Here is a 67,384-nt window from a genome sequence, read left to right on the forward strand (position 1 = left end):
GACTGTTCTTTAGCTTACAGATGGAAATAAGCAACACTGAATATTGAACACTTAGAGTTTCATTAGCCAGAGGAGGGTATCTTCAACTCTGTTCCTTGGTACAGTGCCTGGAATTTCAACCAAATCCATGAGCTTGTCGTAGTCAAGCTGGTCTGACCATAGAAGGTAGAACAAATCATGGCTGGAATTGGACCTCTTGGTGGGGAGTAGAGAGGATTGGGGTCGGGAGGGGAGAATGGAATAGGATGTTGATAGCCTCCGTCACTCCTGTTCTGTTTGGCAGTTGATATCCTCAGTAAATGGCCAGAGTTCATAGCCTGGAGCTGATGGCGCATGCTGCCAGATGGAAAGTGTTGGAGGGACTCTTTGACCATCAGCGTCATGCTGGCAGTCGCAGCTCAGAGAGTGTGCCTTCAGGTGGCCTTTTCTCTGAGATGGGAAGGAAGGTGCCTGGTCACGCAATACATGGTTTGGTATAGGTTTGGTGTGAGCAGTTTGTTGTCACTAACCAGCCCTGGGTAGCAGGAATTACAGACAAAGGATTTGGCGGGGACCCACGTGGTATTGCCACCTGTCAATAAATCTTGACAAGTTTGTAAATCAGAGACTCCCTGGCAGCTGGCTTCATGTGGTGCCTCATGCAGCAAAGATTTGCTCATCAAAAATTGCAGTGGTGGCTTTGTTTTCTGGGGGCCTCTGCTTTTGTTTCTGGTCATTTGCCTCTTCCCTCACGTAAGGTCTTCTCTCACCTCTGCTCTCCAATGCCCTGTTGTTCTCAGACAACCCTCACAAAAATAGCTGAGTATCTGGTGACTCAGCTCCCTGTGGTCTCGAGGAGAAACAGCAGCTCGCTGAGATCCAGGAAACATGGCCCGCCACCTCCTGTGCGGCTGTGGGAGTGGCGGAGATTCGGGTTGAGGTGTCCCGGCTCAGGGTGCTGACCTCAGTCCTGGCCCCCGGGCTGACCGCAGGTGTTGTTACCCTGAACTTTAATTCTTTATTGATGTTCTTTCAGAGGGCTCGTCTGAAGATCACACCAAATCTGCCCTCTAAGAGGAGTTGGGAGGGGTTTAGTCCAGAACAGGGAGAGGAAGAGTACTTTTGTTTGGCTGTGGCTCTTTCCCACAGGTAAAGCCTAATCCCCAGAATCTTAGTGCCCCTCTAGTGATGGATTTGGGGTCCCAGTGCCTAGGCCCGTTTCCTTTCACCTGAGGTAGCACAGCCTCCTGACATGCAGTCGCTCACCGTGCAGGCCCCATCAGGCCCCTGCCCTATCCAATCCTCACATTTAGGAAGGAATCACCTTACGTCACCCCCCCACAACTCATCTTTTCCTGGCTAATCCTCACAACCCACTGACTTTCATTTGTTTGCTCTTTATTGAAGAAGTTCTGTCGTTAAAGGAAGGTGACCTCAGCCTCTAGGTTAAAAAGCTGGCTTCCGTTGGAGCTTTTCTTAGTCAGCTCAAGACGGGGTGGCTTAATCACCAGAAATTTATTTTCTACCATCTGGAAGCTAGAAGTCTGAGATCAGGTGCTGGCATGGTTGAGTTCTGGTGAGGACTCCTTTCCTGGCTTGCAGACAGCCACCTTCTCACTGTGTCCTCACATGATGGAGAAAGAGAATAAGATCTCTCTCTCTCCTTATAAGGCCAGAGTCCTTTTGGGTTAGGGTCCCAGTCTTATGACTTCATTTAACCTTAATTACCTTCTAAAGACCCTATCTCCAGATACAGTCACTTTGGGGGTAGGGTTTCAACATGTGAATTTGTGGGGGATTCAGTCTATAGCAGAGCTCTTCAAGCACATGTGCATGCCCTGTCCCTCTTAGGAGCAGAGCTAGCTTTTTTGAGTATCTCCTACAATCTCTACATAGACACTGGAGTTCTCATCAAAGGGCTCAAAGACAGCTGTTTCCCAACTCTTATCCCTCTTCCTTCACCACCGTCAGCAGCACCCCACCGTCAACCATGTGCTTGGTGCTAGGTAGCTGTCTTGCATTTTGGGACCCACCACTGGCAGCCAGGCTTGCTGCCTGAGGTGGCACATCAGTATAGAAAGATAAGAGGCCACTGCTTCCCTTCTGGCAGTTTTGCCTGCGTGAGGTTGGAAGAAACTGCTTGATACTCCATTGCAGGGAAAGAAGGAACCAGGAGAAGGTTGGCAGCCCAGAGAACTTGATGGCTAGAAGCTCTTCTCTCTGCTGTCAGCAGTCCAGCCCATTGCTGCTGCAGTTTTTCTCCTCCCTCCCCCAGGAGAAGTTTGTGAGCCCTCCCGGGTCATCTTCAGCTCTCCCAGTTGCTTGTCCAGCCTCTACGTGGCAGAGGAGCCTCTAGGGCCAAAATAGAAAGAGATGTGGGCCTCTCTGGCTCAGCAGGAGCTTTTTCCTGCTTAGACTTCTGAGCTCCAGGCAAAGTAAAAATGTAAAGGTGCCCTCATTTTCCTTTCTCCTGACCCCGTGGCTGTAGGGAAGACCCAATGGTGAGAGCCTGCACTCTCTGTTTCTGAGCACTAAGCACTCCCTTTAGACAGGGCTGTCCGTGGCACCTGGTATCTCCAGGGCCATCTTAGCTCCTTTCTCATATGTCTGAAGTACACGCAGAACTCACTGCCTGACTGGCATGGCTATTTTTTAGCTCTTCCTTAGCCCCAAAGAGGAGCCAGTTAGGCTCTGGGGGATGGAAGAGGCTAAAGCCACCACTCCAGGCTTTGGGGCTGTTGGAGATTTGTCTGGTCTGCTCTACACTGAGCATCCTGATGCAGGAATATCTTTGGTCCTGGCCTCAGCCCAGCCCCAGGAGAGGAAGGAGGGAATTGCAAGGAGTTCTGGCCGTTCCGTATCTAATGCCTTCCACCTTTTCTCCTTCCCAACTGATTTTCAGGGCCTTAAACTCTGGTGTTGAGTACTACTGGGACCAGCTGAATGAGACTGTCTTCACTGTTCACTCCAGCAGCCGAAGCAGTGAGAGGCCTGGGTGAGTTTGTGAAAGAGGAGGCCCGCCCTCCCTTCTGCAACCAGTGGGCTCTGGAGCAGTGCCCTCAGACTGTGCTCCAGGGCTCTGTAGCTGCCCGTCCTCAACCAGAGCAGCTCCTCTTTGATCTGCTTCATGCGTTGAGCTTTTGCATGTGATTTTGTTCGAGAAGAGTGTTTCATGGCTAAGAAAGAGAACAGAACCTCTGCCCTCAGAGCCTTGATTTAAGACAGGCTAGGACACCGTCTAGCCCTCTCATTCTGGCATGGTATCTGGGCGAGCTGCGGTGAGGAGAGAGGAGTGGACACTGGAGAGGGATGCCCTCCCTAGGAAATTGCTTGTGGGCAGTCTCCCACGTGACCCAGGCCTCAGGGTCCAAGCTGCCCAGAGCTGCAGCCCTGGGACAGACCCTCCCCAGGAGCCAGTGAGAGAGTAGGAACCTGGTACTGATCCTCTCATCACTTAATTCATTAACGAAGACTGGAACATTTTGAGAAAAAGTCCTGGGTCAATGATAAAGCCAAAGCAGTCACTGCTTCCTAGAGGGAGTACAGGGCACAGCCGGAGGAGTAATCCCCAGAAGCAGCTACAAATAGGAGTGGCTGGTGACTGTCTTGAAAGTCCTGGGCTCCCTCTGCTGCCGGCTTGAGCTGTCCTGAGGGTCAGTGCCTAGGAAATGCCCAAGGAAGGGGGCGTATAGCTTGGGGCCTGGGCCTTACTCATTGGCAGCTGGCGCTCCCTGCTTTTAAGGGTCTATTTTCAGAAGGCCCCGAAGGAGGATCCCAGAGCAGCCTCACAGGAGTCCTGGTGCTTTTCCTCCAAAGTGGAGATTCAGTGGCAGTTCCAAGAATTTAAACTGGAATCTTGTCAGCATATAGTTAGAAGGAAGGAAAAGCTAAAGAGAGAAAGGGCCCTCTTGGGCTGCTCACCCTTTTTCCCATGGAGCTCAGCTAGTGGCTTCCCGAATCTAAGGAAGCGTCTTTTAAGATCAGCCATCTCTACCTCCCCAGAAAGGCCCTCGTTGTTTGAGTGACTGGACCAGCTGGGTTTGCAAAACTGGACGGTTCTGCGCCTCCTTTCATTGTCCCGGGGTGTGGACTGATCTGGAGGAGAAAGGACACAGGCGAGTTCACCGCCATCGGGAGGCAGCCGCGGGAGCGGGCCTCTCAGCCTGCAGGCCCTGGTCCAGGCTGTGCCCTGGGGATTGGCATGGAGCACGCGGAGCTGTGTGTGGTGTGCTGTCCCCAGCCCTGCCCGACTCCGCTCTGCCTTTCTCTCCGTAGCACCAGCAGAGCCACATGGAGGACAGACAGAGACATGGGCCTGATGAATGCAATTGGGCTGCAGCCCCGGAACCCCACCACCTCAGTGACATCTCAGGGCACCCAGACTCTGGCCCTTCAGCTGCAGAATGCCGAAACACAGACAGAGAGGGAGATCCAGGAGCCGGGGACAGCAGCTTCAGGTCCTGGTGAAGGTAGGAGCCATGTAACACTAGAGGGGAAATGAGGCCGGGAGAGTGGCGTGGGGTGGGGGCTGGGACCATGCTCACCCCTCCCTGAGGCTCCCGGCCCCTCCACACGGACAGCTGGTGCAGGGCGAGCACCACTGCTGTCAGGGTGAGTGCCCCTCACATGGTGGTGCCTCCTCGGGCAGGAAGGTCATTCCCCTGATCTGGGTCACTGCTCCGGCAAGCCGAGCTGCTCTCACAGCTTTGCTCAGTCCCACCAAGGACCCTCATCTCCTTATCCTCTAAAACTTGGAGGACCCAGGGTGTTCTTCCAGAGAGAGAGCACAGAGAGTCATCTAGATAGAGAAGGCTCCCTGCTGTGAGCTCTCGTTCCAGAGACATGCACCCCAGGCCTCGGGCTTCCAGGACCACGCCACAGGGTAGCTTGTCTCCCCCTGCTGCCAGCCTGGCGGAGTCGGGACTGCCACAGGTGAGGCCCTCACACACCTGTGCTTCATGGCCATTTTGACTGCAGCCTGGCACGCAGTCAGCCCCTTCCTCTCACCTATTGCAGGTGTGGCTCAGCCAGCTCCGCCCTGGCTCTGCGCTGGCCTCACACTGCTAAGAACCAATTAGCACTTCCCAGCGGTAGCGCTCGAACCCCTTTGGAGTGTGTTGGCAGCTGTGTTAAATAGGCTGTTCTCGCTCAGTCACTGTCCTTACCCCCTACCCCAGCCCCTGGCTGCTCCAGGCTCCAGACAAGGCAGCCTCCAAACAGACCCACATTTCCTAGGTCCGTGTTAAGCCATTTGCTCAAGAGAGACCATGAGAAGAGAGGACAGGTGTGCATCGGGCAAGGAGTAACTAATCTGCCTGTGTCACCTCCAGGGAACAGCTTTCCAAACTGCAGCCCCCCAGCAGGGCACTGTCCCTGTCGCTGCCATGAACTGACACTTTTTACAGTTAAGTCCCTTCTTGGTCTGTGGCCCAGGCCACCTCCTACATCTGTTGGGTGGAAACCCCTTGGTGTAGAGGTAGCGGCTGCAGCAGCCCAACACAGCTCCGAGCCTCACTGAAGAGGAGAGAGCTGGAGCTCCAGCCAACCCCAGGCGGAAGTCCTTGTCTGAGGCGGCCCCCCTGCCGCGATCTCGTGGCCGTTTACTGACTGTCTCCCGTGCATCAGCCGCTGGGGTTGCAAAGACAGATAGGCCTTGGTCCTTCCCCAAGGAACTGGACGTCTAGACAGGGAGGCAGGCACCCAGCAGGTAATTGCTTCACACGATAAGGACCTCGGGGCCACGGAGGAGGGGGGCCCAGCTCCCAACTGTGGGGCTCGGGGAAGGCTTCTGGAGGAGGTGACCCTGAGCTGAGTCTTCAAGGATAAGTAGGAAAATGTCAGGCCAAGTGGGATGGGGGCAGGGGGCAGGCATTCCTGGCGGAGGGGACAGCAGCTGCAAGGGCACCAAGTTCAAAAACATTACCATCTGCACCGAGGACCACTCACTAGTGGGCTCTTGTTCCTGGCCTGTCATCGCATGTTGAGACTGAGGCTGGATGAGCAGGAAGGGCAGATTACAGGGATCTGGGTCAGAAGTGAGGCCTTCAGCCTGAAAGTGAAGTGCAGCAGGGGCTCCCCACTTGAGGAGAAGAGCATCCACCGGTGTTTTCACCTCCCAAAGAAGCCTCTGATATTTCTTGATTAGCATCAGCTTATTTCTGGCCTCCAGTCAATTATAAGTTCCTTTCTTCCTGTTTCAGGATGCGGATGATGGACTGGCAGGAGGAAGGAGGTTCTGTTTTCCAGTTTGAGACCAGAACCTGATTCTCTCCCAGTCTCTCCCTGCAAAGTAGAACAGGTGGTGGAGGGTGAGCCCTTCAGAGGCCAGAGGCACTCTTCAGCAGAGGCAGCAGTTGAATAGGCTGTTCTCTAGAACGGGAGCCTGGGCAGGGTGGTTCAGGATGGCTCGCTGCATCTGTCTGGCCTGGTGAACTTTGCCTGGAGCTCTGGACCTCCAGCTCTGAAAGGGACAGCATCATAGTCCCTTTCAGAAAACCCCACACCTAGAAAGAAGTATGGAGAGAAGATGTGTGGGGCATTGACCAGTGGGTGTGACTGGCCAGGCTTGTCCCTCCTGGGGCCAGGAGCGTTGTTCTGAGGTGCTTACCCCACTGACCACTGTCCACTACTGCCACTCTGGTAGGGGGACCAGGAATCAAGAGTCTTCTTGGGCTCAGACTTCCTTCCTGGTCCGCTTTCCCCATCTAGCAGGCAGACACAGCAGCTACACACACACACACACAGACACACACACACACAGACACACACACACACAGACAGACACAGACACACACACACACACACACACACACACACACACACACACACACACACACACACACACACACACACACACACACACACACACACACACACACCTACCTGCCTTCTGTCTCCCAGTTGGCAAAACTACTAAAGGAAACCGCTCATCAAGTTGGTTAACTCTTCTGGGCTTAGCTAGAAGGTGGGGCTGGTTGGGGGGTACCCCCTCTGCACCCCTCCACACACCAGGGCCCAGTCTATTAGTCTGGGCAGCCAGCTCCACTTGTGGTATTTACCATTCTGTGGCCTGCCCCTCCCCTGGCCCTTTCCCACTGGTTAGCACTGAAGGGTCCCAGGCTACTCATTTTCATGTTCTATGAGAAGTTTATTAAAATCTATTCAGTTCTGTCTAGGACTTCCCGGAAGAGCCCTCCACAGGGGGAGTTTGCAGGTGTTGGCTTTTTTACTTGTCCAGCTTTAAAGCTTCCCTACCCTGTCACTCAGAAAGGGAGGGGAGGCATTCCCTGGGCTCACTGTTTGCTCCCAGCTCTGATACAGTGCCTGCCTGGCACACAGTGGGTGCTCAAGAAGTGTGTGGAATGAATGAATTGAGCAGAGGCAAGGCCCTGCCTCCGAGCTTGGCTGTGCTGCACTATTTGGGGAGCCCATGGCTCTGCCTCTGACCACTGAGAACGGTTGCTTGGACCTTTTTGTTGTCTGGTGAAGATGACAGACCAGCTGGGCCAGGGAAGAGCAAATGTGAAAAGGGAAGAAAAGGGTGCCCCCTGAGGTCAGGAAGGGCAGCTCCTCCTCTGATGCAATCTGGCTTCCCTCTTCTGGGCAGTGAAACCCCCAGAACTGGGCATTATGGGAAGTTACTGATCCCATTCTGGCCTCTGTATCCAGAACGTACCTTAGAACTTGCCAAGGAAATGATCTCATGTCAACACTAAATCAGTTTACCATTTTTCAGAGACAAAAAGAAATGCTTTTGCTACAGGGAAGGAGACAGCAGAATTAACCCCTGTGGCCGCCACTGCTCCTGGAGCTAATAGCTTGGATCCCTAGCCACGGCTGCCACTTCTCTCAGGCCCCAGTGTGTTTTCCTCTTGAAGAATGTGCTGGCTGCCTACCTTGGCTCGCAGCCTTGACTTAGAGCTCCCAAGAGACAAGCACAGCTCACAGCTCTCTAGGCTGAAGCTACCTACACCCAGCCCTGAGGAAATCGTTTGTGTATACATTTTAAACTCTTCTATCCCATCTTTTGTGAGTACTTACTTTATGTCTAGTATCGTATTAGGCACCATGAATCCACAGGTATTGCAAAGGGAATCTGATTCAGAGATGAAGCCATGTCTCTACCCTCAAAAATAAGTCCAGAAAGGAAACAGACATATAACTGTGTCCCCATAGCAAAAGGGTAACATGTGACCGGTTTTCAGAAGCCACCTTAAGTCTGGAATGCCTGTAGGCAGCCTGGGAGCCCTTTATTCACCCACACATTCGACAGGTAGATGCCAAGTGCAAGCCCAAAGATGAATAAAACTTAGTCCAAGACCATCAGGAACTTAGAGCCCAGAGGGAGAGGACTCTGACGCAGAGAAGTGTGGGTCACTGTGGGGCCCAGAGCAGGAGCAGCCACTCCCAGGTGGGGACCTTGGAAGGCAGGGTGAGGGAGGTGGTACTTGTGCTGGCCCTTGTAAACAAGTGGACTTCGGATGTGGGGAAATGGGCAGGTGCATGGCAGGTAGAACACCCACAGTGTGTGCAGGCAGGGGCGCTGGGCACACAGCAGCGCTGAGTCTCTGGGTTCAGGAAGGGGGATGGTCAGGGAAACAGCTAGGACCTGACCAGAGAGGGCCTTTAAATGTCACGGTGAGAACCTTAACTACTTGAGGACTCTTGGAGCTGCTGGGTTTTGAACCGAGTATGGACTTAACCAGAACTCAGTGGATCAGAGCTGAATTAGAATGGTAATAGCAGCAGCATGGAGGCTGGGTGGAAAGGGGAGAGAGAAGCAAGAAGACCATTTAGGAAAGACAGCCACAGTTGCGGTGAGAGGTGGCCAGGCCTGGAGCCACTGGCACAGTGAGAAAGGACAGGAGGTCCCAGACCCGAGTGCCAGCAGCAGGGCAGGGCCTAGCTGTGACAGCTCCCCTAGGGCCCCAAGGCAGACCTGCCCCGCCCCTCAAAGTGATCTACAGGAAAAGAGCTGATAGTTCACCGGGCACAGAGCCCAGCCCACTGAGCTCCAATGCCAGCAGGCCATGGGCCAGCCTACTGCATACCCCAGGCCGGGCTGGGGAGGCCCTCAGTGCATAGCGTTCTTGGAAAACTGTGGCAGTGGCAGCACAGGGAGGTCCCCATGGGCCCTCTCCAGGTAGCCCTTTTGGCTCACAGGGTAGAAGCTGTGCTGGCACCAAAGCCCTAGGTTGACCTTTCCTCTTACCCCTACCCACTGCTGAACAGCTTTTCCCTTGAGAGAAGTACTCTGAGAGCCCTTCAGGTTCTCTTTCCTTCTGCCCTGGGAGTTGGCACTGAGCTGTCTGAGGGGGAAGCACGTAAGGGCAGCTTGCCTTGAGGGGTTGGAGGTGGGAGGGTAGAATTTACTAGAAAATCTGGAGAAAAGCAAGCTGGACATAAGTGAGAGCCCAGGCGGAGTCCCTACTCAGTGCTGGGGGGGAACTGTCTCACTGAGACCCAGAGGAAGAACTACCAGCACATACCTGCCAAGCACTTGCAAGGAGGGAAGAGATCTAACGGGACTTCGATGCAGCTAAGCTGCAGAACTGGCTGCCTGGAAATCCAGCTCTGACAAGGTGAGTAGAGAGAAGGCACTGGACAGTGTGGGAGCAAAGAAAGTCTTGCAAAGATAGCTGTTGACAACAAGTACCCCCCCAAAAATTCAAACCTCACCATCAAAGCTGCCCAGACTGCAGAATCCCAAAGTGGCCAACAGGTAGCCAAAGGAAACAAATCCGTACATAGTTTGGTAGAGCAGCCCTGGCAGCCTGGGAGCCTTGATCATAGTTGCCCACAGGCTTGGACTGCATGTCTGCCCAGTGGGGGCTGAACACAGGCTGGAGGAAGGTCCCTCAGGGTGGGGCTCTTCCTGCAGAGTCCAGGTTATTCACAACAGCCACCATTGACTGAGCACCCGCTGTGTGTCAGGTGTGTAACAGGCATTATCTCATTCCCTCTACCCGGCACCTTGCAGGTTGGATGTTTCATCCCTCTTTTGCAAGTCAGAAAATTGAGGGGTACTTCCCTGGTGGTCCAGTGGTGAAGAATCCGCCTTCCATTGCAGGGAGACACGGGTTCAATCCCTGGTCGGAGAACTGAGATCCCACATGCCATGGGGCAACTAAGCCCTGATGCCACAACTACTGAGCTCGCGTGCCTCAACAAGAGAGCCCGCGTGCCTCAACAAGAAAGCCCGCGCGCCACAACTACAGAGCCCACATGACCTGGAGCCTGCACGCCACAGCTAGAGAGAGAAAACCCGCATGCCACAACTGCAGAGAAGCCCATGCACCACAGCTGGAGGAGCCTGCACACCGCAATGAAAGATCCCGCGTGCCTCAACGAAGATCCTGCGTGCTTCAGCTAAGACCTGACGCAGCCAAAAAAAAGATAAAAGAAAACAGGAATGTGGGTGTCAAGGGACTTATCCTAGGTCACACAGCTAGTGAGTGGCAGAACTAAGGTCTGAGCCAAAGCCTTGTCTGCTCACAGACAAGGGAATACTCAGGCTTTGGGGGAAAGAGCAGAACCTTCTCTCTTCCTCCCTAGAGGTGCAGACTGAAGCCTCAGGCTGGGGCAGTTGGCTGCCTCTAGCGAAAAATGAGGGTATCAGGCATCCAGCCCCGGGAGAACAGTATGTGGGAAATAACTTGGGAAAGTTGGTGAGTGAAGTGGGACAAGAGGAGAAGACAGAATGCCTTCTAGAGAACAGTTAAAAATCGTCTTCCTCGTGTGCTTTTAGGAAGTGACATAAACAGAACAATGAAGAGAGAGCACAACTTTGAAACGGAGCAGAGCAGACCATTTGCCTTCTAGCCACACCCCGTACAGTGCCCTCGCTTTCCAAAGACCAGGCAGTGCCCCCTGTTCCAGGGCCACGTCTGCCAGGTTACCCAAGACAGGAAGGAGCAGACACAGCCAGCTGTCTGGGTTGCCTGCATTAGCTGCATGACCAGTCTGCCTGTGGTATCCAGAGGGTTAAAACCAGACTCCCAGCTTCTGGTCCAGCCCTGCCTCTTAACCAGCTGAGCAGCCTCGGCCACCTAGGCCTCAGTTTCACCACCTGTAAAACAGAAGTACGAATTACGATTGTTTGGGGAGTCTTATCTAGTTTTCAAGTCCCTGACTTATTCTTTTTTTTTTTTTAATATCTTTATTGCAGTATAATTGCTTTACAATGCTGTGTTAGTTTCTGCTGTTCAACAAAGTGAATCAGCTATATGTATACATACATCCCCATATCCCCTCCCTCTTGAGCCTCCCTCCCACCCTCCCTATCCCACCCCTCTAGGTCATCACAAAGCATCGAGCTGATCTCCCTGTGCTATGTAGCAGCTTCCCACTAGCTATTTTACATTTGGTAGTGTATATATGTCCATGCCACTCTCTCACTTCGTCCCAGCTTACCCTTCCCCCGCCCATGTCCTCAAGTCTGGTCTCTACATCTGCATCTTTATTCCTGCCCTGCCACTAGGTTCATCAGTACCATTTTTTTAGAGTCCATATACGTGCTTTAGCATACAGTATTTGTTTTTCTCTTTCTGGCTTCACTCTGTATGACAGACTCTAGGTCCATCCACCTCATTACAAAGAACTCAGTTTCGTTCCTTTTTATGGCTGAGTAATATTCCATTGTATACATGTGCCACATGTTCTTTATCCATTCGTCTGTCGCCTGACTGATTCTTGAAGTGAGGGATTGGCCCTCTTCTTGTTTCTGCTTTTAGCTAGAATCCCCCAGTTACTACTAGCGGTGGCCTGCCTGACTCAGAGGCCCAGGCCAGCAGTTAATTCCCTCCCTTCTGCTTTGTGCCTTCCAGGTGAGGGCTCGGAGTACGGTGCCAGCGGGGAAGACGCTCTCAGCAGGATCCAGCGGCTGATGGCGGAAGGGGGCATGACAGCCGTGGTGCAGCGGGAGCAGAGCACCACCATGGCCTCCATGGGTGGTTTTGGCAACAACATCATCGTCAGCCACCGTATTCACCGCAGCTCCCAGACGGGCACCGAGCCTGGGGTCGCGCGCGCCCCCTCGCCCCAGCCCTCCACCTCTCGGGGACTGCTCCCAGAAGCTGGGCAGCTGGCAGAGCGAGGCCTGAGCCCCCGGACAGCCTCCTGGGACCGGCCTGGTACCCCTGCACGGGACCCACCCCAGGCAGCCCTGCCCACCTCCTCCCCCGTCCCCCTTCCCAGCACTGAGGGACCAGCCCTGCACTGCGACCTCACCAATAACAACCACCTTCCCGATGGTGGGGGCAGCAGCCTGGGGGAGGCTGTGGGCCCCAGTGGGGAGCCACGGAACAGGTAGAGACGTGTGTGCACTGGTGCCTCCCCTCGAACCGCTGAGCAGAAACCGGACCTCACAGCTGACTGGGAACTGTATGCGCAGAAGAGCCGCGGGCTGCGGAAACAGGAAACAGGAGCAAGAGGGTGGGGGGTTGAGAGGGAGTCCGAGTCAGCCAGCGTGAGGCAGTCAAAGGGGCAAGGCTTGCCTCCGGGGACTAGAACCTTCTAGGATCTGGAGCCCAGGGGAGCCACAGGCTGCTGCGCTCAGTGTGAATGGAGGTGGAAATGGGTATCCCTGCCATGAACCCCCCTTTCTCCTGGAAACAAGGCTCAAGGGACTCAGCCCTGGGCAGAGAGCCCTCAGAAGGGTGAATAGTCTTCCAGATCTGGGCCAAACCATCCTGGACGGTGGCCAGTGGGCCAGCTTCTCCCTGTTCACCTGTTGTGCAGGCAGAGCCACTAGGAGCCCTAGTGCAGGAGGAGCGGCCTGGCTCCCAGAAATCAGCTCCATTTCTGAGCCTTCCAGAGCTTCAAGCTTCTCTTGATCATCTTACCCCACAGAGACCACAGTCAGGGGTCAGGCCAGGCCTCCAGATTCCTGAGGACAGGGACTTCCTGCACTTACTGTTGGGGAACAACCATGGAGTGAATGGGGCAGCCTGCTTGCCTGAGACAGGATGGGGTCAAGGGATGGTGGGCAGGTCCTCGCTCAGGAGTGGGGGGTGTAGGCTGGCCAGCCCCCAGCGCTTGTCCACCAAGCTCCTCCTTCCCCACCACCCCCCAAGGCCCTCAGAGCAGCACCTGTGGGTGTCAGTATTAGCTGAGCCTAGGCCAAAGCCAGCCCAAGGCTGGGGGAGGGGATGAGACTCCAGGTCAGAATGTGAGGTCTTGGTCTGTGATTTAAGGTGTTGCATGTGGAATCTTGAACTGTACATGTAGTTTCTAGTGGAGAAATCGAGGCTCTGATTATTTTGTTTTTAGTATGAAAATGTGATTTCTTTTCTGTTCGTAACTCATCATAGAAACATTGTGGTGGGAGGAGAGGGGATAGTCTGACTGCTAATGAGGGAAACACCAAAGATCTACATCATTAAAATGATGACATGCCCCTCACCAGTCTCCTCTCTGTTTGTTTCCATGGGGGTTGTGGGGGTGGGGTAGTGTTGGGGGGCTGGGAGAGGACATTGAACTGAGCCGCCCTGGTTCTCCCAGGCACTGTTTCTGGTACTGCTGTCCTCCTAGGTGGGGAGCCCCGTGATGCCCCAGCAGAAGCCACTCAGGTAAGGGCTGCCACCTCTGCTTCATGCTGCGTCTGTGTGCCTTCACCTCCTGCTTCCCAGGGGCCTGCTAAGGACTGGAGCAACCTTCACAGTGACAGGTGGGTAGGTAAGAATGATCTAAGGTTGCTCGTCGTGATTGCTTCCTACCCAGGATGATGGGCCTGGAGTGAAGATGTAACTGGCCAGAAAGCTAGCTCCCCTGCAGTCCTGGGAAAGCACCCATAATGGGTGTCTGGGTGAGCCAGCAGGGAGCTTGGCCTTATCTACAGGCATCCCCCAAAGATGCCATTTGCTGGCTGCTCAGGTTTCCCTTTACTTGGTGTCAGTACAGCGCTGAGGGGTGTGCTGTGGTCATGGGCCTTGGACACTTAGTTTTAAGTCAGTTAGAAAGCAGAAGAAGGATGTTTGACCCTGCTCTCACAGAGGCATACAGGGAAATCAGAGCCACCGCAGGACTTTTTGCCAGCAACAAGTACTTCTTGAGTAACTTTTGTGTGCTCAACTCTGTCCCAGACACTATGGGGCATACAGAAGTATAGGTTCTGCCCCAGCAGAGGCAAAACCAAAAGATAAATGGGCAAGCAAATAATACAAAACACTGTTAAGAGTTATATGGTGAGGAACACTAGAATTTTTTGGAAAACTATTATATTACAGCACACTCTGGACTAAGACACATCAGCTGTGAGACCTTGGGCAGGCCACTTGCCTTTTCTCTTGCTTCATTTTCTCCCTCTAGGAGGCAGGGCTTTTACTCTGCAACCTCTTAAAGTTAATTCCAGCTCTGTAAGACAAGGCCTCCTTGAAGAGGTGAGGTTTGAGCTACGCATTAAAGGATGAAAAGAGAAGGGCGCCCACTGCAATGCGTGACCTCCACCCACATACTGCCCCCAGTGGGAGAAAGAATTACATGGTCCATGATTGGGGACTATGTTGAATGTAAACCGTGTGCCAAGGATTCAGTGTTTATTATCTCTCAGTCCTTAGCACAAAACGCCTCTGAGGTGGGTACTGGTACACCCAGATCACACAACTAAATGGTGGAGCCAGGGTTTGAACCCAGATGGGACCCTGACGTATTCTGTTACTTTGAAAAAGGGGGTATGAGGAGGCTTTGTGGATGAAGTGACCCAAATTCAGTCCTGCCTGGCCTTGCCTCTGTCCTTACTGGCCAAGGATGAACCCAGCCCCTGCCTGTTGGAGGCCCCTGTCAACACATTCCGTCCCCATACCAACCTCTTTCCTTAGAAAGCCCTTGCTGTGTGGGTAGAGCCTCCCCAGTAGGGCCTTCATGGGCCCCCTTGCATATCATGATGAGGTTATGGGGCCAGCGGGGCAGAGCTCAGCAATCCCCTTGGAGATGAGGAAATAGGTTCAGAGCAGTTCTGTGGACCCAAGATGTCTATGGACCCAGTTGGATCAAAGAGAGTACAGACTAAACCAGGTCCCCTGGTTCCTGTCTCAGCTCTCCACGTTCTGGGATTGGGGGAGGCCAAATGCCCTACACCATAGTAGGGATTTTGGAGAAACTGGAGCAGGTTTGCCTGACAGCTTCTGGAAGAATTCAAGGCAGTGGTTGGAGACATTTCTAGTGATAAGTTTCTGTGGCCTCCAGTGGCCTTGCTTGTTTCCCCATCTTACAGTTATAAGTGTCTGGCCTTCTCCCAGCCTGTGTGCGTGTGCGCACACACACTTTCACCCTCCTAGGAGGACCACCCCTCTCCTGGACCCTAGGAGGGATATGAAAAAGGGAAACCAGTGAGTACAGACTGTCATCTAATTGTCATATGAACCAACCAAGCCTGTTTCCTCATCTGTGAAGTGCGAGCAAAAACAATAGGGCTTTTTCATCCTTTGGTTATGAGAATCATGGGAGCCCAGATCGTTCATGTAAAGGACCATGGCTTCTCACTGCAGCCGACTGCCAACTCCAGCCGTCGCCTTGGGGAGCGTTAGGACCCGACCTCTGCCTCATTGTTCAGCACAGAAGGCTCCACACCAAGAGCCCCAAAGGGCTGCCTCTTGCCTGAGTTCCCGCCCCTTCTCTGGCAGCTCCTGCTGCCTCCTGCACTGGTGCGGCCTCCACCTCCCCCGCACACACAGCCCCCCGCCCAACCCTTGGGGGAGGGTGGAGGAGGGGCGGGACTTGAGTTGATTTTCCAAGAGAAGAACCCATCCGTCTTAAGGTTAATTGGGTGTTTGCGCTCAGACAGTTTGGGGTGACAGGCCCGGGCGTTGTGGGAGCGAGTCGGACCTTGACCGGCCCGAGGAAGGGCCGTCTCAGAGGGAGGCAGAAACGCTGGAGCCTGGGCAGGCGGAGCAGAACCCCCAAGGTCAGGGCAGAGGTGGAGCTCTCCGAGGTGCTGAAGCCTCCCTGCTCTCAGTCCGGCGAGCGCCCCAGCGGACCCTCCTGCTCGGTGCAGGCAAGGCCCCAAGTCCCAAGGCTCCGGCCCGCGTGGTTCCCGGACACTTCAAGAGACCAGCAGCTCGCCCTCTGGGGTCTCGTTCCGGGCTCCGCTCCAGGTGACCTTGGGCACTCGGCTTTCCCGCACAAGCATCGGTGAACCTGCCCTCCAGGCCGCGGCTGGATGAGCGGCGCGTTCTTTCCCGGGGCTGGAGAAAGGGTGCGCACCCACTCCCCGGCTTGGAGCGCGGGAGCAGGGAACAGGGCGGCAGGAATGGGGGGCGGGCGGGGTTGTGTGCGATGAGCCGGCTCCTCTCTCCCTGGGGACCGTTGCCTGGCTTCTCTCTCCAGCTCCTTCCCAGGCCCCGACGGCGCCCCTCTTCTGTGGCTGCCCGGTAGCTAGTACGCAGCCTCGAGGCTCGAAACTGCCGGCCCTCGGCTCTCTGCCCCGACGGAACCGGGGCGGCAGAGCCTACCCCAGCCACCCATAACCTCCTGTTGGGGTCAAACACTCGCGCCTCCGTGGTCCAGCTGCGAGCCGGGCAATATAAAGAGTGAGGTCCGGGCGGGGCGCGAGACCACCTACCGGTCCCGGGGGCTTGGTCAGAGCGGAGATGGGAACGCAGCCAGACGGGGCTGCCAGCTCCCTTCCCAGCCCACGAGGGGGCGCCGCGTCCCCATGACAACGCGGACACCCCACCCCACCCCCCAGCCTCCCGGGAGGGCAGCGCCCCCCGCTAAACAGCACTGGTGACCGTGGGCGGTGCCCCCATAGTGCCCGAGTGGAGAGCTGCCGGCCGGCTCCAGGGAGGGGCGCGCGTAGCTGGGGTCCCCGACGCCCGGGGTGGTGGCCCCCGCGCGTCCCCGTTGGGTGGCCGGCCCGGGGCGGGCGGCGCGGGCCCACCAGGATTGGCTGCTTCCCCGTGACATCACGCGGCTCGGGGAAAAGTGCGAGCGTGAGCGCGAGTCGGAGCCACAGCGCTGGGAGCTGCGGGCGGAGCAGGGGCCGCCCCTCTGCACCCCGTCCCCGCCCCCGGCCCGCGGCCCGGCCGCCCGCCCCACCCGCTGGCCCGCGGGGCCACCTGCCCGTCCAGCCGTCTGTCAGGTGCGAGGGGAACTGGGCGGAGGTGTCTGGTAAGTGACTCCGCGGCAGCGCGGGGGCGGGGGACTCGGTTGGGAGAGAAGGACGCGTGGCTTCTGGACCCTCTGAGGCGCCCCGAGGCGGGCCCGACTGGGCCAGGGCCTCAGGCTCCTTCAGGGGCGAGCGCGGCGCTGGGAGCTCCAGAGGGCCCGGGGGCGAGGGGCCCGCTGGAAGCAAGGCCCGGAGTCGCCCGGAGGCATCTCCGGGTGCGCCTCTGGGAAGGAATGGACTCTCAGTGGGTCGGGTGGTGGTGGTGGTGTGTGTGCCCGCGCACAGCCCGCCAGGAGCCAGGGGCAGCCGTCGGGGGCGGGACCCCGCACTTCTGCCCTCCTCTGGCAGCTCTGCAGGGCGCCGGGCGCTGGAGCCCCAAAGAGCCTTTTTCCCGCCCGTCTCCCCGCCCCCACCCCCCAGCGCTGCCAGCCCACTCCAGTCCGTGGAGTCCTCCATCAGCGACCTTGAGCTCCGACGGAAAACACCACTGCCCTCTCCTGGTGCCCCTCCCCCCTCCAAGACTCCCCACCTCTTTTGCCCAGGCTCAGAGACTGGGAGGTCCAGCGCCAAGGCCCGAGCCCCAGGGCGGAAGCTTCAGGCTCTGGTGCCAAATCCCCTGCGCGCTTTCTCTCTCCCCGCAACTCCTGAGTCTCCTCTCCCGCCCCAGGGACAGATCCAGAGACCACAGCCTTCCCGGAGCCCTAGAGTGAACGACTAGGAATCGAGGACCCACCCCCACCCCCGGCGTCCAGGGAACACGCTCCCATCGCGTCCGGGAAGGGGGGGCTCCAGGACCCGGGAAAGCACGGTGCCCACGCCCAGAGGCTGCAGGAACTGCGCTCTAGGGAGTTGGGGGAGGGTGGGGCACGGGAGAGCCGGGTCCCCTTCGACAACCACGGAGACATGGAGGAGCCTCCAGATGGGCCCAGTAATAATTCCCAACGAGGCCCGACCAAGCACCCTCCTGCCAGGCAGACTGGGCGCCCTTTGGCGATAACTGCACAGTGGGCACATTGAGCTGAACCTAGCGTCCCGCAAGCCCGGTTGAGAGACTCTAGCAGCAGCCCTCGACAGAAGTCAGTCCCAGCCTGGGACTCTGCACCGCAGCATTGGGGACGCAGACACCAGAGGACTCTCTGCTAAGAAGACGCCCCCAAGGTCAGGGGGTCTGTCGCAGCCCAGACTGTAGTCCGGTCTTGTCCTGCCGGCGACTCTTCCCCATGCACAGGCGGGGCGCCATCTAGACACCGGTTCTTCGCCCGACCTTCTTCCTACTCAGACAGCCGAAGTCTGGGCTGAGCCTCCCTACAGGGGCGTTTAGAATGTGGCGGGTCACCCACTGTGGGACCTGCATTTGCTCGTGTACACAAGCTCACAGGTACAGGCACACCCGAACCGTGTGCATCCCCCAGGCCGCAGCACTCCAGGCGCACACACGCATGCACATGCACGTGTCCACACCGCGCGAGCATGCTCACATGCACACGGGCGCACTGGTATCCAGGCGTGGCCCAGCGCGCGCACACACGCACATGCAGACAGCTACTAGCTTCTACTCGAGCTTCCCAGTAATCACACACAAACAGAACTCGCAGTCGCCTTCCCGCCCACACTTTCCTCGCCGCGTGAGGGGTGGAACCAGGCGCCCTTAACTTTCCCACCATTGAACCCCGTGCGGAGCCAAAGGCAGCTACGGGGTGAGGCCTAAAGGCAGCTACGGGGTGAGGCCTGTAGAGGGGGCCCCAAGTCCCTCCCCTGGGAGGCCCGGCCTGGGACCTCCACTGCTCTCCCAGTCGCCTTGGAGTTGGGGGCGGTGGCGAATAGCGGCCATCCTCTCCAGGTCCGGAGCTGGCACCCAGGGACCGACATTGCCATCTAGCGGTGCGCACATGCCTGGGCGGCGGTTGCTCGCCTCCCCAGGTTTCGGGCGGGCCTGCGTCCCAGAGAAACGCTCCAGAGGAGGGTGCAGTCAGAACGTCTGCGGGTGACCCCCAGGGGTCCAGAAAGATAGTTTGGGTGGGGAACAGGGAGAGTGCCTTGCCGTGTCTGCAGCTGGCAGCTTCCCCAAGAGGGCCCAGAGAGGGACTAAACCCTTGACCACTAGCTGTACAGATGGAGACAAGAGGTCTCTTTTCTTCTGGGAAAGCTAAGTGTGGGAGCTGGCAGGGAATGAGAAGGGGCCCTACCCAGGCCTCCCCTGACCCACCCCTAGTGGTGTGGTTTTGAGGAGGGGAGAGCAGAGGCGGGAAATCAACTCTAGAGGCAGTAGCACCTTGCAGTTAAGAAGGTGGCTCCTGGGTTCTAATCCTGCCCCTGCCCCTGCTTACACACTGGGTGACTTTAGGCAAGTTAATTAACATTATCCTCATCTGTAAGAAGATACTTACTTCAGTAAGATGAGCATACTTATAGCACCTGCCTTTTCAGGCTGCTGTAGGAATTAAACCCGATAATCTGTATAAAAAGCTTAGAGGGATTCCTGACTCATAATTAACACTCAATAAACAAGAGCGATTATGTTTTTCCTATTTGGTACCTCGAGCCCCATTCTGATCTCACTGGCCTGTGTCCTGAACCTGGGAGGCTAGAACGAGGGTTTCCTTGGGGCTGGCTGACAGGTCACTCCTGCCCACCCTGTGCCTACGGGCAGGTGCCTAGGAAGGACAGCCTCTCCACGCTGGGTGCCTCTGCCCTCCTGCCCCTCCTCAGAGGGTGGTGCCTGAGGTTCCATTCTGGAGTCTCTCAGCACTGAAAAGGGCTGTCAGAGACCCCCCCGCCCCCCAGGAGAGGGCAGTATCTGGTCTTTGCCCTTGATTCCTCTGTGACCTTGGGGGTGGTACCACCCCTCTGTGAGCCTCTCCTGTGAACCAAGGATTTGGGCATGAGAACTGAAACTACCAGGCCAGGAGGCTGGGTCTGCATCTGCATCTGTGATGGTGGCTTAAGGGGACTGAAGCCAGGCTTGGAGAGGGGGCGTCACCCTGGCACCTGGCTCCAGCGTCCAGTGCACGTTAATGCTGGAGATGGAGTTGAGTTGCTGACCCCCACTGCTGCCGGGGAGGGAGGCCGCCCCGGGACAGGCATCCTCTCTGTTTTGCAGATGAGAAAGAGAGGAGCAGGAAGGTGAGGTGGCTTGTGCAAGGCCACACGGCTAAGAGCCCGCTGGCCGTGGAGCCTGGGCTGTGGGGCGCATGCTCCTTCCTCCACACCCCACTGTCTCTCCTCTGCTTCTCTCACACAGACGCACAGAACTGCATATACGACAGGGAGCTGTGGGGCTGGCATGGCTGTGATGGGCCCGTGTGCGTGTGTAATGGTGCGTGTGTTGGCGGGTGTGAAGGAGGCTGGGCTGAGCGGCTGCCCTGGCACAGTGCCCTGGGCGTGGGCCTCCCTCACACGCAGGGGAGAGGAAGAGGGGGAGGAGACGTGACGAGGCTCTGGGGAGGAGCCTCGTGCTTGGAGGACCCCAGCTGGGGCGCCGTGGTGTGTACCGGTGGGCCGAGGGGTACCCTCAGGGGCTGGCCACAGGCTCCCCTGCTGCAGCCCCTCTCTTCCCTCTGGTACACTCGCTCACCCTTTGGGTTCCCTGTCAGGCCTTGGGGAGGGCACTGGCCCCTGGGAAGCCGTGTGTGTCTTTCCTCAGCTGATGGGCCCTTTAGGCTTCTGATTCTTCACAGGTCTTAGCCCCTGGCTGCTGACAGACCCCAGCTACCCTTGCACTGCATCCCCACGCCCTGGGGACGGAGGAGGGCTCCGGGAGGGGATGCCACCGTGGCACTTCCTCCTCCTCCTTCTTGGATTCCTAGTTCCATGTCACCTCTTCTGGTCCTCTGGGAAGACTTCCCCAAGGTGGGATCACTGGCTTTTGTGGCTCTTTGGGCCTCCCTCTACCAGAACCCTTAGCTCTGGGACAGCAACATAGATCAAGGAGCTGTGGAACCTCGGGCAGTTTATTTAACATCTCCGTGCCTTATTTTCCTCATCTGTTAGTAAAAAATAACAGTATCTGGGACTTCCTGGCGGTCCAGTGGTTAAGACTCTGTGCTTCCACTGCAGGGGGCTTGGGTTCATTCTCTGGTTGGGGAACTAAGATCCTGCGTGCCGAGCCACATGCCACCCCCGCCCCCCACCAAAAAAAAAAAAAAAAAAAAAACACGGTATCTACTTCATAGGTTTGTTATGAGGATGAAATGAATGAATACTTATAAAAAGTGTAGAAAATGCCCGGCACTGAGTAGACAATAAATGTTAGCTGGTAGTATATATTCTTGCCTTTGTCCCTAGTGCCTTCTGTAGGGATTGGAGGGCAGGTCCCCGGTAATGTTTGGTTAAGAAATGACCAAATGGGTAAATGAATGAATACCTCTGACCAGAGCCACATACTGATATCTGGGACCTCTCTTCGCCCCACCCCTCCACCCACACTGGCCTTCTGTCCATGCCTCACACATGCCTCAGGGCCTTTGCTCTCGCCATCGCCCTTGACTAGGCCACTCTCTGCAGCTCTTCTTGTGGCTGCCTCCTCCTCATCCAGCTCACCTCCTCGGAGAGGCCTTCGCTGGTCACCCCTCTGACTCACTCACCATCACCTGCCCTTGTTTTCTTTCCAGCACTTTTTTGTGGCTCACATGCTTGTATGTCTCCCCTGCTAGGGTTGTAAGCTCCGTGAGAGTGGGGCCTGCGTGTGTCTCCTTCACTCTGTAACCCCAGCATAACCCCAGCGCGTACAACAGTGCTTGTACAAGAGTAGGCACTCAATAAAGGACGAATAAATGACCGAATACAGGAGGAAGTGATGGGACAGAGTTCTCTAAGGATGGAGTTCTGCAGGATGGTGATGCTCCTCTGTCGCCTTGACTCCAGTGTACCCCACCTCACCCCTCTAGTCCACTTCAACCATTCACCCCTCTCCTCTCTCCTTCCTCCTCCAGACACTGCCCGCCCACTGCTGCTAACCAAAATGGCGAACTTCACACCGGTCAATGGCAGCTTGGGCAACCAGTCTGTGCGCCTGGTCACGTCAACCCATAACCGCTATGAGACAGTGGAGATGGTGTTCATTGCCACGGTGACAGGCTCACTGAGCCTCGTGACTGTCGTGGGCAACATCCTGGTGATGCTCTCCATCAAGGTCAACAGGCAACTGCAGACGGTCAACAACTACTTCCTCTTCAGCCTGGCATGTGCTGATCTCATCATAGGCGCTTTCTCCATGAACCTCTACACCGTGTACATCATCAAGGGCTACTGGCCTCTGGGTGCCGTGGTGTGTGACCTGTGGCTGGCCCTGGACTATGTGGTGAGCAATGCCTCTGTCATGAACCTGCTCATCATCAGCTTTGACCGGTACTTCTGCGTCACCAAGCCCCTCACCTACCCCGCGCGGCGAACCACCAAGATGGCAGGCCTCATGATCGCCGCTGCCTGGGTCCTGTCCTTCGTGCTCTGGGCACCTGCCATCTTGTTCTGGCAGTTTGTGGTGGGCAAGCGGACGGTGCCAGACAACCAGTGCTTCATCCAGTTTTTGTCCAACCCGGCGGTGACCTTCGGCACGGCCATCGCTGCCTTCTACCTGCCTGTGGTCATCATGACGGTGCTCTACATCCACATCTCCCTGGCCAGTCGCAGCCGAGTTCACAAGCACCGACCCGAAGGCCCTAAGGAGAAGAAGGCCAAGACCCTCGCCTTCCTCAAGAGCCCCCTGATGAAGCAGAGTGTCAAGAAACCGCCCCCAGGAGAAGCTTCTCGGGGGGAGCTGCGCAACGGGAAGCTAGAGGAGGCCCCTCCACCAGTCCTCCCCCCGCCGCCACGCCCAGTGGCTGACAAGGACACCTCCAATGAGTCCAGCTCGGGCAGCGCCACCCAGAACACCAAGGAACGACCACCCACAGAGCTGTCAACCACAGAGGCCACCACGCCCGCCACACCTGCACATCCCCTGCAGCCACGGACCCTCAATCCGGCCTCCAAATGGTCCAAGATCCAGATTGTGACGAAGCAGACAGGCAACGAGTGTGTGACAGCCATCGAGATTGTGCCTGCCACGCCGGCTGGCATGCGTCCGGCGGCCAATGTGGCCCGCAAGTTTGCCAGCATCGCCCGCAACCAGGTGCGCAAGAAGCGGCAGATGGCAGCCCGGGAGCGCAAGGTGACTCGGACCATCTTTGCCATTCTGCTAGCCTTCATCCTCACCTGGACGCCCTACAATGTCATGGTCCTGGTGAACACCTTCTGCCAGAGCTGCATCCCTGACACGGTGTGGTCCATTGGCTACTGGCTCTGCTACGTCAACAGCACCATCAACCCGGCCTGCTATGCCCTCTGCAATGCCACCTTTAAAAAGACTTTCAGACACCTGCTGCTATGCCAGTATCGGAACATCGGCACTGCCAGGTAGGCAGGTAGGGGTGCCACTGGAGGTGCTGGTGTGCGCTGGGGACCACGTGTCAGCTGCTGCCAGGGAGAGATGCGGAGGCGCTTCTCAGTGTTCACGTTTGCCGAAGAGAACTGACGTTCCCGAGACCCCGTGAGCCTCAGGAAGAGGCTCCGGCTGGATTCAGAGACCAGGTCTCTGCTCAGGCCGAAGAGGACCAGCCCCAGGAAGTGACCAAACTGGACAGTCTGACCCATCGCTCTTGTCCTGCCTCAGGGAGCTGGGGAGCACTGGCCTATGTGGGCACCTGCCCCACTGTGACCAGCCAGCGTGGCTGAAAGAACGGACATCTGGAGGGGAGCAGAGCCCAGCACCCCTCTGGGAGGAGCAAAGGGGCCAATGCTTGGGAAAGGAGGCTCAGGGAGGGAAGGGTCCCCCATCCTGCTGTAATCGGTGCTTTCTGCCCCCCTGTACCCCGCATGTAGGCTCAGCCTCCTCTTCCTGTATCTCTGTCCAGGGGCAGAAGTCTCCCCTTGCTGCAGCTACTCAGCAGGGCTCTGGTTGGGTGGGCGGGTCAGTGGGTGAGCTGGCTGGAGGCCAGGCAGAGGGGGCTCGGAGCACCCCCTACGGCACTACCCTGGCCACGTTCAGGATGGGCTAGCAGGGAGATCAGGGGTTCACTCAGAAACTGGGGCCTGGCCACCTACCTCCCCAGGCTGAGCTGAGTGGCCCCTGTCATTCTGAAGAGTTGCCCTCCCTCCCCAAGGAGAGGGCTTGGCTCGGGTCACACACAGTGAAGGTGGGACTGCGGTGAGTGGTATTCACGGCTGGCCTCTGCAGCACGAGGGACACCCTGGTGGGTCACCAGGGAGAAAACGGGGGTGGACTTGACCCACACACAGGCTTCAGTGACAGTTGGGGCAGGGCTGGTGAGGCAGGCAAGCGACCCCCATCTCTCCTCTCCCAACTGATAGAACCTTCTGGATTGGCAGTGGGCTGGACCAAAAGACCTTTACCTGGGGGAAACTGAGATGGGGGGAATCCGTTCTAGTGAGTCTCCTGGGTTCCCTCCCCCAGCCCTGGCCCCTGGAGAAACAGGACTGAGAGGCTCAGGGGACTTGATGGGGGGCACCCTTCCAGGGGTCAGTAGGGGGCCCTGGAAGAAATTTTCATAACCGTTTTTTCTCCATGAGCTCTGGGGGGCACTCACCGCCAAGTCTTCAACCCCCTGAAAGCCACCGTTCCCTCCAGCCCTCTCTTTCCTCCATTCTCCCACCTCCAACAAATCACCACAGCAAACTTCCTGGGAAGGGGCTTTTATATATTAAAAGAAAGCTTTTATTGGGGAAAAAAAAAAAAAGACATTTATTTCTTTCTTAGTAATGGCATCATTGGGGGAAGAAGAAAAGTGGGTACAGGGGAATCAAATCCCTTTGGGTAAGGCTCAAGCTGCCTAGAATCCCTTGTCCCTCCCCACTTTGGGCACTTGGGGTGGGTGTGGGCAAGTGGAAGGGAAGAAGCAGGGCATGATTGATAAAGCTAATGAGTAGGCAAAAGGCACTGGTGGGTTATATCCTGGGCCGGGAGAGGGAGGGCGTGGGCCAGGCCTCCGAGTAAAGCCAGGGGCTCCTTGGCATCCAGGCCTGGCCGCTAGTCCTTTTCCTTCCCTTTCTTGGCTGTAAAACAAGAAAGAAAGACCGCATTAGCAGGGTTTGGGTGACCCACTGGAGACCCCCTTCCCCCCGACACAGACATTAGAGAAGAGAAAATTCTGCCCCCTGGTGGTTCTCTATCAGCTAGCCTGGAAGCCCGTGGGACAGGACAGCCATTATGATGCTGGACATTCCTCACTCCCCCCAGCTTAGACTTTGGGGATCAGAAAACCTTCAAGTTCCCGGTCTCAGTCCTGGTCCCAGCAGCCCTGGACAACAGCCTCAGTCCCCTCACCTGAGAAGTGGGCAGATTCCACTCTGCCCTGTTGGCCTCCAGGGCTGCTGTGAGTCAGGAATGAAGCTAAGGGAAAGAGGAAGTAAGGACTGTGAAGTCCTTCCCATATAGAAACTGCCCCCACCTGCTGGAGAGATGACAAAGCCAAGCTGTCCCTGTACGATTTCCCTGAATCCCAAGCCAAAGGCTCCAACAGAACAGCTGACTTTGTCCTTACTTGAGCCAGGATTTCAACCTCCCGAGCACCCTCTGCGGGGGCCCTCAGTACCGCCCACCTAAGGTGTCTCTACCTACAGGGAAACCCGGTACAGACACGTCAAAAATTCACTGGCCGGGATCCAAAACTTCAGGCTTTACCCACTCCCTTCCCAGGTAGGGGCAGCCACCTGTGATGACCCCACCCCTGGCCCCTCTGCTAACCTTTGGCCTTGGCTTTGGTCTTGGGGGTGCAGGGCTTGGTCACACGGATGGTCTCCTGGCACTGGGCATTGTACCGCGCCTTCTTCAGGGTGCCTTGGCGGGCTTTGGTGCCTGTGACCCCATCACATGCCCCCCAGCTCTCAAACTTGTATTTGCAGTCGGCTGGCGGGAGAGTGCCCGGGTCAGAGCTGGGTGGCCTGTGGCCCCCTCCACGGGTCTGCTCAGGTCCCCGTGAGGCTGGGCCCCCTGCCTACCCTCCGCCTGCGCCCCACCTCACCTCCAAACTCCTTCTTCCAGTTACAGGGGACCCGGCACCGGATGCGTTGCGTCTGGGCCCCGCAGGTGCCCTCGCGGAAACCCACGCCGCAGTCCTTGCTGCTGGGGGTGCAGGGCCCCCAGATCCACTCCGCGCACTCGCTCCCCGGGCCTCCCTTCTTCACTTTGTCTACAACGCATGGGGAACAGAGCTCAGGACCCGGGCCAGGAGAGACTCACTCGGAGACCCCTTCCTGGAGTCCCGGCCTCGGAACCGAGGCTGCCGGCCTCACCTGCCCGGCTCCAGCCCTCCTTAAACCCCCCACCCTCCATATCACCTTTCTTTTTGGCCACCGCGGAGGTGAGCGCCAGCAGGGCGAGGAGGGCGAGGAGGAGGAAGCCTCGGCGCTGCATCCTGGGGGTAGAGCACGGGTCAGAGTCCTCACTGGGGGCCGCAGGCGTGAACCTCCCACCCCCTTTCCCCAGTTTCCAGGCCCAAAGGGTCGGGCTGCTACTGCGGTGGCGGCGGACTTGGGGGGCTGGCCCCTCCCCGCCAGCCGGGGCGCACAGCGGGAGGAGTCTCCCCAGGGGCCGCCTGGAGCCCGGGACTCAGCTCAGACCCCCACCCCGCCTCCAGCCCCCACATCGGCAGCGGCCGAGGGGCCGAAGCCGCCGCGCGCCCTCCGGGGCCCCGCACGCTCACTCGCTCGCTGCCCGCGCTGCTTCGCTCCCTCCCGCGCCGGGCCCGTCCCGCTCCGGCCGCCGCGGCCCCTTTTGTCTCCAGAACCGGTCTGAGCCGGTCACATGGGCCCCCGCCCCCTCCCCCCCCACCGACGAAGGACCTGCCCCGCCCCCTCCCCTCAAACCCGCGCCGCCCCCCGACCCCGGCGTCCCCGCCTCCGCTCCCTCCCCGAGCCCCCCGCGCCTCTACCCCCTCTTCCCGCCGCTCGGCCCCACACCCTCGCCTTGCCTCGTCTCGCCCGGCCGGTGCCCTCCGCTTTCAGACGCCGGGCTCTCCTGGCGTCCCCATCCCCAGCCCCGGGTCTCCGTCCTGTCCCGGCACGCCCTGTCCCCAGTCCCCAATCTCGCGCTCCCTCGGCCCGGGCCCCTGTTTGCCGTCCCCGCCCTCTGCCCCCTCCTCGGGGCCGTCCCCTTTCCCCTCTGGACGCCAGCTTCCCTTCATGGCCACGGAGCTTTAGGTGGAGACCAGGAGGGAGCGCGGAGTCCCGGGTGTGTCACAGGTCCCGGCGCGGGGCCCGCCTTCGAGCCTGTGTGCGGCTCTGTCCGTCGAGCCCCGGGTGCAGTGATTAACCCCGTCGAGGCCCCGCTCCGCCTCCCAGGGCCCGCTCGACTCTCAGCGCCCCTTAGATGCTGGGGAAGGAGCGCCAGCCCCCGCCTCGGGTCGCTTCACCAGGTCTGCAGTGAGATGCTCTGCTCAGTGTCGGGATGGGGCTCGGACGGGGGACCCCAGAAAAGCGCACGGGTCGGAAGGGCGCGGAGGCCACTGCGCCTTTCTCCACGCGCAGGTTGGCGGGGGGCGGGGGAGCTGGGGAAGGAGGAGCCCGCAGGCCTGGATTTGGTTAAGATTTAGAGCCGACAGCAGCCGTCTGAGAAGTTCCAGACGCGGCCCGGCAGCGGCTGCAAACGCCCACCCCTTCTGAGCCTGGAGGCTCGGGGATCACCTCATCCGATACCCTAAACAGCGAAAGCAGTTGAGGCCAGGAGGAGGGGGTTTGCCCCAGGCCATAGGGCGACCCGGCCCAAGAAACCAGGCCTCGCCCCCGCTCCACCTCTTTCACTTCCATTGTTATCTTCCCCGCGGGAAGCGGGAAGCAGGAGGAAATCAGCTCCTCCCCCGGCCACGACCAGCGCGGCAGCCAGGCAGAGGTCAGGTCCTGGGCAGCCCCTCGGACCCCACCCCGAAACGGGAGCCAGGATCCCTCGAAATGAGTCTGGGTCTGGGTCGACGGCGTCCAGTCCCCCACCCGGAGGATAACCCAGCAGATTCCACCGCTTCTGGAAGACCTCCCCCACAAAAAAAGAAAAGCGGAAAGGAAAAAAAATCCACTTTACTGAGTCACACCCAGCTGTAAACATGTCACCGTGAAAGCCCCCACCCCCACCCCCCAGGCCACACAGTCGGAGGTGAAATGACTGGGTTTGGGAGGAGGGTCACCGGGTAGGTGCTAAGCAGGGCAGCGGGCAGGCAGATGCAGCAGGCTCCGTGTATTCGGGAAGAAGCCCTGGGGGCGGGGGTGGGGGGGGGTGTCAGGGCGGGAGAGGGGCCCAAGCTCCCAGGAGCCTCAGAGTGAGGGTCCTCAAGGACCCGGAGGCTTAGGAAGCGTCTTCCTGGGGGCTCCCTCACAGGGCCTCCGGGCTGTGGGCCCTCAACTCCACGGCACCCACTGCAGGGAAGGTGAGGGCCCCCCCAGCCCCCCCAATGGTCTGCCCAGCCCAGTCCAGTCTCCTGGTCCCCTGTGAGCCTCTGGGTCAGGCTGTGGCCTCAGGGGGCCGGGTGAGACCCCACCCCAGCCCCTGGCCCCCAGCTCCTCAGAGTCCAGCCCTAGGTCTGGGCAGCTCCACAGGGAGCAGCACAGGGCTCCTTCCCTGGGTCCTGGGTCCCGGGTCCCTCTGTGGCCCTCCGCCTGGAATGTGGCAGTGAGGTGGGCGAGGAGGGGCTGGTCCTCTGGTGGCCCGTCGCCCTGCTGCGCAGCGGCCTCACACAGCCGTCTCCTGGTCCTCCCGCTGGATCATCTGGTAGTGCTGCCGGTTCTCCAGGTACGCGGCCAGTTCCGTGTCCTGAGCCCTCTCAGCCCGCTGCCGGGGAGTGTCGCCCTGGATGAGGGGGGGCTGCCATCACCTCAGGGACCTGTCGGCCCCAGCAGGCTTAGAAGACGGGGGCTCTTCCCTCGTGAGCAGCCAACTCCTGCTGTCTCAGGTTCTCGGGGTCTGGACCGTGCTGGCTGAAGGACAGCTTTGGATCCCCGGAGGCGGCCCTCCCCCAGACCCCCCTCTCCCCGGGCTGGAGTTTGGGAGAGGTTTGCTTGCGTGGATCCCCTGCCTGCCCTGCTAGTCTGCTCACCTGCTGGTCTGTCTTCATGAGAGAGGCCCCGGCCTCCACGATGTAGTGGCAGATGGTACGCTGGCCCAGGGCTGCGGCCTGGTGCAGACAGGTCTCCCCGCTGGGGGAACAGGGGCTGGCTGTGGACCCCATCCAGTCCTCTGAGCCCTCCTGTCTCCCAAAGGCCATTAGAAAGGGCAGGAAGTTCAGGGTCCTGGGGCAAGGGGGGGGTGGCCCAGAGGATGACAGATGTGACCAGGAAGGGTTTATGGGCTCTGACAGGACCAAATGGGAGGGGCTCGATAAAGACGGGACAGTTTCCAGGGTAACTGGGGTCCTGCACTGCCCGCATACTCACTTTTCCTCCACAGCATCAAGGATCTCTGTGGGGGCTGGAGAAGGGGGAGGGGGAAGTCAGAGAGGCCTAGCAGCCTCTCCCTCCTCCCAGGGGCCCCAGTGGCACAGCTCACCGTGGTCCAGCAGGTAGCGGACCACCTCCTTGCTGCCGGTGCTGACGGCGTGGTGCAGGAGCGTGCGGCCCCGCTCGTCCCGGTGCATGAGGTCGCCCCCGGCTCGGTGCAGCTCCTGGAGCTGGGGGCAGGAGGCAGAGCAGGGCTGGGGCTCCTCAGGGCCACCCTGCTTCCAGCCACAGAAACGCCCCCCAACTCACACAGGCCCCAGGCTCCCTAGGGGCCTCTGGGGGTCTTTCTGGAGCGCAGGGGAGACACGATGGGCTTCTCTCACCCCAGGCGCCCCTGGACACCCCGGGAGCACTGACGACCGAGCCTTGGAGGCTGCGGTTCCTCTAAGGCTCGATCCTGTCTGAGCACCAGGGACAGGCAGAATGCGCTAGGAAGCCCCTATGCAGGGACACCGACTGTGGGCTGGACAGGGATGGGGGGCATGGCTGACAGGAACAACCACACGGAGGCCCCACAGAGGCCCAGGCGACGACAGATGACCGCACCTCAACAGATCAGCTCTTGGCCTAGCCCAGAGGCCCCACTCCCCAGGGCCTGAGGGGGCTGCCAAGGGGAAGAAGCCCAAGCCTGGCACTAGTACCTTACAGAAATCGTTCCTCTTGGCAGCCTCGATCAGCTCTTCACCTGCACAGAACACCTGCCTGTTACTCTCTGGCGCTGGACGCCTAGGCATGTGTCGGTGTGTGAACATACGTCTGAGGTACTATTGTGCAGAGAAGGGGGCCTGTTGGGGCATGTATGCCAAGGGCTGTGGGCTCACGGTGACTGTGACGTAGCTGTGTTCTTGTGAGGCTGCGTATGGGCTCCAGCCCACCCGACCCCACCACCCCACCGAGCCTCGGTCCTAGGACCAGGGAGGAAACAGGGGCCCTGCAGGGAGAGGCCTCACCTGTAGGGGGTGCAGCATCCCCTGGCAGTGACCTGCAAACAGAGCAGGATGAGATGTGGCAGGGCTACAGGTGACATGGCTACAGCACGGGCCCAGCTTGCCGCCCTCCCCAGCCCCAACCCGGGCGCCCTCTGTCCTTTCAACAGTTTATTGAGTGCCTCCTATGTGTCAAGCGATGTTCTGGGCACTGGCAACACAGCAGTGAACATGGCGGGTGGAGAACTTGCTCTCAGGGAGCTTACATTCTAGTCAGAGAGACAAGTAAACAAATAAATAAGGTATTTTGAAACAGCAAGAAGTGCTACAAAGAATAGGAGACAGGGTAGTGTGATTGAACAGCAACTTCAGGTGGGGCTCCTGGGAGACCCTGAGGAGGAAACACCCAAGCTGAGAGATGAATGGAGGGGCAGCTCTGTGAAGATCGGGGAGGCAAGGAGAAGTCCAGAGGTGGGCAAACTTGTGCCTTGAAGAACCCAGAGGCGAGTGCGGCTGGACTGTGGTGATGGAGCAGGGAGGGCGCTGGTGGGGTCAGAGACCACCAGGCTCAGGCTGCGTGGGATGAAGTGACCAGGTACGGGGGAGGGCACATTGACTGCAGGGTGGGTGCTGGGGAAGAAGGTTCCAGGCTGGGGGGAGAGAGCAGGAGGCCAGGGGCTCCGTGGTGTGCTCAGACGCGGCGGGCGGATGGTGGGGTGGAGGGCTGGCAGGCTGGGTTCAGTTTGCTGCCTGTGGGTCAGTGGGGAGGGGCCAGTGGGGACCGCAGGCAGCTGGACGTGCGTCTGACACTCAGGGAAGTGGCTGGGGCGGAAGACAGGGCTTGAGGAGCCGCTGCCTTACAGGTGGGATTTACAGCCAGGGCACTGGCTGAGGCCTGGGACTCACCGGGGCCTGGGTGAGCAGGGCGAGGTAGGGAGAGGGGAAGAGGGGGTTGGGAGGTCGGGTCGGGCAGACGCCCCCAGCAGCTCAGGGTCCAGGATATAAATCTCATCCTGTGCGATCTCGGTCACGTAGTTGAGGTGTTCCTGCGGGTGGGGAGGTCAGGGCCGAGAGTCAGGGCCCTGCAGGGTGGCCGGGGTGGTGGTGAAGGGGCTTCCAGGCCAGGAGACCTGGAGAAGCCTCTGCTGTGAGCAGGAACGCTGACAGGAGGCAGGCGGGCCAGTGGCCCTGCCAGTCCCCTGTCCCCTCCCCCATTCTCCTCTCCTCTCCTGCCACCCAAGCCCATACCCTGACCTCCACACAGCGGGCCCCCCAGCTGGCCAGCTTCTTTCTACTGCTAAGCGTTTACCCAGGTGACCAGGCCTCTGGCCAGAAGTGCCTTTCCTTCCGTGTCTGGATGGATGACAGCTGTGCCGTGAGGGCCGCCCCCACCCCACCCCAACCCAGCGAGCCCTGTCCGGGCACACGGGCTCCCTTCTCCCGTCAGCACCATCCCTGTGCACGGCCCAACCGCGGACACTATGGGACGCAAGGACGGCTGTGCCCGGCTGTGGAGGGTGGCCTAGCAGGACAGGGGACACTGGGGCCCCGGAGCCGGCGGCGGACGGAGCAGGACGGCGAGTGCTCACCTGCGCCCTGTCGATTCTGTAGAAGCGGCTAGCAGTGGTGGCTGTGGGGAGAGACGTGGCTGAGGAAGGGGGCCCTTGTCCAGGCCTAGGTCTTCTGCCGCCCCACCTAGGACCCCCAAGGGAGGGGGCAGGACACGGCCCGGGACCACCCTGAGCTGGCCCTTCGGGGCCACTCACCATCCAGGAAGCACCACTTGGGGGAGAGTTTCTGGCACGTCGGAGACTTGGCTCCAGCACCTTCGGGCTCCTGTCGAGAGAAGCAGAGGCCGGGGCTGGGGGTGACCAGAACCCGGGGCAGGAGGGGGCAGCCCGGGCAGGCCGCAGACCTGCTCCTCACCTGCCTGAGCCTCTCGATGTGGGCGCGGCACAGCTCCAGGTCGCTGTCTCCCGGGACCACCACGGTGCCCAACGGCACGGCTGGAGGACAGAGCAGCTGTCAGCAGCCGGCTGCGCTGCCCCCCCACCGCCCTGCCCTCAGGGGCCCCGGCGCTCCTCGGCGCCCCCAGCCCCGTTCGCCACTCACAGGCCTCTTTGAGCTGCTCCTTGTCATAGTGCAAGGCCTCGTAGTCGTGCATGCTGACCCTGCTCACCTGGATCCGCAGCTGCTCCGGCACTGGCTGCTGGCTGCGGGCGGGGCGACCACACAGCACTCAGCGAGGGCTCTCCTGGGCTTCCCGTCCCCGCCAGGCACCGAGCCACATGCCCCACCCAGCTGCCTCGGGGGACTGCGAGCCTCCTTTCCAGATGGGAAAACCGAGGCTGGGGAGGGGCATACTCGCTGTGCAGGGGGGCGGCGCTCCGCCGCTTGGCCTTCTGCACCATGGTGGCCTGGTTGCGCAGGGAGATGCGGATGCATGAGGCTGCGAGCTTGCAGGGCTCACCATCCACCTGCACTGGGATGGCCTTAGACGTGGTGAGCAGCACCTCTCGGCACTGTGTCAGCCGCTCGCCGTGCCCGCCCACCTGCAGTGCTGCCTGTGGGCGCGAGAGGCTCAGGCCAGGGGCCAGGGGGTGGCAGGACCTCAAGCTCTGCTTTTCCCAGGGATGCTCTGGCCAAAGTGAGAGTGACCCCCCGCCCCATGGAGAGCAGACGGAGGGTGAGACCCCAGCCAGAGAAGGAGGTGAGGGTCAGCTCTCCTGTCCTGGCCAATGAAGGAAGTTTGGTGACTGCCCCCCCCTTCCATCTCGGGGCCAGGCTCCGGGGCACTGTGGGGACAGGGCCGGGGCAAAGCAGGGCCGGGGCTCTAGATGGTCCCCGTGCTGGCTCACTCACCAGGGATGTCATGGTAAAGCCAATGACCTCGAGGTAGCCATCATCATGCCGCTGGGGCTCAAAGTCATGGTGCTCCCCAGGGTGGCCCCAGGGCATGGTGCCCGCACAGTACCTGGGGGGGGGGCACCACAATGGGCTTCAGAGGACAGGCGTGCAGGACAGAGGCAGCAGGGCCCACACAGAGCCCTTCCCTCCTCACCTGGGGATGTTCAGGAAAACAATGCACTGGGGTTTCAGGTCCTGAATCTTGGGGGTCAGGTCAGTCCCGTCACACTGGAGGCGGGAACGGCGGAGGGTGTAGAGGGTATATGTACCCAGGTGGTCTCCCTTCCGCTGGGCCCGCCCACCCTGCCTGCCAGCATGGCCCACTCACCACCACGCGGATGTGCTTGGCCAAGTCCTTGGAGCTGCCCATCAGGAAGTCGGAGAAGGCTGTCTGTGGGAGACAGAGGGCGTCACCATCTGGTGACAGGTAATTGCCTTCACCGCTGCCACGCAGGGGTCCTGCGGCCTGGGAGACACAGGTGGGCAGGGGGCACAGGTGGTAGAACAGGTGGGCATGGGAATGGTGGGGCGTAGCTGGCAGACCCCAGACTCACCCCGGCGTAGAACATCTTATTCCGAAAGCGGCTGTTGAATTTCTCTGGGTTGGCCTCTGGGTGGTGACAAGAAATAGGGGACAGTCAGTTGTTCTGAGCCTGCTGGGGCTTCCCAGGCTGGGGTCAAGAGGGAGGGTTGAGAATGAATGCCTTTTACTGGGAAGGGCAAGATCTGGTCCTCTCGGGGACCCCCTCCTGTATCCCTCCCTCCCCAGCCTCCCCAGGCCTCCTCAGCAAAAGTCTGCCAACCTCGAGACTCGTGAAACTCCAGGGTGACGTGGGCATCAAAGCCCAGGCTGAAGTAGTTGTTGAAGACATCCAGCGGCAGCTGGAGAAAGGCCAGGGACGGGCATGAGGGCTGGCCGGCTGAGCCCCCGCGTTTTCAGCCCTTTCCCACACAGTCACGCCCACCAGACAGCTCTGCCCCCAGCCCACCAGCCTCGGCCCTGCCGTCTGAGCTCCCGGGCTAAGTGCCCCGCGCACAAGGGCGCCCCGTGCCCTGCGGGCCCCTCTTCCCATAGCCCTCCCCCGACGGGCCGTGCTCTGCGGAGCCCCACGAGAGCCCGGACTCGGTTTTGCTCGCTGCTGAGAACAGATGGTGCCCGGCAGTAGCAGGTTCTCAGTAAACATGTGCTGAGTGGCTGAGTGACAGCTACCTCGTGAGGCGAGTACCGTTACTCCCTCCTCCTGTGAAGAGGCCGAGGTCTGGAGACACCAAGAGTCACCCCGGGTCCCAGGATCCCAGGCACCCCCAGCCCTGCCCCGGCCGACCCACCCGGTCGGTGGCCCCCTCATCTCGCTCCTCAGGCCCCGCCTCGGGGTTGGGCTCAGCACGTAGGTCCCAGCGGTCCAGCTGCACCACGTTGCCCTCCTCTACGTGGGAGAGGATCTTGGACACGGGCTCATCGGTGTAGCCCTGGGGGGAGGCAGGAACTGAGCCCCTCCGGGGTCTGGGCCTTCCCTGCTGCCCTGCCCTCCCCAGCTCCCTGCCCTGTGGGCACTCACCCCACCCCAGTTGAGGGTGCGGGCCAAGTCGTTGCCGGTGCCCAGGGGCAGGATGGCAACGGGTGGCGGTGGTTTTAAGCGCAGCTGGTCCAGGGTGGAAAGGATCCAGCCGACCTGCAGCGGGCAGAGCACGAGAGGCCAGGTCAGAGTGCGAGGCCAGGGCTGGGCCGGGCCGGGCCGGGCCGGGAGGGGCAGGAGCGCTCACCGTGCCATCGCCCCCACAGGCCAGGATCCGCAGGTTGTGCACCCGGCGGTACATCTCCAGCCTGGGGTCAGAAGACAGGAGCGGGGTCAGGGTCCGTGTGCTGTATCCCGAGCGCCAGGCGAGCCCCCGCCACCATCCCCACGAGAGCCCTGGCAAGTACTTACGCCTCCTTGGGCCCTCCCTGGCTCAGGTCAAAGACTTGCCGGGGATTGAGATACCAGAGGAAGGACTGGATGATCTTGGCGCCCTGTGGGAGACCAGGAGCCGACAGGGACGGGGCGGCGGGGGGCGGGGGGGAGGCAGTCAGGGGTGGCGGGCTGAGGTGAGGAGATGCGTGGGGAGAAGGGTGGGAACTGTGGGAACAAGGCCTAGGCAGGGGCGAAGGGTGGAGACAGAATTGGATTTTCTCAGCGTCCCTGGGAAAGAGGAATGGGGCAGAAGCTGCAACAGAACCTGGGAACAGCTGCTGCGGGGAGGGCCGTGAGCTTGACCCCATCCCTCCCCCAAGGTGCTCGGTGGAGAGGGCAGGCTGTGGGTACCTGGTTGCCCCCACTCTTGGGGTTCACGAACACCAGCAGGGGCTTCATGAGGGGGGACGGGGTGGGCCTGATGATGAAGGGTCTCCAGCGGCCCTCCTTGGAGACACAGAGAGCCCATAAGGCTCTTTCCTGTCTTGGCAGACCCCGCCCCCGTTCCCTTGTGATCACACCGGGTCACACCTCACAGTGGGCCTGGCCATAGAGAGGCACCTCGGATCTGACCTCTCACCTTCCTCAGGGCCGCAGAGCCCAAACTGACCCACTGGTGGCCGAGCTGGCAGCATCAGCCCAGGGGGCTCAGCATCCCCCCAAACAGGCCCCTCTCTCCTGTTCCCCCCCCTCCAGCTGCCCACCTGGTCCCAGGTCTAACCTCAGGCCCTTTCTTGCTAGATTTCCTCTTGAAGGATGCCCTCTTTTTCTTCTTGCTTGCCTTGAGGGTATTCTGCAAGGGAAGCAAGGATGTTGGTGACAAGGTGGGTGGGCCCAGGTGGCTGGCAGACCCTAGGTGTCTGCGGGGGTCAAGGGTGCGGGCAGGACTCACCTGGGGCCTGCGGGCACGGAGGATCCAGGTGGGTGGGATGACCACGGCGGCGTGGACCCCCAGGGAGCATGGCTCCTCGATCTGCTGCAGCATGAAGCAGGACACCTTGCTGTGGTACTAGAGGGGGTTGGTTGGCGTGGCTGAGCCGGACCCAGCTGAGACCCGGGACCCCCAACCCAGCGCAGCCCGGGGGCCGGCCCGCAGGTAGGGCGAGCAGCACTCACTGCCTGCTTGCACCAGGAGCAGCTGATGGCCACGATCTCCTTGCTGTGGAAGGTGAACTTCTGCTGGAAGCCCTAGGGCACACAGGGTGATGAGGGCAGCCTGGACCCGGCCTGGAGCAGCAGCCCCCTTCCGGTGCCAACCTTTCTCCACCCAGGGCAATGGAGCACGTTTTTCAAAAATAAAAGAACTGTAAAATGAGTCCCTAGGGTGGGGAGGGAGGCTGAGCCAGGTGCCCACAACTCTCTTTAGTTAATCTGCTGCAAAGGGGTCCACAGCTAACTCCTGCCTGATTCCAATCCCTCCTTCCTGACCCAGGCCCGCCAGGCCCGCCAGTGCACTCTGAAAGTTCTTTATGGTACCGATCACATTCATTCCTGCTCATTCCACACACGTTCCTCGCGGGCCTGCTGTGTGCCCCACACTGCTGGATACTGAGTGGACGGAGGAAAGAGGGACCTCTCAGAGCCTGAACTTACTGAGGGAGCAGACAAGAAGCAGACAATAAATAAGTCAACGAAACCACAACCACTGTGGACTGTGCTCAGGAAGCCCCCTGCAGCCTGTCTGGGAGCCACATCCTCCTCTAGGAGGACAGGGACCCGCTACCCAGCTCGGTGCTTGCCACCCAGCAGGCCCTAAACATGCATCGGCTGAGTTAAGGAGGGAAGAAGTCTATATGCTTCTCAAAGGGCTCACTCGCGACTTCAGAGCAGCCCAGAGACGCTGCTCTAGAAGGCTTTCCTCCCTGCCCTCCTGCTCTGCCCAGGGACCTGGCTGCTCTGGAACTGGCTGGGCACTGCAGCCAGGCTGAGGGTGAGCCCTGACCACGGTCAGTGATGGACGGGCCACACGAGGCTCAGGGGCCGTAGGGCCTGGGGCCAGTGGGCAGCAGGCTGGCCAACTTCCCTGGGCAGGGCCTCACCTTCCCACAGTGCCGACACTTGCCATCCTGGCGTCGCCTGTGTACCCAGTGGTGCCGCACAAAGGTTGGCTGGCGGAGGAGAGAAGCGTCACCGGAGTAAGTGAGGGGTGGAAGCTTTGAACGTGGCCTGTGCCCCTCAATATATCAACAGTGAGGGGCAGGGGCTGCAGGATGCTCTCTGCAGTCCTGTGTGTGAGAAGGGGCTGAAGACTTCTCCCCGTGGCCCGGAGGTCGGGGCTCAGAGGAAGTACAGAGAGAACTGGGAGGCACAAGAGGTAGGCAGTGCCCTACCCCATCTGCAGGCAGGGCCAACCGGGCCTTCCCCTTTGAGACCCTCAGAGCTTCAGCCCTGTACCTCCCTGGGCCCCAGAGCCGCCTAGAAGGAGCTGAGCCCCTGGTGACACTCTGAAGACACTGCAGAGAGGTCCACTCAGGAAACCTGGGGCCCTAACTACCCTGGGCACTTACCTCACGGACGTTCCTGGAGCCTGATTCACGGAAGGATGGCTTGCAGCGGAAATTTATCTGTGAAACATGAAATGATCACCAAAACATCAGAACCTCCCTTCGTGGGGTCAGGCATAGGGCCACCCCCTTCAGGAAACCGTCACTCAGAGGCATCCTTGCGAGGTAGGGATAGCCCCCAATCATCCTGGGAGCCCTGAGAACGTGAGACACTCTTCTCAGAAGCCCTCCTACATCCCTGCTCCTCTCCACTAGCCAGAAGGAATCTTTCCTTCCTCTGCCCAGTGTTCTGGGATGAGGGAGACAGCAAGCTCTGTATCCGTCTCCCCCACTGAAACAGCACCAAGGCTTACCCCTCCTCCACCTTTCCTCACCCTCCAGCACTCCCGACTCAGGCACATGCCGGCAACCCAGTCCTCGCTTGCTGACTGGTCCCTGGAGATGGTTAGCTCATTTGTGAAATCCTGGTTTGATTTTCACCTTAGGGGGTGGTATGATGGGTCTATAGTGCCTGGGGCTACACTGGTTTCTCTTCTCCTAACTGTCCCTGCTTCAGCCTTAGCAGAATTGTAGGGAAACCTCACACTACGAGTTGGGGGGTCGGGGAAGCAGTCCATGTTAGCCGTGTTCATGCCATTGCTAGTCCTACGGGATTTCTCTTATGCTGGTCTGGGTTTCTGCTGCCTGGGGAGCCCTGATGGGCCATGGCAGCCCTCCCACCCTCTGCCTGGACCCACCCGCCCAGCATTCCTTCCACCTCCCTCCCTGGAAGCACACGGCCCAGACGTGCCCCCAGCTGCAGACACACTGTGGACAGTGGTCCTTGGGGAAAGGTCTTTACAGTGGCAGCGTGGAGGGGACTGAGCCAGGCTTCAGGGCCGCACAGGACTGGCCCTGACACAGCTGAGTTGCACAGCTTCAGCAAGGCATGGCCCCTTCTAAGTGTTAGCTTGGGAACTGATAAAATGGTGTCTCGGTCATCATTCATTACTTCATCTGGTTGAGTAATAGTCTACAAGCCCCACTCTGTGCCAGGCTTGTTCTGGGCAGTGGGGTCACAGTAACAAAGGAGGAGCCAGGATGCAAATGCAGGCACCTCAGCTCCAGGGTCCTTGGCTCTTCACCACTACGCACACTGGGGTACCCCCGGCAGGTGATGTTTGTGTAACATGAAAATGCGTGTACAGATACACACGTGTGTGCACTGGGAGGGCTTTAGCACCCAAAGGGTAGGGGCCGGAGAGCCTGAGAAACCACACTCACCTTCTCTAGCTGTTCAATGCAGGGCGTGTGCACCACAATCTTGCACGCTGCACACTTCCTCCGGGACACTGATTTCTGCTGCAGGAAAGAGAGGGCCCCTGAGGCACCAGGTAACTCCACCCGGGATGCTGCCCCAGGGCAGGCAGAGAACTCCTCGCAACTGCCCCAGCACAGCTGCCCACTGTGTGCACCGGGAAGCCCCAGCCCTGGCATCAGGACACAGCCCCATTCCTCTCACCATCCTCGGGCAGCCCACCACAGGGGTGCTTAGGTGAGAGCCTTGTTTCCGCCTTCCCCTGGAAGGGCAGCAGCCTGTCAGGCCCACAGGAATCGGCCTACAGGCTTCTAGACCTGGCTCCACCACCAGGGGGCAGTGTGCTGCACAGAGCTCACTCACCAGCATCTTGGCTACACAGTACTGCTCTCCAACATAGCAGAAGTCCCCGGACACGTTGGTCTCAAACCAGATGTGCTCCCCATACGTCGCTGACTCCTAGACCACAGGATGAGCACGCTTAGTGCACCCCTGCCCTGCCCGACCAACCCTCCCTCTCCCAATACAAACCTGCTCCAGCTGCCACAATCTACTTTGCTCCATCCTGTTTTCCCCACTGTCCCTTGGCTTTAAGGCTTGGCTCAAACGTGGCCATGCCAGGTCTGCCCTGACCCCACAGGCCCACGGGCTCTTCTCGCAGCTGCCCACAGTACCCTCAACCCGACTGCTCCTGTGGCCCTGAGCCCGGCGGGGACTGGTCCTCATTTGCCCCTTGCAGCTCCCGGCCACTCACGCTCCAGTCCACAGTGCTCCGGATCTGCCGCTCAGGCTCACTGCGCGGGGCCCCGGGAGCTGGAGGAGGGGGTGCCAGGTGCTGGAGGCCTGACTTGGTGATGGCTTTCCTACAGAAAAGGAGATAGCTGAGGCTAGCTGAGCACTCGGCGACTCTGCTTCCTTCCCCTCACCTAGGATCTCTGCCCTCACCGTGACCTCAACACCGGGTCAAGACAGGGATGGCGGTAGGGAGGGCAGAGGATGCCCTAAGGCAGCCCAAGAGGATCCCTCTGAGAGGATCCCCGAGGAGACTGGGCCCTCCTGAGAGTCCTGCTTGGCTTCCGAGCATGGCTCAGAGCTCTTCCCGAGCCGGGGGCCCTCAAGCCAGCCCCCGGAGGCCACTCGCCCTGCTGGCTGCAGCTATACCTACGCAAGCAGGGCACTCCAGGTCTGGGGTCCGGCTGACTTGCGCCGCAGGGCTACCTGGCGTCTGCGGGACAGCGGGCGCACGCAGGCAGGCATCCTGGGGCCAGCTGCGGTGCCCGAGGCTCTTCGGCCCCCCAGGCTGAGGTGCTGGCCTGAGGGCCGCTGCGGGCTGAGGGGCCGGTAGTAACCGTGCAGGCCCCAGAGGGCGCGGTCTTTCACCACGTCAGCGGGCAGCAGGTGGGAGGAGGCCCGGCGCCGGCGCCAGCGGGGAATGGGCAGCACGGGCAGGGCTCCCCGATGCGGGGATGGCCCCCGTCTCTTGGTGCCTGGCTGGGTGGCCGCCAACGACGCAACTGTCACATCCTCCTCCTGGACCCCCTCCTCCTCATCCATGCCCAAGAGCCCGGCCAAGAGCAGGGGTGCGCCCAGACGCAGGGCCCCAACAGTGGCAGGCTGCAGGGCAGGCACCTCATCCACGGTGAAGCGGGGGTTGCAGGCGGGGGGCGCGGTGCTGGAGCGCCGGCGGCTGGAGCACGGGGCCCCCACCCCACAGCCCAGGAGGCAGCCCTGGAGCTGTGCGCTGGAGCGGCGCCGCTGGACCAGCGAGGAGGAGGCCTGCCCTGCAGGCGAGCGGCGCCGGGCCTTGCCTGTGGGCAGCCCCATGCCGCCGGGCCGCCTCTGCCCCTCTCCAGGGCCTGGCGCCTTCCGCTGGAAGTGTCTCCTAAAGAAGGTCTCCATGGCAGGGGCAGGCGGGTGGCTGTCGGGTGGAGACCGGAGGCATGAGGAGCTGGGCCAGGCCATGGCGCACCCTGTGCCCGGGAGCCCCGTCACAGCCGCTGCCCTTTGAGCAGAGAAGGGACACTTGGGAGGCATTGGGGGGGGGGGCGTCTGTGGCCTCTGAGCTCCATAAACGGGGTGCCTGGGGGTGCCAGAGGATCCAGCAGGGAGCCTGCACTCATCACTGTTCCCTGTGCGGCCCCAGGAGTGCTGGGTAGGAGGGGTGCCAGCTCCCCATCTGGGATCCCCTGTCCAGGCACCATGATCCACCAAGCTCTAGCCCAAAGGGCTTCAAGTCCCTTGCCTGAAGCTGATGGAAAAGAAAAGAAAAAGGAAGGTGGAAGCCTGGAGCTGACCTAGACAGGCTGAGGGGCTGAGGGCAAGGCTTTTCCTCTCCTTAGGCCTTTGTTTTGCCACCAACAGAGGGCAGGTTAGGCTTAGGTGTCCCCTCCCGGAACATGGCACCAACCAAGCCATGGTAAGAAAACGAGGCTCTCTGAAGAGAAATTCAGTCCTGATACGACCCCCTGACTTGCAGTCAGGCTGACAGTGGCACTAGAAATGGAGAGGATCTGACGTCTGCCTTGGGGATTGAAGGCCCCGGGGAACTAAGGCCCCCCGAAAACTGGAGAGGCAGCTGCACAGGGAGAGAAGCCACCAGGGGGACTTTGTGTGGGAAGCCACGAGAGCCGAGAGAGCGCCTCTGCCTCTGGGTGTGTGTGTGCTCTTGCTCTGAGGGGCCGGCAGTAAGAACTTTTCTGGTCTTACCTTTCTGAAGAGGCACAGTAAGGACATTCCATGTGTGAAAATGCTGGATGATGTCAGAAAACCCTTCCAGCTCTGCTGCTGAGGAAGCCCATGAACTGCACCTTGACCTGGGGGCCAATGCTCGAAGCCCAAATGCTGAGAATTCCAGACACTAAGCTACCCAGAGCTCCTCCTGCAGGAGCCTTGGCGACCACCCTTGCTCACCCATCCTCCCTTGACCTGGTCTGAACACAGGCTCCGCTTCCTCTGCCAGCTCACCTACCCCCTGCCGCCCCTTCCGCACAGGCGGCTGGGAGCACCTGCGCCCTCACCTCTCCCTAACAGTGAGGGAGGGGCAGGAAGCCTGGTATGCTTCAGGGGGGCAACGCCTCCAGAATTCCCAGGGACACCTGTGTCCTGCCATCAAGTACTCTCCTGGGCCCTGGCAGCCACAGGGAGGTCTGAGTCACGGCCATGGGACACCTGCCTGGGGCTGACAGGAGAGATACTTCTGCTAGCTGAGGGCCTCTGAGAGAGGGTGGGAGCCCTGGACAAAAGGTGGAAGATGATGCGTCTGAGGAATCGGGGCTGGGCTGCATGTCCAGCGCCTACTCCTCCCATCCAACACCCCCACCCTTGATTTGCTACTGCCCTGTGGGCCCGGGCAGGCAGTGTCAGGCAGGGCCCTGGATGGCTGTGGAGGTACTGACACGGAGGCACCCATGCCTGGGGAAGCAGTGCTCGGGTCTGCCTAGCTCCGGGTCTCTGCCTCTTACAGTCTGCCAGCCTCTGCAGGTGACAGGGAGAAAGGCAGGAGAGCTCTTGGCTTCCTCCTAAAGTCAATGCCATCATGGCTTACGTTTACTGAGCGCCCACCTGTAACAGGCACGGTTCTAAGCCCTCTGCAAACATGTGTACCATTTTATAAACCACAGCACCCTAGGGACTTCCCTGGTGGCGTAGTGGTTAAGAATCCACCTGCCTATTCAGGGGACACGGGTTTGAGCCCTGGTCTGGGAGGATCCCACATGCCGCGGAGCAACTAGGCCCATGAACCACAAGTACTGAGCCTGCGCATCTGGAGCCTGTGCTCTGCAACAAGAGAGGCCGCAACAGTGAGAGGCTCGCACACCGCGATGAAGAGTGGCCCCTGCTTGCCGGAACTAGAGGAAGCAAAAAACAAAAAACCGCCTGCCAATGCAGGGGACACGGGGTCGAGCCCCGGTCCGGGAAGATCCCACATGCTACGGAGCAACTAAGCCCATGCGCCACAGCTACTGAGCCTGAGCTCTGTAGCCCGCAAGCCACAACTACTGAAACCTGCGCACCTAGAGGCCGTGCTCCGCAACAAGAGAAGCCACCGCAATGAGAAGCCCGCACACCGCAGTGAAGAGCAGCCCCTGCTCGCTGCAACTAGAGAAAGCCGGGCAACGAAGACCTGACGCAGCCAAAAATAAATAAAATTTAAATAAATAAACACAGCACCCTAAAGAATAGATACTGTATCATGCCCTGTTCCTCATGGGAGACTGCGGAGGTAACTTGCCCAAAGTGCACAACTAGTCTGTGCGGAGCCGCTGCTGGAACCTGCCTCTACCTGAACCCCAAAGCCTGCGCCCCAGAGACGTGGCAGAGAGCAGGGACTTCCCTGCTGGGCCATGAGCTGGGACTAAGGTGGGATGCGGGGGAGGGAAGGGAGCCATAACAAGGACAGTAGCGGTCCCATTTACCCATCACCTACTATGCGACGGGCCCTGGGCGAAGTGCGTTCGCTTATCATCTCATTTGATCCTCACTACCACCACCTCCTGAGGCAGGATCGATGGCTCCATTACAGAGATGAGGAAACAGGCTTGAAGGGGTGCAGTAACGTGCTCCAAGATCCCTCGGCTGGTCAGCGGCAGGACTGGGACCTGAACCCAGGGCTGCCTGACGCAGGGTCTGCTCTGCACCCAGGAAGAGGAGCCTAAAGGCCCAGCTGCCCACTGCCCCAGGGCACTGGCTTGCCAGCACTGCCCCAGGGTATCAGCTTTCCCTGCCCGCCTGGTCAGGCCGCCCTGTGACAGCTGCCCAGCCCGGAGGAGATTAGTCAGCCGAACACACCGCCTGATGCGAGTGTCACCCAGAAAACAAAAGGCCACAGTCACTGGGGGTGGGGTGGGGTGCGGCAGCTGCTCTCTGGGTGGCAGTGAGGGCTGGACCCTGCCTACTGCCCCAGACCCACGACAAGAGGCGCCGGCAGGACGAGGTCGCCCGCACATCCGCCTCATGACACGGGGGCGACTTACAGGTGCTCCCCTACCGCGTTCGAGCCCACACACTGCCCCGGGGTCTCCTCAGGGGCCTGACGGTGCAGTCACTGCGAGCGGGGCGGGGCAGGCTAGGCCAGCCTGGCCTTGTGTGGCCACGTGCAAAGCCCCTCCCTCACGGGCCTCAGTCTCCTTGTTGGTCCAAGGAGGCAGTCAGCTGGCTGACCTGACGCCTTATGACAAGCTCTCCTCTAAGGCACCCACTCCTCTACGCTCCCCCCAGGCCCCATGCTTCCTGTTCCTCCCGTCTCCATAGAAACCTCTGTCCTCTGGTCAGCAGTGGCCTGACTCCTGACTTCCTATCTCTGCTGAGGCTTTTCCTGGGTCTGCTCAGAAGCCCAGCCTGGTCTCAGGTCTGTCCCAGCCTTTCCCCTGCTTGGGCGTGGAGCTTCTCCCCACAGCACAGCTCCGAGTGGCAGCTTCTTGTCACCTCACGCTCTGTCACCTTCCACGTACCACATGGTACGTGTAAAGGTCACCGGAGGACGCCCCACAGGGCTCTAACACCAACAGCAGAGCACGAATGGCTGCCCCTCAGCCTCCCAGTGGGGGACCTGAGGTAATCCTGTCACACCCGAAGGGGACAGAGTGGGAAAGGACTCACGGGCCCCGTCAACTGGCTGCTGGGAGCCTGGGGAGGACAAAGGATGCTACAGGGAGACACGCACAGTGGTGGCTGGCCATGCACCCCGGTGAACAGCACCGAGTGGGGCTGCAGGTGGCCAAGCTAAGGCAGCTGCCGGGGGTGAGCGGACACGAGTGCCTCAGCTTCATCGGCGACTGCCTAGGAAGCACAGGACTCTTGGCCTCCCAGCCAGACTGTCCCACACTCTATGTTAGCTTCAAGTGGAAAAGCCCATGAGCCTTGGCATCCTGTATCTGCCATTGCTTTCCTGGGCTGACCAACTAACCTTTCTGAGTCTCAATTTTCTTATCTGAAAAATGGGGATGAAACGACCTAGTTTAGGAGGTTTGACATAAGGGAGGTTCGGATGAGATAACAGTAGAAAGTACCTGACTGCGGCTGGCAGAGAGGAGGGGCAGGGCAGGGCCTACGCCTATAGCAGACACCAGGGCGTGTGGATAGTGTCACCTCCTGGGGTCTGTCTCTGCCCACGGTGGGGGTGGGAACCCGGAAGGGGAAGCTGAAGCTCCCAGGATGGCCACCCCCACCCCCTGAGGAACAGAGCCTGGCAGCCAGAGCCGCCTGGGTGTCTGCTCCTGCTGTGATGAACGCCCTCTGCCCCTGGCACCAGGCCTGGCCCCCAGGGACCCCTCTGCTTCCAGAGGTGCTCACACAGGCCGCCCTGTGGGATTCAGTCAGAGTGCCCGTTCCACACTGTGGACGGGCCCCTCACGCCCCTCTTCTCGGTGCAGGCTGGGAAGGGTGCCGTGTGGCCCCATTTCCAGCAGCCCCAGCGTCGGGGCCTGGAGCTGCTTCCCCAGGGTCTTGCTGCTCAGAAGCCACCTCTGGCTGCTTTGCTCCCACGGCCCTGAGGCTGAGGTCGGAGGGGAGGAGACGGGGACGGCTGGAAAGGGGGCCTGCCTGGGGCTGGTGAGGCAGTGGTCCTAGGTCTCTGTTCACTAAAAGGATCCTGCCCAAACCAAACCAAACCAAACCAGAATGCACAGCGGGGAGAGGTGGGCCAGGGCTGCATGGCAAAGGAGGCGACCAGGCCAGTCATGTTTACCTCAACAGGGTCCTGCCCTGGCTCGGGGACAGGAGCTCAGACAGGAGCTCGGTTGGCCTACGCTTTGCCGGTCCCTTTCCATCAGCTTCAGGAGCCTCGACTGGGGATGGTGGTGCCCGGGCCCGCCCTGATCCACCCCTCCCCAGGCCCACCCAGACAGATCCAGGAGGGAGGAAGCAGAAGGCAAGGAAGGGTTGAGGCAAGCCCCTTTGACCTGATCTGGAAGGCAGGGCGGCAGGCAGGAGGTGGGCCAGCGGGCTGGGGTCCTGGGGGCGGGGGTGGGGGGCAGGCGAGCCCCGGCTCCGCTCCAGCTCCAGGCCGGCCTCCGGCTGAGCAAGTCCTAGTTTGGGGAGTGAGCTGCTGTGGCTGCTCCCCTGCCCCTCCCCCTCGCCACCCTCCTCCCCCACGCCTGAGACGGCCGTTATGAAAATAACCCTATCGGTAAGTGACTGCACTTCCTCTCCCAGCAGTGCAAGCAGGAGGCAGTGGGCGGGCACACACTCGCGCACGAGCCTCGCCTCCTGGCTTCTCTTCCCAAAGTCCCCAGAGGCCGGCTGAGCAACAGCTCAGTAGCCTCCCCTCCACGCGGCCCCCGGTACAGCTCAGCCCCTGCCTCAGCTCCGGGAGGGTTGCGGGGAGAAGAGGCAGGTCACCCTACACCCTCTCGCACCCACTGGACAGGTATTCCGGGATCTGAGGAAAGCAGCTGAGACAGCTAAGCACCGGCTTCAGACAAAATAACCGCAAAAATAAGCATCTGTGGCGTGTTTCACGACTTACTGAGCACTTTTCCACAAGCACTGCCGGACAGGAGGCTTGTAACTCCCCTGTGCAAGGGGCATTTTGCTCCCAGCTGAACCCCCAGGGCAGCTGAGGCTCACGGAGGCCCGTGACTGCCCACAGCTCACAAGTGGCTGAGCGGAGCCTCCTGATCCTGGGTTTCCCAGCCCTGCCACGGGGGCCTGTCAGATCCAGAAGCCAGCCAGCCCATGTCACACCCATCCTGCCTAGAACGCCACCCCTCCGTTAACACTCCTAGCCCCTAGGATCTAGAGTGGCAGCTCTCAAACATCCTGGTCCCAGGACCCCCTTACACTCTTAAAAATTATTGAAGCTCCCCAAACGGTTTTGTTTATGGGGGTTATAGCTATTAACACTGATCATATTAGAAACTAAAGCTGAGAAATATTTAAAATACTATTTATTCATTTGTTGAAAAACAATAAACCCAGTAACTGTTAATATAAATAACATACTTTTATGAAAAATAAACTGTATCTTCTAAAACCGAAAAGTAGTGAGAAGGGTGGCATGTTTTAATTTTTGCAAATTTCTCATGTCTCGCTTAATAGAAGACAGCTAGATTTTAACATCTGCCTCTGCAGTCAATCTGTTGTGATATGTTGTTTCGGTTGAAGTACATGAAGAAAATTCTGCGTCCCACTGGCAGTTAGAGAAGGAAGGAGCATTTTAATAGCCTTTTCACGCAATTCTGGATGTTCTTCTCTGCTACTACACCCAAACATGACAAGTGGTAGTTTCTTAAAGGTTAGTGGCCACGTGGAATCTGAACTTTTCACTGGTCTGTCTTGCATTCTGAATTTTGAAACATCAAGCATAGGTCATTGGAAAATACTGGTTTCCTGAGTTAGGCAGATCTCCACACACTGGAACAAAGTTTCCAAAATTGTAATTTTCACTCAAATTTTATCAATAGCAACAAATACTGATACTGTTTCTGAAGTGACAAGCTCACTTCATTCATTTTTGAGAAAACGTCTGCTAAATACCCAAATCTGAAGAGTTCTGTCTGTCGTCAGGTGCTCCTTCAAGTTTAAATGGTGTTCCTTAAAAAAACGAAAAAAGGACGAGTAGGGCTCGCAACTCAGTCACAGAAGTGCTTTTTCAAGACAGCCATCATAGTTCGGTTTGCAGCAAAAGTACTGTATGTATATTTCACATTTCTTCACACAGAACTTTTAAAAAAGTGTACTCAAGGATTTAGGCTTTAGAAGATTAATATATTAACTGCATTCTTCTTGTTGTGAGTGTGAAGAATACAATGGCTACAAGTCTATGTTGGGGCCACTGCCTTTGTCGGTGCCGAGGCTCCAGTAGTTTTACCCACAGTTGCTTTTATACAATAAGTACAAATATCAACACAGTAAGAAGGACACAAACTAGGGCAGCTCTGAAAGTATTATTATGAAAACAGTTTTGACCTCAACCATCCCCTGAAAGGGTCAAGGGCAACCCCAGGACCATACTTTGGGAACCACTGATTCAGAATAAATTCTAAATCCTCTAGCCTAGCAAACGTGGCTTCTGCAATGTGGCACTAACTCAACTTCCTATGCCTTGATACAACCCTTGGTGCTAACCAAGGCAACTTATTCTCTGCCCCCTAATCTGGCTGAGCCCAAGCTCACTGCTGTGTCCTTGCACATGGCATACCTTCTGCCTGGAATACCGGCCTCCTTCCTCACCTCGTATCAAAATCCCACCTGCTCACAGCTGCCCCAGCCAAGAGTACCTCACTCCCACTGATGACTCCACACCACCCATCTGGCTCCTATGCCATGGGACCCCTGGAAGTCCTGATTCTCTCCAATCCATATGCCTCGTTCCTCCCACCCACCAGACAAGCTCCTGGGGGGCCAGGGGCCAGATCTAGTGCACCTGGGCAGCTCAGCACGTTGCCTGGCAGTGAGTCCAGTGTTTACTGCTGATGGGCTGAGGAGGAAGGAACAGGGAATTCCGTCGGGGAGGGACCAGAGCCGTAAGGGGAGGAGAAGGGCTTCCTCCACCTCGGGTACCCCACCCAAGGGCTGACCACAAGGCCCAGGCTACTTCTCTTTGCTGGGCACAGGGGGATGGCAGCAGCCTCCTCTCCAGAGGACCCAGAGAGTGACAGCTGAGGCTCCTTTCCGGGCTGGGTGCCACTGCCCACTCCACATTCTCCAAGGCTTTCCTTATGAAACCCGGCAACAGGGTTTGGTGACATGAAGTCACAGGTGAAGATGTGGGCAAGGAGGGGAGAGGAGCGGTTGCCTCAGATGCCGTGGGGTGGGGGGCAGGCCAGGACCCCAGCTCTGAGCTCCTTGCTGAAACATCCCCAGTCTCTCTCTCCTTGTATCCTGAGTCCCTGTCTCAGGGTCTGGCTCCTGGTAGGCCTTGGAGAAATGTCTGTGGAATTAATGACCGGCTCATGCCTTTAGAGCCTCCCCTCTAAACCATGCTCCTACTGCCACCAGAATTCATCCTAAAGTGTCCACGTATCCTTCAATGGCTCTCTACTGTCAGGGAACAGAATGCAAAGGCCTGGGCCTGGCAGTCAACAGGCTTCTCGGCCTCCTCTCCCATCTCGCTTTCATACTTTTTACATTTTACTTGACAAATACATAACTCACTCTGTGCCAGACACCGTCCTAAGTGTTTTACAAATACTAACTTTTTTTATTCATAAAATGTAATAGTAGTATTATCCCCAGTTTATACATCAGAAAACCGAGGCACAAAGAGATTAAACAACTTGCCTGTGATCACGCAGCTAGTAAGTGGCAGAGCTGGGATTCCAACCTAGGAGTCTGCTCCGGGTCTGTGCTCTCAATCCCTCACTCTACCTCTAGATGCGTCTGTCAAGCAACGCACAGGGGTCTCTTCCTGCCTGTGTGTGTGGCACCTGACAGTCTCTCTGCCTGGAACACCATTCTCTTCTTCTGCTCCTTCATCTTTTTCCTCTCATATTTTCGGAGCTGGCTCAGATATCGGCTCTGCCGGAAAGTTCTCCCCAGCCTCCTCTCCCGGGCGCTAGCTGCTCCCACGCTCAGGCCCTCTCTTGGTTGTTCTGGGCCATCAGCGCTGGTTTGCAGCTTGGTATCCCCCACCAGACCGTGCGCCCCTGGGACCATGTGTTACTCATAATTGCATCCCCAGGGTCTAGAAGTGCTGGATGTGGTTTGAAGAGTGAATGGAGGGAAAGGTGAATGGTCCAGGCTCAGCCTCGAGGATCACGCTGAGAGCAAAGGGCTGTGGGCCAGCGCAGTGACCCAGTGGCTGGCCAGTTCTGGAGGCCTTCCTGCCAGCCTTGGGTGGACAAGTTGCTGGTGTGGGCTGAGCTCCTGTGTCTCAGAGGCACATAGTGAAATCGATCCCTGATGGGAATGCCGATATGTCTCCCTCTGAGTCTCGCAACACCTTGCTGGGAGCGTTACGAAGCCCCTGCTGGCCCCCACGTCCCTCTTCTCTTGTGACTGGTCCCTCTTGCTGCCTTCTCCTGTGTCTGCAGCAGGCTCCCATTCCCCATCTGCCAGGAGCAGCATTCCCCCTTATCCCTCATTCAAAATTTAACTCCCCCTCTGACTCTTCTGACCAAGTTGCTCCCTCCTCCATCTACTAGAAGATCTTCTTAGAATCAGCTGTCAGCCCCCAGGGCCCCACTCGGCCTCCCAGGCTTCATGCACTCCACACAGGGTTTTTTTGTTTTTCTTTTTCCTGCCTCGAAGACAGAAAATGTGCCTCCAATCTTCCTGAGAGGTCACAGGGGTCAAAGGTGCTTTCCGAGGATTTGGACTCAAAGGTCCAGAGGTGTCCTGCCTCTGACCGGCTACGCAACCTCAAGCTGAGTCTCTTACCCTGGCTGGGCCTCAATTTCCTCATCGGATTAATGGGGATAATACCACCTTGTCTTCCTCATGGGATATTGCGGGCTTGAAAGAGAAAGTGTTCATGGTAACCCATTCCTCAGTTTACCAAAACTTTAAAGACAGAAAAATAACTCCAGAGGCCTAAAAATTAGGATAACCACTTTAGTGCACAACTTGGCTACAACTGTCTAAGCTGAAGATACACTGCTCTGTAACCAAGCACTGGTGGACAGAACACACGAGGAGCCGTGTCCCAGCACAGTCTCTGAAGGATTACTTGCAATGGCAAGAAAACTACCAACAACCTAAATGTCCGTCAACAGTTACAAAAAGGAATGGTGTATGGCAGTTAAAATGGCTTCACACTACTGCTCGTGTTTCAAGACAGTTAAATCTCTGAAACAACATGGAGGGAAAAAACCTAAATTCAGAATACGTACAATACACCATTTAACTCAAGGGCAAAGCCATACAAAACAGTACTATGTGTTACTGTGGATGCATACATACACAGGAAAAAAAAATCTTAAAACAGGCACGAGAATGTAAACAACCAAATCAGGACTGTCGTTTCTCCTGGGGAGGGAGACAAGGAGGCCTCCATCTCTGTCTAAGGCAAATATGGCATAATGGTAAGATTTGACCAAGCTAAGTGGTAGGTGTTAACGTTATTCTGTATACTTTCCTCAGGGCAAATACTTAATGCTTTTCAAAAGATTTTAAAGTATTAAAAAAAAAAAAGGCCCCCAGAGGGAGAACAGCTTCCGGGGGGTGGCCCTGGGTCTTCCATGGGTGGATTTCAGCAGTGGCATCTGCCAGGAGCAGCACTCCCCCTTACCCCTTGGAGCCCCAAGTATTCCTTACACTGTCTCCTGGTAGGAACCCCATATCTGTGGAGCCGGAAGGAAGGTCTCACCCGAAAGGATGCCTTTCAGAGGAGGGCGAGTGGCTGACAGGTTGCGTCAGTGGGGTGTCTGCGTGGGCTGGGGCCCCCTTTCACAACCACCCCCGCCCCAGTAAAATGTCAGCTAGCTGGGGAAGGGGGGCGGAGAGACAGGCAAGCTGTTAACCCGCGAGATGCTGCGGCGTGGGCGGCGCGGCCCAGGCTCCTAGACAGCTATTTTGGTTCAGCCCTGGCAGGGGAGAGGCCTCTATGTGGGAGCTCTGAACTGGCGCTAGGCCAGGTGCAAGCGGCGGGGAGGTCTCTACAGTGGAGGGAGAGAGCTCGGGGGCCCTCCCTCTCTCTTCAGACCTCTCACCGTGAGGCCCCGTGCGCTGTGTTCTCCTCCTTAACACCTCCCCCCAGGCCACAGGCCCCCCACTGACTCCAGGGTGATATCTGGAGCTCCTGTGAACACGTCCCTTGAGTCGTCTGCTCCCTGCACTTTGAAAGCAAGATGAAAGGTCCCAGACTTGCTCCTCCACTCCAGATCCAGCCAGGGAGCCACATGACATCCTCCTTACAACCCGAGTCTCCCTACCCAAGGGTCTCCCCACCCCACCCCGCTCAGCCTTGCTCCTCCTGGGGCTAGGATCCTGGTGGCAGTTCTCCCTTGGGGTTGGGGCACAGATCATTTCAAGGGCCTCACTCTACTCCCACACAAGATAAAGATCTCTCAATTTCAAGGGGTTCAAGCACTTAAACCCCTTCTTAGGCTCTACCAGTTTGGTGATGGGAAAATAAAAGAATAGAAGAAAGGAGTGCTAGTAAGTAGGGCAGCCTGATGTTATGAAAAGATACTTGGGTTTGGGCTCCAGCGTAAGCTGCATGATCCTGGGCCAGGCCCCTGACCTCGCTGAGCCTTGGTGTCTCATCTGTAAAATGGGAATAAAATCAACTACAAGATTGTTCAGAGGATTACATGAAATTGATGGATTTACAAGCTTCTGGCCACCGTTAATGGCCAGAGAAAGATGAGCCGGCACATCCCCTGCATCCAGGTGAGTGTAAGAGGGGCGGCAGGTGGGAGTGCTCATCTCCTCGGCCTCTCCCTCCTCCACCTGGGCCACAGAGCCCTCGGTCTCATCAAACCTGCTCTGCACCACCTAATCATGCCTCTGGCGTCTCAGCTGAGGAAGGGGGCAGACGAGGAGAGACGGCAGAATGATAGCTCCTCAAGGGCACCTGGTCACTGCTCTGGCCTGCCCTATTCCACCTGAAACTGCCTTCCAAGATTCCCACCTGTGACTGGAGTGCCCGGCAGGCCCGTGCTGAGAAGCCACACGGCAGCCCTAGGTGAGGATGATATCCTAAGGGCATCAGGGGCTCCCACACGTGAAGCACAGGGGAAGCAGTTCAGGGGGGCAAGAAATGAGTGCCTAGCATCACCCAGAGGTGCACCCTGCTAATCTCGCCCAGGAGTGAGGCGAGACGGTGAGCCTGGATGCAGGTGCAGGGCTTGCCCCCTCCCGCCCACGCTGTCCTGCCCCCCATGCCGACCTAGAGAATTATTCAGGTGGCGGCAGCGGGGAGGGGAGGCGGAGGGCAGGTCGGAAGGTGCCGGATGAGGATTTCTCCAAAAGCAGGGAAGCCTTTGGGATCCTGTGATGTGGTACAAACTGACATGCTGCTGGAGTTAGGGGACTGGCACTGAAGTCCCAGATAACCCCTAGTTAGCTGTGAGACCTCAGCCCAGTCAAGGTCAATGCACTGGACCTCAATCTTCAGAGAGGGGGAGGGGTCGGGCCAGGTGATGTGGAAGCTCACGCCCAGCCTGCCTTCTGCCGCACCCAGAGTATCAGGTAGCTCAGCAGCGGGGGTCTGTGTGGGTCCACTCACAGCAGGCCTGTGGTACAAGTGGACGGACGGCAGCAAAGGGACTCTCCCCTCTCACGGCCCCACCGTGGCAGCTGTCGCCCCCTTGTGTCGCTCTAGTGACACTGCAGGTCAAGTTTCCAGTCAGCTCCTGGACCTGGAAACTCTCTCGCCTTTGTCGGGGGACAGGGATCCAACCTCTGCTTCTCCTAGGGACCAGCACAGGCCAAGCCTCGGGGCCAGCATGCCCACTCGGCTCCCCCTCTGCTCGGGGGGCGACTGGTGAATTCTGGAGAGGGCTCTAGGAAGCGGCAGAGGCAGGCCTGTTTCTCCCTCTCCCAGGGTCACTCAGTCCTTCCTCCGTCCTTGCCTGGGAGGACACCCACTCTCGTGCTCTCTTTTGCCAAGTGAGAGTCCCAGGCGGCTCCACATCCTGAGACTTGACCTTTTCGGAGGACAGCACGGAGAAAAAATGACGAGCTGCCCGCCCCCTCCCCTGGCCTGTAAGCCAGAGCCGCTGGCGGGTGTGTGGCAGCAGAGGGAAGACCGTGGGCTCCCAACCCAGGTCCCGGCCTGGCCGGCTCCACGCTGGCACACCATGTCGCGTGGGGAACAGGCAGAGCGAGGTGAGCCGATGCACGGCTCAGTCACCGAGGCCCCTTTTTCTTCCCAAACCTGCGGGAACCCAGGGATTCTGGCTTACACCTGCCTCCCTTGGCCACCTGGGCAGCTCCCAGAATTAGCCTGAGCAAGACAAACCACTCAAAGAGGCACCTTTTGCCCCCAGACATCCCGGCACCACAGCCCAGATTCTTGCCTCCAAACGTGGGGCATCCCTCAACACGTCCCTTCCGGATCATTGCAAAATCAACCCAAACCGGCACTGCTTCTGCTCAGGCTGCCCGGCGGGGACGCTCTGCCACCCTGGACTTCAGGACACCTGGCCCCGCATGGCATCACCTCTAAATGGGACCTACTGTCTCAAACTTGTCCCACAGGTGCGTTTTCTGCCCTCTAGGAATGAATGACTTTAAGCACTAATGAAGGGCAGGGGTGGCAGAGCCAACGCTTAGGCTCCCAGGGGCTCTGCAGGCTGAGGTGCCTTCCGTCTAGATGTGTGAAGTGCTGGTAATTTCTGATGCCGCTGAGGTGCAAAACCAGTTAATCCACAAGCTGCGTGACGGACAGGGCCAGAGGGTGAGGGGGTCCTCTCCAGGTGGGCCCTGGAAGAGCAGGAGGAGGCAGAGTCAACTTCCCTCCCACTTCTGACTGACCACCCCTCAAGGCCAATAGAATCTGAACGGTAAGGACAGAGGAAACCCAGATGCCCTGGGGAGGGCAGAACCTACACCTCCTCATGTGGGAGTGGCTGACGTTTCCCGGCAAGGACAGGCGAGGTGGAATGGAGCTGGGGAGGAGCATGGCTCAGCCATGTGCCTTACTGGGCTAAATAAAAAAGGGGAGACGGCAAACTGCTCCCCAGAGTCCAGAGGGTGAACCAGATGTGGGAGGCTGCAGTGGGCTTTAAGAAAAAGCCTCTTTAAGGAAGATGCCAAAGAGGCTGCCATTCACAGACCGTTCTACCAGACCAGACCAGGAATGGCAAACATGCGGCCCATGTACCATCACTACACCTCCCAAGCCCACAGCAGAGAGTGCTAGACGATTCTAGAACTCTACCACTGAGCCAAGATCCGAATGCAGAAGTCTCAATACAGCTTCCGCAGCCATGACCAATCTATTTGTTATCCTCCCTTCCAGCCACTGTCTGTTTGCCTTGCAGGTCCCTCAGCCCCAAGGCCTGAAGTGTGTATGGCTGGGTGGGGGAGGGGAGCAGGAAGGGGTAAATTCAGAGGGTGGATGCCCAGTGAGCAGCAAGAGCCGGACTGAGAATAAGCTTGGAGCCTGGGGAAAGACGGAGGGCTAGGTTCAGCTGGGGCACTGGGGAGTTTTGAGACTGGCAACTCGCAAAGGTGGCAGGACCAAGTAAACAGCATTAAAGGGACGGTGCCAAGGCGGTGCACTATTCCAAATATCTGTCCCCCCAGCCTCCAGTCAAAGCAAGGGGAGGCAGATCAGCCCCGTGGACATCTGATTCTCCAAACGCCCAGGCTTGTCAGGGGGAAGTCTTTAGTCCGCTGCCCTCTCCCTGACTCTACTGGGTTTTCCAAATACATTCATTTCTGTGTGCCCCAATGCCCCAGCACAATGCAACTATGCAGGGGAGAGTCCTTACACACTCCCGAAGATGCTGTTTGATTTTATTCTCATTAAGGCATCCTGTCAGATCACTTACCATCCCCAGAGTGAATGTAATACTGTGGTTCTCAAACTTGGTAGCACCTTAGAAACACTTGGGAAGCTTTATAAAATGCCCAGCCCCGGGACTTCCCTGGTGGCGTAGTGGTTAAGAATCTGCCTGCCAGTGCAGGGAACATGGGTTCGAGCCCTGGTCCGGGAAGATCCCACATGCCGCGGAGCAACTAAGCCCGTGCGCCACAACTACTGAGCCTGTGCTCTAGAGCCCGCGGGCCACAACTACTGAGCCTGAGAGCCAAAGCTACTGAGGCCTGCGCACCTAGAGCCTATGCTCTGCCACAAGAAAAGCCACCGCAATGAGAAGCCTGTGCACTGCAACGAAGAGTAGCCCCCGCTCGGTGTAACTAGAGAAAGCCCATGCACAGCAACGAAGACCCAACGCAGCCAAAAATAAAATAAACAAAATAATTTAAAAAAATAAAAGGGGCTTCCCAGGTGGCGCAGCGGTTAAGAATCTGCCTGCCAATGCAGGGGACATGGGTTGGAGCCCTGGTCAGGGAAGATCCCACATGCTGTGGAGCAACTAAGCCCGTGCGCCACAACTACTGAGCCTGAGCTCTAGAGCCCGCGAGCCACAACTACTGAAGCCCGCGTGCCTAGAGCCCGTGCTCAACAAGAGAAGCCACCGCAATGAGAAGCCCGCGCACTGCAAAGAAGAGCAGCTCTGGCTCGCTGCAACTAGAGAAAGCCTGTGTGCAGCAACGAAGACCCAACGCAGCCAAAAATAAATTAAAAAAAAAAAAAAGCCCAGCCCCATCTCCAGACCTGATGAGTCAGACATGCCAAGGGTAAGATCTAGGAATCTGTAGTTCCTAAAGCACCCGAGGTCACTGTGATGTTCTGTTTGGGAACCTGGTATAGAGAAAAGGATGTGGGTTTTGGAATCAGACTAGAGTTCAAACTCTATCTCTGCCTCTTACCTGCTACGTGACTCTGGGCAAACTACTCATCTCTTTGAGCCTGTGTTCTTCTCATCTATAAAAATGGAGAAATAACATCTGTCCTGATTATTTTAGAGAATTATGTAAAGGTACTTGCTGTTCTCTTACTTCTTATCCTTCCTCCTGAATGTGTCTGAGGTTCACTGCTACACGCACAAACCTGTGCCCTTCACAAGGGGCAACAGCCAGAGGTCAGAAGAGCCTGACACTTGGTACCCTGTGGGCAGGGACAGGAAGCCTCTGGCGGAGCCCCTCCCTCCCCCTCACAAGCCTGTGAACACTGGAGGCTACATCCTGCAGAGCTGGGTGTAAACTGCTCCGGCAGGCAGGGCTGTGGGTGACAAAACAGAGGTACGAGAAGCTTTGTTCCCTGCCCCGTTTTATGTGGCATTGAAGCCTGCCTGGTTTCACAAGGGCCTACAGAGCTCCATCTGCCAGTGTGAGGATCCAGATCTTTGTGCGTGGCAACACAGTGCAGGCACAAAGAGCAGGGCCCTGCTTAGGGTAGGGCAGGCAGGGGGCACAGGTCAGCATTACAGGGATGCCAACTTGTACAGAAAAAAACGACCCCTGTTATTGGTGGGTGAGGTCAACCCTGGTAAGGGACAGGGCAAAGCTCGGGGGGCCAATTGCCATGAAGCCTGGACAACTGAAGAAAAGTGAGAGGGAGGCCCTGGGCAGACTCCAAGCGGTCAGAGTCCAGTCTGAGTTGGCTCTGGGGTCCTGAGCTGACAGGCTGCAAGCTCCGTGGCCACTGTAGAAGGACAGGGTAAGCCAGGGAGAAGTCCAGGGAGCCAGGTGGAGTCCTCATGGGGCTCCATCTCCCCTCACCTTCCACCAGAGCTGCACTGGCAGGAAGCGGCTCCCAGCCAACACCAGCACACATGCCACGGGTTGCCTGCACTCAATCTTTCCACACCCTCCCCACAGTTCCTCACCAGAGTCCTGGTCAAAGCCCCGTCACAGGCACAATATGGTGACATTTGGCGTGCTGGGGGAGAGGCCAAGATAGAGCTTGAAGAGTCAGCACCCGATCCCTTTCCCAGCAGGGCTAGACGCGGGTAGGGGGAGATATGCCTACTGCCTAGCAGAGCAGAGGTTGAGGTCGCCCTGCTAATTAAGAGCATTGTAAAACAGGTGGCCAGGAACCCCCAACTCCAAGGAGAAGCTGAAAATGCTGAGCGATTAGGTCTGTGACCAGTGCTCCGGGACAGGCATGGGTCGTTAACAGTAGTATCAACGAGGCCATGTTCTGCGGATGTCACGCAGTGGTGGTAGGCAACCCGGCCACACCGAGGACCAGAGTGGCGACGTGACCGCCCACCTCCCTGGGGCCAGGAGGCTCAGAGGGGGCCCTGTTCCATCAGTGCCAAGAAGGGGATCGTGACCAGTCATGGGGGACCTACCTGCTGGTGCCAGGGGTTTAGGTAATTCTGTCTCCCTGCTGGAGAGTTGGAAGCCGCCCCTGCCTCGGTACCACAGAGAAGGCGCGCTAAGCTGCCGGTGCCAGGGAATGACCCCCACTCGGTGCCAGTGCCCGGATGCTGGGGGATGACCCCCACGCAGAGCCAACGCCAAGACAACCCGGATCGCCGGTGCCCGGGAACACCCCGCTCGGTGTCAGTACCAGGTGGCCGAGAGATGCCTCCCGCCGCCGCCGCCGCGCTCACCTGTGCCCGAAGAGACGCAGTCCTGGGAAACGCCGCTTGCTGAGACGCCGGGGCGCCTTGTCCGGCTCGGGACCGGCGTCGCGCTCGCAGCCGCTGGACGAGGCGGAGGCCGACTCGGAGTCGCTGCTCCGGGCCTCGGGGCTGCCGTCCCGCGGCTCCATCCGGCCCTAGCCCCGGCCGGCGGCGGGCCCGCGGAAGACGCCCATGCCGGGCCGGCGGCCGGGGCTTAGCAAGCCGGCTCCTCGCCGCCCGCCGCGGCCACGGCGCGCGCTCGCTCCGCCCGGCCCGCGCCGCGCGCCCCCGCGCTCCACGCCCAGGTGCTGGGGAAGCAGCCGCAGTCGCCGCTCCAGGAAATGCCGCCAGCTGCGGCCGCAGGACCCCGCATAGCTGGCCGGGCCGCTGCCTGCCCGCCGCCAAGCACGCCCCCTCGGCTACGCGGTGGCACCGGCCCGCCGCGCCCTCTGCCGGCCGCCGACCGAGCTGCAACCCGCCTGGGCCGCCAGAGGGGGCGGGGGGTCGAGAGGGGGCGGGGCAACCGAGCCCCGCCCACAACCCCAGCTGGTCCGCCTCCGGGATCAGAATAGGATCTCCAGCCCGACACAGCCGCCCCGCGCGCACCCAGGCACACGCAACCTTTTTTTCTCCCTCTTAGCCCCGTCTCCCCGCACCAAACAACCTACATACTCACAAGTGAACACTCGCGAGGGTGGCTATCACCACCTCCCCTCCCACATCTACAAGGAATAGACACCTCTCTCGCACACCCTGTGCCCGTCACAGCCACTCATACAATCTCCACTCCTACCCTCTTTGCTCTCCCAAATCACGCCCTCGGGAACAAAAGTCACACAGTGCTCCCCATACGCACAGAACAGACACGCTTCTCACACAATTATGCTCACTCATTACACAAACTAACACTTCCCACACCAGCCTCTCACACTCAGAAATGTATACCAGGACCAAAGTCACTTAGTGACCCTCACACACACTAACAACACGTTTCTCATTCAAATTCATCTTTCTAAATCCAAAGCTGTTTCTAATCCTTTCACACTCCTAACACATAGCACTTTCCCAACACAATATCCAACGGAACCTGTAAATCTCTTACACTACAGGAATCACCTGCACACCTCTTACATACTCATAAATACATACACAAAAGCAAGGACCACACTCTCATTCCCCAACATCCATGCCCTCAGTGAACATATACGTCTTTCTCCTATACCCAAATATAACCCAGGACAGCGGTTACATGTTGCCACATCCCTCTTACATATACCTCGCAGCCACACACAAACACACCCCCATGGGCAGCAAAGGTTGTCCCCCTCAAGAGATGAGGACAGCAAGTGGAACCAGAGCAGTCGCCTGTGGCGGCACAGCCAGTACACGTGCTTGAGAATCAGCAGCTTGGGGGCAGCCTCTGATAGCCCCTGCAGGGCTGACAAAAGGAGCCCAGGAAGTTAGAGAGTATGGGTCTGCGCCCTCCAAACCCTGCCACCCTGATGCCCATATCGGCTGCCTGCTGTTTCTGTTAGCACTCCTCTCTGCAAAGCCACATCCTGTGTCACTTCACTTTCACCCTCTCTGGGGTTCTGGCAGCCCCTTTTCCAGCCTCAGCCTGCCACACATAGCCAGTGCTGGGAGCTGTGACATGTGGGCAAGCCTGCCGTTTTAAAAAATAGCCAGCATCTAGAAGCTCAGAACCTTCTCCCAGCTTCCTTCAAGTTTCCTCTAGGCCTGGAGACCAGGGGAATGGGGCACCAGCCCTCCCAGCAGCTGCAGGTGCCAGGGTGGTAGTGAAATCTGCAAGTGGGCCGGACACGGTCCTCCCGGGGTGCGTGGGTCCCTTTGGGAAAGTTTCCCAATGCTTCTGACACCAAGCTCTGAGGGAGGAGACCAGAGGCTACTGAAGACCCCACTGAGTCTGCACAAGGCACCCAATGCCACACTCCTGTGGGGACTTCTCTGCCCAGACCCCCCCGCGGTTAGCTCCCTCGACTCCTAGCCTTCTGCAAGCTCAGGCCCCACCACACCGCCCCAGCAATTCAAACAACAGAGCCCTTCTCACCCTGCCAAGAACCCCTTTGCCCTTTTCTGCGCCTCTGCAGAGCCACTGGACACAGGGAGGGGCGTAACCCCACTTCTGTCACTCCCCCAACCCCAGATAAAAGACTCATGGAGGGACTGAGGGCCAGAGGTCCCTGTGCTCATTCTCCGGCCACCCAAGTACCTACTGTGACTGGGGGGCCTCAGCTGGGATCTGTGGCACGTCCCAGGAGCGGTAGCGCCACATCTGCCTCAGTGCGCCGGGCCGCTCTCCTTCTTCTGTCTCCAGAGCCTCCGCGGGGCCCAGAGCCGCAGCCTCATCGCAGCCTCCCCCGGTACTGTGGCCGGCCCCCAGTGTGCTCATCCTGCCCGGCGACTCTCTTCCTCTTTCGGCACTTCCTGACCAGGGGGCCCTGCGAGAGGCCGGCCGGCTGCCCCGTCGAGGACCATAGGCCTCGTAGGCGCCTTCCGCTGGCCAGGGCAGGAGGCTGCCTGGGAAGAGGAGCTGCCCCGGAGGGCAAGAGGCAGGTGAGGACAAGCCCAGCCCAGCAGCCAGGAGACAGCACCAAGTCAGAGGCTGTCAGGCAGCCAGCAGGCCTGCCCAGGCTGGAATCTGAACCTGGGCCCCAGTCTGGCCTTCCTCTCCACCTAACTGCTCCGATCTTCACCTCTTGGTCCTGCTGAGGTCTCCTGCTCCCTCACAACCTCTGGGTGCACTGGGACCGTGCCCAGCCCACACACAGCTCTCTCCCCTCTCAGCTCTGTGAGCACCACATCGTCTAATACACGGACAGTGGCGGAGTGGAGAGAGTAACCAGAATGGAGCTAGAAGATGTGGGCGCACGTCCTGTTTCTGCCACTTACCAGCTGTGCACCCTGGATCAGGTCAGAGAGATTTACCTCTCCAGGTCACCTGAAATCCTTTTTGGAGTAAGGTAGGCTACAAACAGATAAACCGGTGAATATGCGTGTCAGGGAGCCTTTCTGAGCCTCAGTTTTCTCATCTGTAACGTGGAAGGGGGCAACAGTAATAACTGAGCTTGTGGAGTTTTAGGAGGATTAAATGAGAGGCGAAAGGGTTTACAAATGAATTCATTCAATAAATATTTATTGAGTGCCTTCTATCTGTGCATCAGGCACTGTATCAGACTAGAGAGCAGTGTGCAAGGAACCAGCGCTCTAACATTATGTTGCTTAGATTCTATTCTAAACAAATAATATATGAAATAATGTCCGGTAATGAGATGAGATGAGCTATAGAGAAAAATAAAGCCAAGGCGAAGGGGGAGGAGGATGATGACGGCGATGTTACTTAGGTTAGGGGGACTGGGGAAGGCCTCCTGAGGTGACATGTGACAACAGACCCGAATGAATTGAGAGAGCAAATTATGTGACAGTCTGGGAGAACAGCAGTCCAGGTGGAAGAAACAGTAAGAGCAAAGGCCCTTTGAGTAGGAATGTACTTGATGTGTCTAAAGAATAGCAAAAAGGCCACACTGGGTGGACTTTGAGGCCATCGTGAGGATTTGGTAAATAAATAGTTAAGGCGTACGGTAAATAAATAGTTAAGGCGTACGCTCGCTCTTTATTATCAGGGTTGGTTCTGGGATGGAAATCATACCTTCCTTAAGCACTCTTTAGTCATGCTGCTCTATAATTAGTTCTTGAGTTCTGTATGTGTTTGTTACCCCAGAAAGATTGTAAATTTCTCGAGGACAGAAAGGGTGTCAGTTCAATTCAGTTCAGTTCAATAAACGTTTACGCTACAGAACCTGCAGACACAGGAATGTACACGATGCCATCCGAGCCCTTAGAAACCTCCATCTGGTGCTGTAATCACCTTTGTGTCCCTCATGACTGGAACATAATATTTCTCAATAACTATTTGCTTAATAAATCATGCTATGTCATGACTAATTAATACTTGGTAATAATAAAAAATAGCTAATATTTCTTGGACATTTCTGTGCCAGAAATCTTTGAATTCTTGTGACAATCCTATGACATAGATCTTGTTATTTTCCTCCTTTTACAGATGGAGAAACTGAGGCACAGAGCGGCTAAGCTCATTTGTCCAAGGTTACCCAGCCTGTAAATGGTAGAAATAAGAATTTCACCCCAGAGTCTGTGCCCGAAAACGAGACATCCTATTGCCCCTCTAGGATTGGGGACATAGCCAGGTGATGCCGCTGAAGCTTGGCAGCCCCTTTCCCAGTGGCTCTCCCTCCAGCCCATCACCCTGCCTCAAGGCAGGTCCTGTGTGCTGTGGCCCAGCAGAGACTCTGCCAGCCAGGCCAAGGTCTATTCTAGAAGGAGGCTGTTGCAGGGCCCTGTCCTCCTCTCCTAGGGATTTTGCAAGTAGCTTGAACAGTTAAACAGAGGAAATGGGGCTGGGCTTGTTTTCAGTCTGAGGCTTCTGGCAGCCCTGGAGTAGCAGGGAGCAGGAAATGTGACGCCTGGAGGGGAAGCTGGGCAGGCTGGAGGCTCTGAGAGGCAGAGCAGTCCTAGCTGTGGGACCACAGTCCCCCTGGGCTTGTACTCACTGAAGCTGTCAGTACTTTGCAGGTGGGGTGGGGAGGACAAGGCTGGAAGGGAGAGGTGCACAGGGCTGGGGAGGATGCCCTTGGCAGTTCCTAGGACAACGTGTGCCAGCACTGGGGAGCTGGGGACCCCTCAGAATCCACCCAGATACACACAGGAAGAGGAATCTGGGTAAGAAAATTATTCTGGGCTTTTTTGAGGCCCCAGAGGGTGAGGTGTTCTACTTTCTGTGCCCTGGATGAGCAAGTGGGAGCTGGGGAAAAGAAATGTACCAGGGCACCAAACACTTAACCCACGATCTGGACAGCCACTGCTCTCACAGCCAGCCAAGCCAACCTCCTTGGCCTGACCTTCAAGACTCCTCGTGTTCTGGTTCCTTTCTTTTTTGCCTCTTCGTCCAAGCTTTCCCTGCAGAGATTTTCTCTCAGCTCACACCATGCTGGTGCCTGCCTCACAGTAAGTACTCAATAAACATTTCTTCCCTCTTTCTTCACACTTCTTTTAACATGCTGCCCTCACCCCTGCCATTTCATTCTGCTTATGCTGCTCTCCTTGCCCTGTCTGCCCATAAATCTTGGCCAATCAAAATCTCCATCTTTCAAAACCCCAGCCCAAAGAGCAAAAGTGGGAAGGTGGAAAGAGTTGGTTCAAACCCCAGCCCTTGCTGTGTGATGCTGGGCAAATCACTTAACATCTCTGGGTTGGATCAGATGATTTCTAAGATCTTGTCTAGCTCTGACAGTTTCATTTGAATCTCCTTCCCTGATCTCCAGGTTTTCACTCACTCATTCATTCATATGACAAACATTTTATAAATATCAATACCTACTAAGTGTCGAATGCTGCTCCAGAGCCAGCACTCCCATCCCACTGATGTGTCTCTGACACTCCCCTTTGTTCCCCCCAAATATTCCTCTATTATGTGACCTTTTGTGCATATGAGTCTTGTCTCCTTACAAGAGTCTTGAACCCAGTGTAGCTCCTAGCTCTGTGCGGGGTGCACAGTACGTGCTTAGTAACTTCGTATGAAAGTCGGAATGAGCTGAATATAGCTGTCCAGCAAGCAGAGCAGAGGGAGGGGGGCTGGCTTCCCGTTCGCATGAGTGGCTGTGGTGAGACATGAGGGACTTTGGGAGCCCATGTCCCTTCCCAGCAACTAAGCCTGTGATCCAGGTACCTGCTGGGGGCCCTTGGGAGCAACCTAGAGCCGAAAAGCACCTGCTGACCTTGGCCCCTGCCCAGGTTCTGGGCCTCTACCCCCACAGAGGAGACAGATGTACCTGAGCTGGGTTGCAGGTGCTGCTGGCTAGTGACAGATGGAAATTTGATTAGGCTCCTTCTGGGTAACCTCATTAAAGTCACGTGTGGGAGGAAATCTGGAGGAGGGGCTGGGGACCCTTTCCCACTGGGGCAAGAGAGCTGTGGGTAGAGCACAGGCAGCTCTGCAGTGAAGCGTGGTCCCTCAAACCATGATCGCTCTTGGAAACTGCCTTTGGCACCTTCCAGGTCCCCAGGCTGGAGGGCAGAGGAGCTTGGGTGTCTGTCCCCTTGCTCGGGGTCAGCTAGATCTGCCCTGAGGAGCTTCCTGCTGCTTCGGGCCTGGACTGCAGCACCAAGCTCCCAGGGCAAGATCCGCAGGTCTCCTGTCCTTCAAGCCTCCCGTCCCCATCTGTTGGATCACAAGCCCTGATTGCAGAACCACCTTCCAGCCCTCACACCCCTTTGCTATTACCCCTCCCAGGGATATGTGCACTTAGTACAGAGCCAAAAGAAGAGAGCCTTAAGGATGAACGTCCAGGCCCTTGAAAGCCTGACAACGGGTTTGGAGTGAAGCTGAACTGAGTCTGGATCCTGGCTCTACCAGTTACTGACTGCGGTCTTAGCAAATTGCTTAACTTCTCTGAGGCTCAGTTCCTCATCTGTAAGATGCTGCCGAGTGACCCTCAAATCCCCCCCTATTCTGTGAGTCCAGATGAGTCTTCCTTCCCCAAACACCTGTAGGCCAAGAACACTGGTTAAGCACAGTGGGGCCCAGCAGAAACCAGATGTGTTCCCGGTGCCTTCCCTACCCACTTTGTGCATCCTTAAAGACAGGTCTTGGGCTTCCCTGGTGGCGCAGTGGTTGAGAGGCCGCCTGCCGGTGCGGGGGGCGCGGGTTCGTGCCCCGGTCCGGGAGGATCCCACGTGCCGCGGAGCGGCTGGGCCCGTGAGCCGTGGCCGCTGAGCCTGCGCGTCCGGAGCCTGTGCTCCGCGATGGGAGAGGCCACGACAGTGAGAGGCCCGTGTACCGCAAAAAAAAAAAAGACAGGTCTTCCTTAGCCTGTGCTAACCCTTGTCCTTGGGACCTGGATCCTTGGGGGCTTCTCGGTATGCCCTGCTCTGAAATGGCACCAACTGAAGCAAAGATGAGACTCTAACCCAGGCTTCCTGATGTCTTTTTAGCAGCACAGCAGAGAAGAACCTGTTCAAGTGCCTCTGCTGGAACTGGTCCTCCCAGCTCCCCTCCAAAAGGCCCAAGGGACTTATGTCCCCTGGTGCGGGAGGTGCGGGGCATGAGATGCTGAGGGGGCCTGTCTCAAGCATCCTGGGCTAAAATAGGCTCAGATAAGACCCTCCTTCTGGAATCCCAACCCTACAACGCCCGCCTTCACATAAGCCTGGCCCCACCTCTAGGCACAGCCTTCCTGGCCTTTGACTCACGAGTCAGCAAGAATCTTGGGTCCCTGAGGGGAGGAAGGAGTTCCGGGCCGGGCCTGGGCCCGCGCCCTTCCCAAAGGAAGGAGGACGATAGACCCCCAGCTTCCTGCTTCCTCTGGCAGCGGGCCCCCTCCTCCAGCTCCAGCTCCTCTCTCTGCCCCCGGTTTTTGCATTTTAAATTCAGGACAGAATGTGATCTCTTGCAGCTCTTTGCTTTATCCCGTTGCTATTTAAATTACAAATCGGCCCCATCTCCCTGTCACCCTTTGGTTATTTTTAGCTTCTGGTAAATAGCAGCAGGGAGAGTTGGATCAGGTGCCCCTCCCTCGAGGAGCTTGGTACCCACAGTCCCATGCCCACAGCAGGGGGCACCCTCCCCTGCCAGCTGGCACCCCCAGTCGCTTCCCCCCAGCCCCTCCGTGGGGGTGGAGGGGGCAGGGGGAGGATTGCAGCCTGGGACGTGCACAGAGGCTCAGCCCTTGCTCTTACCCTTTGTTAAACTCTGCCACTCCCAGGTCTCATCAGCCATCCATCACTCAGGGTGAACCTCGTTCAGGGGCCTTCCTGAACCTCTCCCCGGCCCCAACCCACAAGAAGGTCCAGCTATAGAGGGCAGAAGATCTAACTTGTGTCTCACCCACGCTACAAGTCAGGAACTTTACATCTCTTATCTTCTTTCATCTTGCCAGCCACCCTCTTGTACAGGTATTATTGTTCCCATTTTCCATAGAGGAAATGGGGTCAGAGGTGAAAGTGATTTACCCAGCTAGCAAGGGGCAGAGCTGGAATTCGAACCCAGGTTTCTCTGACCCTGAAGACTGCATGCATGTGCATTGCACTGCCTCTCTCAGTGCAATGCATGTGCCACTTTGCCCAATGCCCGTGTTAATTCCTAATGCCCACCATCAGCTGTCTTTCCCATGTGTTTGTCCCATCCCATCTGCTGGATCGGGGGTTGGCAAACTATGGCCAAGGGCTACATCTGGTCTGCTGCCTGATTTTGTATGTCTGTGAGCTAAGAATGGTCTTTACAATTTTAAATGGTTGGAAAAGAGCAAAAGAATATTTGTGACAGTAGAAATGATATGAAATTTAAAGTTCAGTGTCTATAAATAAAGTTTTACTGGAGTCCAGTCACGCTCATTGGTTTCCATATTGTCTGTGGAGGCTTTTGCACACTGTGACGGTAGAGCAAAGTGACAGAGACCATGTGACCTGCGAAGCTGGAAATATTTACTGTCTGGCCCTGGATGGAATCATACTTTTGTTGAGAGAAGAATGTTATCTCATGCTTCCATCTCATACAGTGTCTGGCCCAGGGTCAGAGCTGCAGACAGAGGTGCTGACCCTCCTTCAAGGTCTTTCTAGGGCCACAAAAGCACCCAGGACTGGGAAGCCCCCTACCAGCCACACCCCAGTGATCCAGCTCACACTTTACCCTTGCTCTCTCTCCTCCAGCTTCTCCGCAGGTGAAGTCAGTGGTTTCTGAACCTACTTGACTGTCAAAATTACCTGGGGAGGTTTTTAAAAGTTGGCATGCCCAGGCCCAATCCCAGACTCTCTGTAACAGGATCTCCACGAAGGGCTTTAGAAATGATTTTAAAAGAGATGCTCAGCTGATCTGATTTGGGAACCACTGGGCTTATCTCCAGAGGTTCAAGTTCTGCATCTTCTGACTGCTCCTTTCAGACCAAATCCAGTGTCCCTTGTACCCCTGGCTTCTCCCAGGCTGGAGGCCACCCTCCAATGGTCCCTTGAGCCCAACCCTGAGCATTTAGGACTTCCTTGAGTGCCTGGGAGTTTTCCTCAGGCCCAGATGCAGACACAAGATGTCCTCCCACTTCCCTCTCCCCGAGAGTTTCCACTGGCAGAGAACTGCCATCTCTCCATCCCCCTAAAACAGCTGCCAGGGCTGCTTCCAGCCCA

General features: G+C 58.1%; 4 protein-coding genes across 33 annotated transcripts in view; 2 read left to right on the forward strand and 2 right to left on the reverse strand.

Moving 5' to 3' along the window:
• AMBRA1 (autophagy and beclin 1 regulator 1) overlaps positions 1-13,380 on the forward strand; it is a 175,740-nt gene extending 162,360 nt beyond the window's left edge. For 15 of the 16 annotated variants that reach the window (XM_027114839.1, XM_027114841.1, XM_027114838.1 and 12 more), the window contains 3 exons: positions 2,882-2,974; positions 4,255-4,448; positions 11,805-13,380. In XM_027114839.1, coding sequence (XP_026970640.1) covers positions 2,882-2,974; positions 4,255-4,448; positions 11,805-12,289 — 772 coding nt within the window. In that variant the 3' untranslated portion in view covers positions 12,290-13,380. Of the gene's footprint in view, positions 1-2,881; positions 2,975-3,981; positions 4,234-4,254; positions 4,449-11,804 lie in introns of those variants that run through there. The other variant, XM_027114851.1, reaches the window with a different exon arrangement.
• An 8,596-nt stretch (positions 13,381-21,976) lies between these two features.
• Positions 21,977-24,643, forward strand: CHRM4 (cholinergic receptor muscarinic 4). The gene has a single exon (XM_027114866.1). It carries the CDS (start codon positions 22,044-22,046, stop codon positions 23,478-23,480), a length of 1,437 nt encoding a protein of 478 aa, XP_026970667.1. The 5' UTR covers positions 21,977-22,043; the 3' UTR covers positions 23,481-24,643.
• A 121-nt stretch (positions 24,644-24,764) lies between these two features.
• On the reverse strand, positions 24,765-28,016 carry MDK (midkine). Of its 3 annotated transcripts, none has more exons than XM_027114869.1 (6): positions 27,490-28,016; positions 26,417-26,493; positions 26,101-26,268; positions 25,824-25,985; positions 25,404-25,469; positions 24,781-25,132 (listed from the first exon to the last, which is right to left on the reverse strand). In XM_027114869.1, exons 2-6 carry the CDS (start codon positions 26,490-26,492, stop codon positions 25,107-25,109), a joined length of 498 nt encoding a protein of 165 aa, XP_026970670.1. In that variant the 5' UTR covers position 26,493; positions 27,490-28,016; the 3' UTR covers positions 24,781-25,106. The 3 variants fall into 3 exon arrangements, with proteins under 3 accessions (XP_026970671.1, XP_026970670.1, XP_026970668.1); XM_027114867.1 differs by lacking the exon at positions 27,490-28,016 and adding an exon at positions 26,782-26,851; XM_027114870.1 differs by lacking the exons at positions 25,404-25,469; positions 27,490-28,016 and adding an exon at positions 26,782-26,879 and having other exon boundaries at positions 24,765-25,132.
• Positions 28,017-28,129: 113 nt separating this feature from the next.
• On the reverse strand, positions 28,130-60,613 carry DGKZ (diacylglycerol kinase zeta). 13 transcript variants are annotated; one of them, XM_027114854.1, is made up of 32 exons: positions 58,163-58,426; positions 40,312-41,064; positions 39,901-40,009; positions 39,510-39,605; positions 39,113-39,190; positions 37,853-37,909; positions 37,385-37,453; positions 36,462-36,533; positions 36,238-36,354; positions 36,067-36,138; positions 35,697-35,792; positions 35,322-35,404; positions 35,158-35,218; positions 34,953-35,066; positions 34,723-34,863; positions 34,197-34,275; positions 33,948-34,003; positions 33,722-33,784; positions 33,548-33,621; positions 33,349-33,460; positions 32,851-33,050; positions 32,599-32,699; positions 32,413-32,492; positions 32,253-32,322; positions 32,076-32,116; positions 31,393-31,532; positions 30,511-30,542; positions 30,202-30,245; positions 29,610-29,730; positions 29,498-29,531; positions 29,161-29,279; positions 28,130-28,913 (listed from the first exon to the last, which is right to left on the reverse strand). In XM_027114854.1, the coding sequence occupies exons 1-32, from the start codon at positions 58,321-58,323 to the stop codon at positions 28,888-28,890; spliced, it is 3,471 nt and encodes a 1,156-aa protein (XP_026970655.1). In that variant the 5' UTR covers positions 58,324-58,426; the 3' UTR covers positions 28,130-28,887. The 13 variants fall into 13 exon arrangements, with proteins under 13 accessions (XP_026970655.1, XP_026970654.1, XP_026970653.1 ...); XM_027114853.1 differs by having other exon boundaries at positions 29,161-29,260; positions 39,113-39,187; positions 58,163-58,424; XM_027114852.1 differs by having other exon boundaries at positions 29,161-29,260; positions 58,163-58,424.
• Positions 60,614-67,384: the final 6,771 nt, after the last annotated feature.

Source organism: Aethalodelphis obliquidens, unplaced genomic scaffold (assembly GCF_003676395.1).
Source record: "Aethalodelphis obliquidens isolate GAN/ISIS:26980383/991018 unplaced genomic scaffold, ASM367639v1 scaffold14, whole genome shotgun sequence".
Lineage (NCBI taxonomy): Eukaryota > Metazoa > Chordata > Mammalia > Artiodactyla > Delphinidae > Aethalodelphis > Aethalodelphis obliquidens.

Excerpts from the sequence above, each read along its gene's own strand:
- CHRM4 (XM_027114866.1), top strand. The coding sequence starts at position 22,044 with ATGGCGAACTTCACACCGGTCAATGGCAGCTTGGGCAACCAGTCTGTG.
- DGKZ (XM_027114852.1), bottom strand. The coding sequence starts at position 58,323 with ATGGAGCCGCGGGACGGCAGCCCCGAGGCCCGGAGCAGCGACTCCGAG. Across the intron at positions 36,534-37,384 it reads AGTGTCGGCACTGTGGGAAG|GGCTTCCAGCAGAAGTTCAC; the intron begins GTGAGGCCCTGC and ends TGTGTGCCCTAG. Across the intron at positions 30,543-31,392 it reads CCCTGCTCACCCAGGCCCCG|GTCACTGCCAGGGGATGCTG; the intron begins GTGAGTCCCAGG and ends CTCTGTTTGCAG.
- MDK (XM_027114869.1), bottom strand. The coding sequence starts at position 26,492 with ATGCAGCGCCGAGGCTTCCTCCTCCTCGCCCTCCTCGCCCTGCTGGCG. Across the intron at positions 25,986-26,100 it reads CTGGAAGAAGGAGTTTGGAG|CCGACTGCAAATACAAGTTT; the intron begins GTGAGGTGGGGC and ends CTCTCCCGCCAG. Across the intron at positions 25,133-25,403 it reads GGAATCTGCCCACTTCTCAG|CCAAGAAAGGGAAGGAAAAG; the intron begins GTGAGGGGACTG and ends CTTGTTTTACAG.